This window comes from Bufo bufo, chromosome 6, assembly GCF_905171765.1.
Source record: "Bufo bufo chromosome 6, aBufBuf1.1, whole genome shotgun sequence".
Classification (NCBI taxonomy): domain Eukaryota; kingdom Metazoa; phylum Chordata; class Amphibia; order Anura; family Bufonidae; genus Bufo; species Bufo bufo.
The window spans coordinates 178,611,867-178,683,955 of NC_053394.1; the positions used below are offsets into that span (position 1 = coordinate 178,611,867).

The window sequence follows — 72,089 nt, forward strand, 5'->3', positions numbered from 1 at the left end:
GATGTTCTCGGTCGAGGAGGCATTGCTTGCCTCCGAGGCATTGCTTGCCTCCGAGTCCGAGAGCCCCAGTGAGGACGAGGATGACCCCACGATGATGCTGAGCCCCCAAGGCGGCTAGTCAAGAAACCTAGGACGTCCTCCACCAGACCCCACTTTACAGTATGGCCATGACACGCTCCCGGTTTGAGGCCATCCGGAAATACCTGCATTATTCAGATAATGCAGCATGTCCCCCCCAAGGTGATCCTGCCTATGACCGCCTGTGTACCTGGAAGGGAGGTCGCGGTTGATGAGTCTCTCATTGCTTTCAAGGGGAGACTCCTTTTCCGCCAGTATGTTCCCTCTAAGCGGGCGAGGTATGGCGTGAAGCTGTACAAACTTTGTGAGAATACCTCAGGGTACACTTACAAGTTTTGTGTGTACGAGGGGCGAGATTCCCGTATTGAACTCCCAGAATGTCCCCCCACTCTGGGTGTTAGCGGGAAACTTGTGTGGGACTTGTGCACCCACTGCTAGATAAGGGTTACCACCTGTACGTGGATAACTTTTATGCTAGTATCCCCTTGTTCCAGTCCCTTGCCGCCAGATCCACGTCCGCTTGTGGGACCGTGCAGAAAAATCAGCGCGGCCTCCCTACCCACCCCCTCCAGGTACCTATCCCCAGTGGAAACCTGTTGCTGGTCAGATATAAGGACAAGAGCGATGTTCTTGTACTGTCCACAATTCACGGTAATGGCATCACCTCTGTCCCTGTGCGAGGTACTGCGGCAACGGTCCTCAAGCCCGATTGTATCGTCGAGTACAATCGGGATATGGGAGGAGTTGATCTCTCTGATCAAGTCCTCAAGTCATATATCGCCATGCGCAAAACCCGGGCATGGTACAAAAAAGTTGCGGTCTACTTGGAACGGGTTGCCTTGTACAACTCTTTTGTGCTGTCCCGGAGCGCTGGCAACACAGGGAAAGTCCTCCAGTTCTATGAGGTAGTCCTCAAGGCCCTGATCTTTTCTGACCAGGAAAGAGCAGGCCGGAGTACCTCGGGAATTGGAGGCGCCCGGATCGTCCCTGGCCAACATTTTCCAGGTGTGGTCCCCCATACTGGAAAGAAGGGACGGACCCAAAAAAGGTGCAGAGTGTGTCACAGGAGGGGAAGGACACCACCAGTGTGACACGTGCCCTGATCATCCGGGCCTCTGCATTATTGGTTGCTTCAGGGAGTACCACACTTCCATGGAGTACTAAATTTATAATCCCCTTCCCCAATTTCAATTCCATTTAGCCACTGACAATCGAAAAAAAAAACTATGGTTCTCAGACTTGAGACACTAAAACAAAAACATTTTATATTAGGTATCGCCGCGTCCGTAAGAATCTGCTCTATAAAAATACCCCATGACTTAACCCCTCAGATGAACACGGTCAAAAAATAATAATAAATGGTGCAAAAAAAGGTATTTTTTTGTCACAAATAGTGTAATAGCAAGCGATCAAAAAGTCATATGCCCCCCAAAATAGTGTCAATAAAACCGTCCTCTCATTCCGCAAAAAATTAGCCCCTACCTAAGATAATCGGCTAAAATAAAAAAAAATGGACTCTTAGACTATGGAAATACTAAAATGTTTTTTGTTTTTGTTTATAAAAGGATAATATAGTGTAAAACCTAAATAAATAAAAGTAGACATATTAGGTATCACCGCATCCGTAAGAATCTGCTGTATAAAAATACACTATGACCTAACCCCTCAGATGAACACGGTCAAAAAAATAAAATAAAAATGGTGCCAAAACAGCAATTTTTTTCAAATTTTCCATTTTAAACCGTTTTTTCCAGTAGCAAAGCAAGGGTTAACAGCCAAACAAAACTTTATATTTATTACCCTGATTCTGCAGTTTACAGAAACAACCCATATGTGGTCGTAAACTGCTGTATGACCAAAACGGCAGGGCGCAGAAGGAAAGGAACGCCGTATGGTTTCTTGAAGGCAGATTTTGATGGCCTTTTTTTTGGCACCATGTCCCATTTGAAGAACCACTGATGTACCCCTAGAGTAGAAACTCCATAAAAGTGACCCCATCTAAGAAACTACACACCTCAAGGTATTCAAAACAGATTTTACAAACTTTATTAACCCTTTAGGTGTACCTCAACAGTTTATGGCAAATGGAGATGAAATTTCAGAATTTCTATTTTTGGTAACCTTGCCTCACAAAAATGTAATATAGAGCAACCAAAAATCATATTATGTACCCTAAAAATAGTCCCAACAAAACTGCCACCTTATCCTGTAGTTTCCAAAATGGGGTCACTTTTATGGAGTTTCTCCTCTTGGGGTGCATCAGGGGGCTTCAAATGGGACATGGTGTAAATAAACCAGTCCAGCAAAATCTGCCTTCCAAAAACCACACGGCGCACCTTTCACTCTACGCCCTACCGTGTGGCCGTACAGTAGTTTACGGCCACATATGGGTTGTTTCTGCAAACTACAGAATCGGGGCAATAAATATTGAGATTTGTTTGGCTGTTAACCATTGCTTTGTTACTGGAAAAAAATGAATTAAATTGAAAATTAGCCAAAAAAATTTAATTTTTTAATTTCATCTCCATTTGCCAATAACTCTTGTGGAACACCTAAAGGGTTAACGACGTTTGTAAAATCAGTTTTGAATACCTTGAGGGGTGTAGTTTCTTAGATGAGGTCACTTTTATGGAGTTTCTACTCTAGGGGTGCATCAGGGGGGATTCAAATGGGATATGGTGTAAATAAAACAGTCCAGCAAAACCTGCCTTCCAAAAACCACACAGCGCACCATTCCCTCTACGCCCTACCGTGTGCCCGTACAGTAGTTTTCGGCCACATATGGGGTGTTTCTGCAAACTACAGAATTGGGGCAATAAATATTCAGTTTTGTTTGGCTGTTAACCCTTGCTTTGTTACTGGAAAAAATGAATAAAAATGGAAAATTAGCCAAAAATTTTTAATTTTTACATTTCATCTCCATTTGCCAATAACTCTTGTGGAACACCTAACGGGTTAATGACGTTTGTAAAATCAGTTTTGAATACCTTGAGGGGTGTAGTTTCTAGAATGGGTGGTTTCTATTATGTAAGTCTCACAAAGTGACTTTAAGTGGTCCTTAAAAAGTGGGTTTTGAAAATTTCTGAAAAATTTCAAGATTTGCTTCTAAACTTCTAACCCTTGTAACGTCCCCAAAAAATTAAATGTCATTCCCAAAATGATCCAAACATGAAGTAGACATATGGGGAATGTGAAATAATATTTATTTTTGGAGGTATTACTATCTATTATAAAAGTAGAGAAATTGAAATTTTTAAATTTGCTAATTTTTCAACATTTTGGGTAAATTTGGTATTTTCTTATAAATAAAAAAGATTTTTTTTTTACTCCATTTTGCCAGTCATGAAGTACAATATGTGATGAAAAAACTATCTCAAAATGGCCTGGATAAGTCAAAGCGTTTTAAAGTTATTCACACATAAAGTGACACTGGTCAGATTTGCAAAAATTGGCCTGGTCCTTAAGGTGAAAATGAGCATAAGGGGTTAAAGGGGCGGTCACTGTGAAAGTCACTGTTAAAGGGGCGGTCACTGTGAAAGTCACTGTTAAAGGGGCGGGCACTGTGGAGGTCTCTGTTAAAGGGGTGGTCACTGTGAAAGTCACTGTTAAAGGGGCGGTCACTGTGAAAGTCACTGTTACAGGGGCGGTCACTGTGAAAGTCAAAGTTAAAGGGGCGGTCACTGTGAAAGTTACTGTTAAAGGGGCGGTCACTGTAAAATTCACTGTTAAAGGGGCGGGCACTGTAAAGGTCACTTTTAAAGGGGTGGCCACTATGAAGGTCACTGTTAAAGAGGTGATCAATGCCAAAGGGGCGGTCACTGTTAAAGGGGCGGGCACTGGGGAGGTCACTGTTAAAGGGGCAGGTACTGTTAAAGGGGCAGTCACTGTAAAATTCACTGTTAAAGGGGCGGTCACTGTGAAAGTCACTTTTAAAGGGGCGGGCACTGTGGAGGTCTCTGTTAAAGGGGCGGGCACTATGAAGGTCACTGTTATAGGGGCGGGCACTGTGAAGGTCACTGTTAAAGGGGCGGCCACTATGAAGGTCACTGTTAAAGAGGTGGTCAATGCTAAATGGGCGGTCACTGTTAAAGGGGCGGTCACTGTGGAGGTCACTGTTAAAGGGGCGGGCACTGTGAATGTCATTGTTAAAGGGGCGGGCACTGTGGAGGCCAATGTTTAAGGGGCGGGCACTGTGGAGGTTATTGGTAAAGGGGCGGGTACTGTAGAGGTCACTGTTATGGGGGAAACTGTCGATTTCTTTTTACGACACACAGAAACATAAAATGAAATAGATGAAATATACCTGTGCGAAGCCGGGTCCTTCTGCTAGTTTATATATATATATATATATATATATATATATACACAATGAAACACGATGGCGGCACTGGACAACAAGAATGGCGGGTGCTAGGTCCAAGGGTATAGCTGCTTACCCAGTATAATAGACAGGAAACCGGACAGCACTCCAGATAAAAATAAGTGGTTTATTCACCCATGTGGTGTAGGCAACGTTTCAGCTCATACAAAGAGCCTTTTTCAAGCAGTGAACACAAGTGCAACATGGGGTATATATAGTCCAACCCCTACATACAATAATCAATAAAGCAATTACATCAATCAACATATTGTGCATAAAAAAGATTATTAAAGCTGCATTAAAAAAATCCAATATCCCTATGAGGTGCATATGGTCCATGTGAGGACATACCCATATAGAAATAAAGTGCATACATATTTACGATCTTGTAAAATACAAGATAAAGTGCCAAGTGCAATGAATTGAATACATATGTGCTGCATCATCATATAATATACCAGTGGGAGGAGTGATGCGATGCATGGAAATCTGAAAAACAATAACATACCCTGTAGGAATACCTGAGTCTCACATGCAGACTATCGCCAAACTCGGTGTTCGGAAGATGCTACTGCGCAAGCGCCAGGTTGCGTCAACAGCCTACGACATGAGGTCACAGAGCGCCATTTGTGGAGCATGCGCTCTAACTATAATCCACTCGAGCGGCCATTTTACAATAGGTGAGGCATCTACTGCCGTGCGCGCATGCCCATTTGTGCTAGATGCTGGCAGCGCCATCACGGAGTATGGCAGCTCGCCCAGGGTCATGTGTGCAGGGTATCTTGGAGGATAGATATATGGGGAGGCTGTACCCCGTCAAAGGTACAGACCCTCTACTCTAGTGGTTATGAAGTGTCGACAAACATGATGGGACACGCCACGCCTGTCTCCACAAAGCCCGCAAATCACCTCTAGTTTATAACCCCTGCCAGGGATGTCCTGATGACCCAGAGCTGACATTCCGAGAGAGAGATATATATATTTGACACAACCTGGAATAAAATAAACATAAATAATGTTGATAACGTAAAATGACATAAGCATGTGGACACAGTGTTACTCTGCAGGGCACGCTTGTTCCTCATTCTCCAGAATCCATCACATCTGTGAGCTACATTAAGGACTTATAGTTTTCTTTTTATATTTTCACAGATGTGATGGATTCTGGAGAATGAGGAACAAGGTGTAGCAGCACACATCCTCATCTTGTGACCCAATCAGATCGGTGGGTGTTACAACATTAGCATACATAACAATAAGAAATAATACATCAAAATGTACAATGTGCATTACAGATTAATAGTACATAGTGAAGCCATGGTCATTCAATTATTGTGATATAAAATATAATCTGATGCCCGTGTATCAAAACTTGTGGTCCATGATAATAAACACCAACTCCAGTGTTGACCATGACAAAATGTGAAAACAACATAAAATATAAGGGGAGGAGCCAAAAGACCGAAAAAGCTGACATACCCAGGGGATGAGGCACACGATCCATGCGCCATCCCGGCGTTGTATACCATCCACTGCGCCTGCTCCGGGGAGTGCCAATCAGGCAAGCTGCTGAGCGCGCCCTGCATCAGAGCCAAGTAACCGCGCAGGCGCATTCCCCTTCTGCCGTTCCGCTCTCTACAGAATACTGTGCGCATGCCCAGTTTGAACAAGGCGCACATAAGCCATCTTGGTTACTGGTCCGATGCCTTAATTACATATACCAATACTATTCATATCGGAATACAGCCTTGTAATCGAGTATAGTGCCGCAAAAAGGTAGGGCTGCAACCCTTCTCTTCCAAGTAACAACCCAAAGACCACCACATATCACGTGTCTATCTGGGGGGAGCACCATGAGAGTAATGCAGGCATCATCCTACTCAGGAGGGATCTCCTCAGGCCGATAAATCACTATATATAAAGGGCAACTGAATTAAGATGCGTAAAAAATATGGGCTGAACAAATAGAACTAATGCGGCTTATACCCTTTGGCACTCCTCGTTCAGGGCAGCATGTATAAAATAAATCATTGCAATAAAAGTGCCGAATTCCCAATGCATGTGAAGCAGCTGTTCGACTTTGTTCTCCATCCCTGTTTCCTTCATATTGTGCAAGTGATCTAAAAAGAAAAAAAGAACAATTATTTAAATGTATTAAAAACATTATAGACATTATTATAGTTCTCAAAGTCTATACACCTGAGAACAAGACACAAGTCACACGTCAAAAGAGGCAAAACACCCTCTAGATAATATCCCCAAAATTATATTCCACGTTCAATCCATTGGGTTTAACCCCTTAAGGACTTAGGACGTACCGGTACTCCCTATTTCCCGAGTCCTTAAGGACTCAGGACTTACCGGTACGTCCTAAGTTTAAATCGCGATTGCGGTGGGGGTTAATCGCAACAGGATGTCCGCTGAAATCATTCGGCAGGCCTCCTGTCACAACACCGGGGGGGGCTTTACCGTTTGCGGCTTTACCTGCGGTTTGCGGCGATGATCGGGCGGCGCAATCGGGTCCCCATGCGGCTGTAGGGGGGACCCGATGGCATGGAAGGCAGCGCGATGTCTAAGGAAGGCGCGCTGCCTTCCGGTGACGAGCCTGTGAGATCCAGCCCCCTGGATCTCACAGGCCGGAAGCTGTATGAGTAATACACACAGTATTACTTATACAGCCAATGCATTCCAATACAGAAGTATTGGAATGCAATGTAAAAGGGATTAGACCCCCAAAAGTTAAAGTCCCAAAGTGGGACAAAAAATAAAGTTAAAAAAAAAGTTGAAAAAATAAAGTTTTCCCCCCAAAAAATTAAAAGTTTCAATTAAAAATAAACAAAAACTTAATTTTCCCCAAATAAAGTTAAAAAAAATTGGTAAAAAATAGAAAAAAAAAAAAAGTATACATATTAGGAAATCACCGCGTCCGTATCGACTGGCTCTATAAACATATCACATGACCTAACCCCTCAGATGAACACCGTAAAAAATAAAAAATAAAAACTGTGCTAAATAAACAATTTTTTTGTCACCTTACATCACAAAAAGTACAACAGCAAGCGATCAAAAAGGTGTTTGCCCACCAAAATAGTACCAATCTAACCATCACCTCATCCCGCAAAAAATGAGCCCCTACCTGAGACAATCGCCCAGAAAATAAAAAAAACTATGGCTCAGAATATGGAGACACTAAAACATCATTTTCTTTTGTTTCAAAAATGATATTATTGTGTAAAACTTACATAAATATATTTTTTTTATACATATTAGGTATCGCCGCATCCGTATTGACCGGCTCTTTAAAAATATCACATGACCTAACCCCTCAGATAAACACCATAAAAAATTAAAACTGTGCTAAATAAACCATTTTTTGTTACCTTACATCACAAAAAGTGTAATAGCAAGCGAGCAAAAAGTTATATGCACCCCAAAATAGTGCCAATCAAACCGTCATCTCATCCCGCAAAAAATTAGACCCTACCTAAGATAATTGCCCAAAAACTGAAAAACTATGGCTCTCAGAATATGGAGACACTAAAACATGATTTTTTTTTTGCTTCAAAAATGATATTATTGTGTAAAACTTACATAAATAAAATAAAAGTATACATATTAGGTATCACCGCATCCGTGTTGACCGGCTCTATAGAAATATCACATGAACTAACCCCTCAGATGAACACCGTAAAAAAAAAAAAAAAAACTGTGCTAAATAAACAATTTTTTGTCACCTTACGTCACAAAAAGTTTAATAGCAAGCGATCAAAAAGTCATATGCACCCCAAAATAGTGCCAATAAAACCGACATCTCATCCCGCAAAAATCATACCCTACCCAAGGTAATCGCCCAAAAACTGAAAAAATTATGGCTCTCAGACTATGGAAACACTAAAACATGATTTTTTTTGCTTCAAAAATGAAATCATTGTGTAAAACTTACATAAATAAAAAAAAAGTATAGATATTAGGTATCGCAGCTTCCGTAATAACTTGCTCTATAAAAATATCACATGACCTAACCCTTCAGGTGAATACCGTAAAAAAATAAAAATAAAAACCGTGTAAAAAAAGCTATTTTTTGTCACCTTACATCACAAAAAAAGTGTAATAGCAAGCGATCAAAAAGTCACACACACCCCAAAATAGTGCCAATAAAACCGTCATCTCATCCCGCAAAAATCATAGCCTACCCAAGGTAATTGCCCAAAAACTGAAAAAAATTATGGACTATGGAAACACTAAAACATGATTTTTTTTTGTTTCAAAAAATAAATCATTGTGTAAAACTTACATAAATAAAAAAAAGCATACATATTAGGTATCGCCGCATCCGTGACAACCTGGTCTATAAAAATATCACATCACAGATAGCAACCGATAGGGATAACCCCTGTCCCGGAACTTAGTCAGGCTAATCAGGAGTGCACAACTCGCTGGAGTGCCACATCTCCAGCATTGTAAATCTGCAAAAAATCGGTAGTTAGTCTTACCGGTAACGTTCTTTCCAGGAGTCCAACATGACAGCACATGGGAGGATGTCCAATCCAATCTCTGTTGGGACAGGAAGTGAAACAGGTTAAAAGCCCCCCCCCCCTTCCCTCCGATCTCCAGTGTCTTTTAAATTACTACACCGGATGGATACAACACAATTTTATTACTAATATGATAAGCAATGTTAACATCACACTGAATCACATATTAGGGAGGGAAATAGGAGTGCTGTCATGTTGGACTCCTGGAAAGAACGTTACCGGTAAGACTAACTACCGATTTCCAGGACGTCCCCCATGACAGCACATGGGAGAGTTACCAACTTAGCCATCAGGGAGGGACCACAGCCTGCAGAACCTTACGCCCAAAGGAAAGCTGACGATTGGACGGCAGGTTCAACCTGTAATGTTTACAAAAGGTGTTATAACTTGTCCAGGTGGCTGCCTGACAAATCTGATCTATAGAGGCGTTCGCCTTCTCCGCCCAGGAAGCTGCGACCGCCCTAGTAGAATGTGTCCTGATAGAGATAGGACAGGGACTGTCTTGAAGACGATATGCTTCCACAATTGTTGACTTGATCCACTGTGTCAGAGTCCTCTTAGTCACTTTCTTCCCTCTTCCTGCTTTACCAAATTGAACAAAGAGGTTTGAGTCCTTCCTATCAGGTTCTGTTCGGCGAAGGTATTCAAGGACTGCCCGACGGACGTCCAGGCAATGGAATTTCTCCTCTTCCGGATCACTAGGAGAGGCGTGAAAAGAAGGTAAGAATATTTCTTGTTCCCTATGGAAAGTAGAGACGACCTTAGGGAGGAACCCTGGGTCTAGCTGAAGAATTATTCGATCCGGGCAGACTCTTAAGAAAGGTTCCTTCATGGATAAGGCCTGAAGTTCACCAATTCTGCGTGCTGAAGTGATGGCTACCAAGAAGGCCGTCTTCCAGGCGAGTAATTTTAACGGAATGGTGTCCAAAGGTTCAAAAGGCACCTTACAGAGGGTATCTAGAACTATAGATAAGTCCCAAGGAGGAACAGTCTGTCTCAGAGTGGGTCTTAGTCTGGATATGGCCTTTACAAACCTTTTTATCCAACGATGCTCAGCCAGCGGGTAGTCCAGGAAGGATGACAAGGCTGATATCTGCACCTTGATCGTGCTAGGGCGTAGCCCTAGGTCAAAGCCCCTCTGTAGAAAGTCAAGAATCTGCGCGATGGAAGGAGTTGACCTGGACGGATGTGTATCAGCCAGCCAGGAATTAAATCTGCTCCAGATTTTCCTATAAATAGCATTTGTCACTGGTTTCCTACTTTTTTGTAATGTGGAGATTACAGCATGTAACAAACCCTGCCTGCTCAGCATTCTCCTTTCAGGATCCAGGCTTTCAGATTCAACTTCTCCAGATTCGGGTGGAGAAGAGACCCCTGAGTGAGAAGGTCTGGTCTCAGAGGGAGTGACATTGGTTCTTCTACCCTTAGTCTGTCTAACAGGGGATACCAGCTCCTCTTCGGCCAGGCTGGACCTATGAAAATGAACTTCCCCGAGCTCTCGCTGATCTTCCTCAAGGTGGCCGGGATAAGCGGGATTGGCGGGAAGGCATATGCTAGATCCATGTCCCATGGTTTTGACATGGCATCTATGCCCGAGGATCTCCACTGGGATCTAGGGAAAAGAACTGAGACGACTGGGCGTTTTCTTTGGAGGCCAGAAGGTCCACCTGGGGGTACCCCCATTTCCTGCAGATCTGATGAAAGACTTGCCTGTTCAGCATCCATTCTCCCGGATGGAATCTTCTTCTGCTCAGGTAGTCTGCTGTAACGTTGTCCTTCCCTCTGATGTGGAGGGCTGAGATAGATAGGATATTTTTCTGAGCCCAAAGAAAGATCTCTTCTGCGACCTCCTGAAGACCTGGGTTCTGAGTTCCCCCTTGATGCCTTATATAGCAGACTGTAGTTATATTGTCTGATAGAACTTGAACGTGGTTCCCTCTTAAGCAAAGTTCTGCTGCTTGAAGAGACTTTAGTACCGCCATTAATTCCCTTACGTTTGAGGAACGCTGACTCTCTGCCTGGGACCATGAACCCTGAAAGAAAAGATCTTCTATGTGTGAACCCCAACCGGACATGCTGGCATCGGTTACCACAGTCAAACAAGGTCTTCTCAACCAGAGAACCCCTCTCTGCAGGTTGGCGGGAGCTATCCACCAGTTCAAGGACTCTTTTATGGACATTGGAATCCGGATTTTCTTGTCTAGAGACCTCTGGTCCCTGTCCCACTTGGTGAGAACTAGACTCTGTAGTGGCCTCGAGTGGATCTGGGACCACTGGACCATCTGTATACAGGATGTCATCAAGCCTAGTATCCGCATAGCCTCTCTGATGGAGCAGAGGTTTCTTCTTTGGAAGGAGGATACTTCTACGATAAATGCGTCGCGTTTTGCTTCTGGAAGAAAGGACATCTGTCTCCGGGAGTCCAAAAGGGTGCCTAGAAAGATCTTCCTTTCGCTCATGCAGAGATCTGATTTCTCTAGGTTGATTATCCAACCTAAATCTTGTAGAACCCGTAACGTCGTCTGCAGATGGTTCCGCAGAAGGACCTCTGAGGATGCTGTCAGGAGGAAGTCGTCTAAGTACGGGGCTATTGTTATTCCCTGTTGTCTCAGTAAAGCCATTATCTCTACTATTAGTTTCGTAAAGATGCGTGGAGCACTTGAAATCCCGAATGGAAGACATTGGAACTGGAAGTGATGAACTATGCCGTCTAACGTCACCGCGAACCTGAGGAACTGATGATGGCTTGGATGTATGGGGACATGATAGTAGGCATCTTTGAGATCGATGGTGCACATCAATGCCCCTGCTGGAATCAGTGGAACAGTTGAACGTATCGATTCCATCTTGAACCTGAAATATTGAATCCATCTGTTCAGGAACTTCAGGTTTATGATAGTTCTTAGAGAACCGTCTGTTTTTTTTACCCAGGACAGCTTGGAGTAGTGGCCTCTGCCCCGTTGGGGTCTTGGAACAGGAACTATTGCTTCCATTGCGCAAAGTTTCTCCAAGTCCTGAACCATCTGGTTCTTTAGTGACGGAGACTGGGGAGTGGTAACACAGAATTTTTGAGGGGGAGGACGACAGAACTCTATTTTGTACCCCTCTCGTACAGTCTGAAGTACCCAGGGGTTCTGAGTTACTAGAGACCATTGATGACTGAAGAACCAAAGTCTCCCCCCCACTGGTCTGGCGTCATTTATTCTGATAAGAGGAGGTGTTGGGTTTGAGAAGGAACCCCCTCCCCTTTCCACCTTTGGGGTAGCTCCACCTGCCCGACTTGCCTTTCCCTCTACCAGAGAAATTTTGTGTCTGTCCCTGGCCAGAATCCTTCCGAAAGGACTGAGTCTTCTTAGGTCTTTCCTCCGGAAAGCCTTTCTTCTTGTCCGCGGCACTCTCAAGGATTGTATCTAGGACTGGGCCAAACACATGTGAACCTGAGAAAGGGATCAAACAGAGCTTATTCTTTGAAGCTACGTCCCCTGACCAGCTTCTTAGCCAAAGGGCCCTTCTAGCAGTATTCGCCAAGGTGCTGTTTCTAGCTGAAATTCTAATGGATTCGGCTGAAGCGTCCGCCAGATAGGCCGTAGCCATCCTAAGAAGGGGAATGGATTCTAAGATGTCCTCCCTTGGGGTTTTTAGTCTAAGGTGGTTCTCCAGCTGATTCAGCCATAGCCCCATAGACCTGGCTACCGAGGTGGCAGTAATATTGACATTAATAAGAGTAGACGAACATTCCCAGGCCTTCTTAAGTAGACCCTCCGTCTTCCTATCCATAGGGTCCTTTAAATTTGAGGAATCCTCAAAGGGGATAGAGGTCTTTTTTGTGACCTTAGCCACCTGAATGTCTATCTTGGGAACTTCATCCCATAGTTTAGTATCCTCAGGATTAAAAATCTGCCGATTCTTGAATTCCCTGGACATAACTAATTTCTTCTCGGCCTCCCTCCATTCCTCCAGAATTATCTCCTTCAGATGGGAATTTACTGGGAAAAGGCGAGTCTTTTTTGCCCCTAACTCCCCGAACATCTCGTCCTGAACGGATATTGGGGGGCTAGCTTCCTCTACCTGCATGGTATCTCTAACCGCATGGAGGAGGGCGTCTAGGTCTTCAGTAGAAAATAAAAATCTTTTAGGGTGGTCTGAAGAACCAGAAGCAGAGATGGTGTCTTTCTCAATCTCTCCGTCCGAGACTACCTGATTATCAGAATCACTGTCCTCCTGAGTCCTCCTTCTTTTTGGGGGAGGGGAGTCAGGTTGAGAGGGAGGTGGCGGAGGGTTTAGAGAAGAAACCGTAGCCTGTACTTCTTCACGGACGATATTCCTAAGTTCTGTGAGAAAGGACGGCTGCTCCTCCTTCATTAACCTGGCAATACACTCGGCACATAACTGCTTCTTGTAAGATATATGCATCTTCTCCCCGCAAGTCGCACATTTTCTCGGTCTCCTTTTGGGATCTTGGAGAGCCGACTGCCCTGAACTTTTTTTATCCTAGGAAAAAAACCCGAGGAATCGTGCTCAATGACTGGGGAGATTACACCAAGGTATACCGGATTAAGGACACTTACATGGGTTGCAGCAGAGGGGTCAGACCCAATCTCGGATTTGGCTGACGCTTGGGGCTCCATGGTGGCTAAGCAAACACACAGCTCAAAAACTTCCCCACTGGGGCTTACCTCCACCTCTGCTGCCGCGCTGCTCCGATCTTATAAGGGGGGCTCAACCCCCCAGGGGGAGGGAGTCAACCCCTGAGCGCGTGACCGGGCAGCCGGGTCTCCGGCGTTTGTGCTGGGCGCCGCCATCTTGATTCCTGCTTGATCCGGAAGTGACGTCCTAGTCGCGTCACGAGATGTGCGCCGCCGCCGTCAGGAGCGCGCCGCTGAGCCCAGAGCTCCCGGAGGAGAAGCGGCATCAGCGTCCCGCCTGCCGCCGTCCAAGGCAGGCCGGGACAAGCTAGAGAACCCCCGAAGGGGGAGCTAGCGGGGCCGAATGGGACGCCGCCCGACCTGGCCTGAGAGGGGAGTGCAGGACCCCCGACCCGACCTGGCCCCCGGTGCCTAGGTAAGCACCCCGACTCCTAAGAGAAATCCTGCTTCATCTTGCCCATCCCTGTAGGGACAGGAAGACACTGGAGATCGGAGGGAAGGGGGGGGGGGGCTTTTAACCTGTTTCACTTCCTGTCCCAACAGAGATTGGATTGGACATCCTCCCATGTGCTGTCATGGGGGACGTCCTGGAAAAGGGGGTTAGTCAGCACCTCCCAGTGCGCAGGTGCACGCCGCCATGGCTATAATAAGCGTAGCATTAGCACTATAATTTTTGGCATTATTGTACTTTATCTGATTTGCAGGGTGCTGCTGCATTGTCTCTTTTTTCCTCTAGGTCTTTGCCATGGCGGCGTGCACCTGCGCACTGGGAGGTGCTGACTAACCCCCTTTTTTTGCAGATTTACAATGCTGGAGATGTGGCACTCCAGCGAGTCGTGCACTCCTGATTAGCCTGTCTTCCCCATAGGATGATTTTAATTAGTTTCAGTATAAAGCTGTAGCCTGCTCTCACTACATTTATTGGAAGCTGTCTGGCACAAGGAAAGGTATAGAGTGGGCTCGGCATACATGTTGGTACCTGCATCCCTTGTAATGGAGGCCATTATGGCACCAAAAATGGTAAAAAGCAGAGTGGATCCAGCATGCATGTGGATCCAACACTCCCTGAACTTTATGGCGGCCATTATGGCGCATAACAGGTAGTATTTAGTGTTAGGACCCGTCTAAGGCCCCTTTCACACGGGCGAGTATTCCGCGCGGATGCGATGCGTGAGTTGAACGCATTGCACCCGCACTGAATACCGACCCATTCATTTCTATGGGGCTGTGCACACGAGCGGTGATTGTCACGCATCACTTATGTGTTGCGTGAAAATCGCAGCATGCTCTATATTCTGCGTTTTTCACGCAACGCAGGCCCCATAGAAGTGAATGGGGTTGCGTGAAAATCGCAAGCATCCGCAAGCAAGTGCGGATGCAGTGCGATTTTCACGCACGGTTGCTAGGAGACGATCGGGATGGAGACCCGATCATTATTATTTTCCCTTATAACATGGTTATAAGGGAAAATAATAGCATTCTGAATACAGAATGCAAAGTAAAATAGCGCTGGAGGGGTTAAAAAAATAAAATAAAAAAATTAACTCACCTTAATCCACTTGCTCGCGTAGCCCGGCATCTCCTTGTGTCTCCTTTGTTGAAGGACCTATGGTGAGCATTAAATACAGTTACAGGACCTTTGATGACGTCACTCCGGTCATCACATGGTACGTCACATGATCTTTTACCATGGTGATTCACCTGGGGCGTAAAAACCCAAGGGCAGAATATAGAATATTTGACACAGTCCTGACCTCAGTATCTGAGGAAAGGGATTTAGGAGTAATTATTTCAGAAGACTTAAAGGTGGGAAGACAATGTAATAGAGCAGCACGAAATGCCAGCAGAATGCTTGGATGTATAGGGAGAGGTATAAGCAGTAGAAAGAGTGAAGTGCTTATGCCGCTGTACAGAACACTGGTGAGACCTCACTTGGAGTATTGTGCGCAGTACTGGAGGCCATATCTCCAGAAGGATATAGATACTCTAGAGAGAGTTCAGAGAAGAGCTACTAAACTAGTACATGGATTGCAGGATAAAAGTTACCAGGAAAGGTTAAAGGACCTTAACATGTATAGCTTGGAAGAAAGAAGAGACAGAGGGGATATGATAGAAACTTTTAAATACATAAAGGGAATCAACTCGGTAAAGGAAGAGAGCATATTTAAAAGAAGAAAAACTACCACAAGAGGACACAGTTTTAAATTAGAGGGGCAAAGGTTTAAAAGTAATATAAGGAAGTATTACTTTACTGAGAGAGTAGTGGATGCATGGAATAGCCTTCCTGCAGAAGTGGTAGCTGCAAATACAGTGAAGGGGTTTAAGCATGCATGGGATAGGCATAAGGCCATCCTTCATATAAGATAGGGCCGGGGGCTATCCATAGTATTCAGTATATTGGGCAGACTAGATGGGCCAAATGGTTCTTATCTGCCGACACATTCTATGTTTCTATGTTTCTATGTGATGACCGGAGTGACGTCATCTAAGGTCCTTTACCCAGGTCCTAAAGAAAGGAGACAGAAGCAGATGCCGGCTGCGCTATCAAGTGGACTAAGATGAGTTAAACATTTTTTTTTTTTTTTTTAACCCCTCCAGCGTTATTTTACTTTGCATTCTGTATTCAGAATGCTATTATTTTCCCTTATAACCATGTTATAAGGGAAAATAATACAATCTACAGAACACCAATCCCAAGCCCGAACTTCTGTGAAGAAGTTCGGGTACCAAACATGCGTGATTTTTCTCACGCGCGTGCAAAGCGCATTACAATGTTTTGCACTCGCGCGGAAAAATCGCGGGTGTTCCCGCAACGCACCCGCACATTTTCCCGCAACGCCCGTGTGAAAGAGGCCTAACAGAGATCGCCTTGACGTACGGCAGATGGGCTCAGATGGTTTTGTACAAAATGCATTGGCCAAGCATCTCACTTTATAAATAAGCGTAGCATTAGCACTATAATTTTTGGCATTATTGTACTTTATCTGATTTGCAGGGTGCTGCTGCATTGTCTCTTGTTTTCCTCTAGGTCTTTGCAGACACCAAAAAAGCAGGCATAGAAAGAAAACCAGGAGAGGGCACTGTCCTTAAGGTCAATACATTGAAGTTTATTGAGTAGGAGCTGGTGGTCTACAGCAGTAAATGCTGCAGAGGGATCCAGAAGAATGAATAGAGAGTGGTCACTGTTGCATTTGGCTGTCAGGAGGTCACTTTGTCACTTTGGCAAGTTGTGGCGATAAAATTAGAGAAAGGCGCTCATAGGGTGAGTATGTTCAATAAAAGATAAAATCTATTATAGGAGGTAGTTTGCTCACCTATTGGGGTTGCACCAATTTGGGCGCAACCACAATGAAGGCAGAAAACAGAGAGTTGCAACGGTTGGTGCAGCCTGGATTCGTCCGGTCGCCTTGGGCAGGAGCCACCCTGCCACTCGGGTAACGGTAGAAGAAACGAGACGCAGAATTTTACGTCCAACGTGTGGACTTTGGGAGGCGCACTGACACAACCGGTCATAGACAGTATTTAGGTTTCAGCTATTTTCATTTTATTCATAGACAACGCGTTTCGGGGTACTGGGGACCCCTTTATCAAGTCTGGATCGGATCAGCAGAGCGGTTGCTGCTGCTGAATCCGAATGACACGAGGAGGACGCTGACCGTCAGCGTCCTCCTCGTGTCATTCGGATTCAGCAGCAGCAACAGCTCTGCTGATCCGATCCAGACTTGATAAAGGGGTCCCCAGTACCCCGAAACGTGTTGTCTATGAATAAAATGAAAATAGCTGAAACCTAAATACTGTCTATGACCGGTTGTGTCAGTGCGCCTCCCAAAGTCCACACGTTGGACGTAAAATTCAGCGTCTCGTTTCTTCTACTTTGTCACTTTGGAAAGGGCAGCGTCTGTACAGCATAGAGGGGGGAAACCAGATTGTAAGGTGTAAAGGAAAGAAGAGTTAGCAGAGCGATAGCGGATGAGGTGAGAGAAGACCAGGCATTCAAGAAGTTTAGATAGATCTGTAGTTAATTGCCCTGGATGGGTCAAGGGATGTTTCTTCAGTAAAGGGGTGAATGAAAGAGGACAGAATGATGCCAGAAGAGAGAGAGATACAGGCTGAAAAGTTTAGGTGAGTAGTGTGGGGAGAAAGACTAGAGCAGGTGTGAGGGAATAGGGTCAGTAGTGCAGGTAGTAGGTCGAGAAGAAGGGTAGAGCCTGAAGACTTCTTCCTCTGTGACTCGGTAAAATGTAGAAAGAGAACCAGAGGAGGTGAATCATGATGGTTGGAGAATAGGAGCTAATTTTATGCGGGGTGTTTTCAGTTTTATCTTGGAAGCAGGTGGCCAGATCTTCAGCACAGAGATCTATGATGGGTACCTGCACTTTAGGACTGAAAAGGGAGTAAAAAGTGTATAAGATTTTTGATGCTGTAATATCACTGCTGTGCGACTGCCTGCGCCAATTTACTGCCTTATAAACAGAGATGTGAACGCAGCCTTATTTAAAAAGTATTAGGTATCCCCTATCCACAGGATAGGATATAACTAACCGATTGTTGGAGGTCTGGCCAGTGGAACACCCACAAGATCCCGAGAAGGGGGGGCGTCCCATGTCCCTGTCATATGGGACTGCTGGAAATAGCAGAGTACAACGCTTAGGTATTTGCAGGCAGTCCCTAAGAGAATGAATGGACGGCTCAACCTGCTGCTCCATCAGGATGGGGACACCGGTCAGACCGCCAGTGATCACTTAGATTTCCCCTATCCTATGGATACTTGGCACAACCCCTATAAGTAGTGTTGAGCAAACTTGTGTTTCAAGTTCGGTGTACAAGGTTTGGGTTATCTAAGAATTCTGTTATGGATTCCGCTACCATGGACCATAACTTATGATCCATGGAAGCGGAATCCATAACGGAATTCTTAGATAACCTGAACATTGTATGCCGAACTTGAAACACAAGTTCGCTCATCCCTACCTATAAGGACAGATACTACCTCTACTCTTTTTTTTAATCCACTCTTGGTTTTGGCTGCAATGATTGCATGAATGTATTTACTGATTGATCAGTTCAGTAGAAAGTAGCAGTGTCCAAAGCAACCACAAAAGGATACTGTTGCTGCAATAATCCTAACAGAAATTATTAAGAGCAGAAACGACCAGAGTAGAGAGCAGCCACAAAGACACAACTATAACCAAGAGAAATAGTCAGTTCTAGAAAGGACCACAGAAATGCATTTATAATCCAGAAGTAATCTTATAAGAGAAGCAGCTAAAAAGGGCACGACTAACTATCTCAATAAATAAAATCAATCAATACCGGAAATGACCACAAGAGGGCAATGCTGTCTAAGAGCTCTGTAAAGATCTCACTAGGGTGAGCTATAAGCAATGCATTTTGGGATTTGTAGTCCTGGCGTCCAAAGCGGTACTAAAAGTAGCAAGGAACACACCGCAGTCTGTGAGGTTGTGTGGAATGCATAAACCGGAAGTGCTTGTTCCGTGGAAGCTGTGGTTCCCGGGTTAGGCAGCTGGAGACTTGGAATGAAAATACACGTTACTGCTGTTGTCACTGAGCCCACTGTCGTCATTATGTGAAGTAGGGTCACGTGACTGGTTATTTGTAATTAGGTGCGAAGTAGTTCTGGAGGATGTCCTTCAGTAATATTTTATTAACCCCTTCACTCCTCCCATTTAAATACATTTCATATATGGTTATGTTCTAGGTATAGATGTGACTCCAGGAGACTAAAGAAATGGCTGGGCAGTAAAGAAGTTCTGTAACTTCAGGTATCAGAAGTCTTCTCATCCTTATTATGGGTTCTCAGGTCCAGTCTTAGAAGTGTGACACCATCTATGGATTCTCCTCCTAACTCGCCAAGGATGGACAAGGAGGTCCCGAGGCCCATGATGGGCAGAATTCTAAACTTATCCTTGAAGATCATCTACCTGCTGACTGGAGAGGTGAGGGATTCTGGGAGGTATGTCAAATGTCCTCCCTCTTACCTCTATGGCAGTGGTGGCAAACCTATGGCACGGGTGCCAGAGGCGCCACTCAGAGCCCTCTCTGTGGGCACCCGCACCCTGGAAAAAGTCTATGGTGTACCAATATGCCTTAGACTTTTCCTGCCATTCATCAGCTCAGGGCGCACTATGAACAGCGCAGGCAGCGCACTGAATGTAGGCAGGCTAGTATAGCTAAATGATAAAGTACATGGAAGATAAACTATATTGGACTGTAGTATTCAGGTTAAATTGCCGTGTTGGCACTTTGCAGTAAATAAAAAGGGGTTTTGGGTTGCAGTTTGGGCACTCGGTCTCTAAAAGGTTAACCATCACTACTCTAGGATATGACTGGAGAGGTGAGTTATGTAACGTGTCCTCCCTCTTATCTCTATCTAGGATATGAATGGAGAAGTAAGGGATTCTGGGAATTATGTCACATGATCTCCCATTTACCTCTAAGGTATAATTGGGGAGGTGAGGCAGACCACGCAGCTGCTATGGGGGCCGCAGTGAACCAAAGGCCCCGCCCCCTAATTACACTCATTACTGTCCAGCTCCAGTATAGTATCCCTATTATCAGTGGAGAAAGCTAAAGGACCTGTGATGATGTAATTACAGGTCCTGTACATCTAGTAAAGGAACTGCACAAAGAATGATGTAGTTCCCAGGTTAGGCTACTTTCAGACTAGCGTTCGGAGCGGGTCCGTCTGATGTCTGCACAGACTGATCCGCTCCTATAATGCAGACGTTTGGATCCGTTCAGAACGGATCCGTCTGCATTATAGTTTAGAAAAAATTCCAAGTCTGAAAGTTGTTCAGACGGATCCGTCCAGACTTTACATTGAAAGTCAATGGGGGACGGATCCGTTTGAAAATTGAGCCATATTGTGTCAACTTCAAACGGATCCGTCCCCATTGACTTACATTGTAAGTCTGGACGGATCCGTTTGCCTCCGCACGGCCAGGCGGACACCTGTAGGCAGTCCATCAAATGCATTATAATCTAGGCCAGGGAGCTGGCGTAGATTATAGCAGAAATCTACACCAGCTCCCTTCCTGGTGTACATCTACTCTTTGTTGCATGGACCTGCACAGATGCGGCACAAGTAATTGAGCTGCATCTAATGCAAGCAGGAGAGAGATTAACGTCCCCTTAACCCCTACAGGACATCCAAGTACATGTAATGTATGTGGTCGGGTAAATGACTCCTTCTTGAACTGGTTAAACCTTTTCATTATATTTTGTTGGGCTTGTAGGGATTTTTTGACATAATATGAAGCCATTACAGTGTGCCAGTGAAAATGACTTTTTCATGTGTGTGTATATTCATGGTATATTTGTGTGTGGTTTAATCATTACACAGGATTATGGACCCCAGAGGAAGTCTTGGGAGGAATTTGCAGATAGTGGACATTCCTGTGCAGCACGTAGACTAAGAAGCCCTTGGAGTCCTGTTAATGAGCTAAAGATCTTGAAACTGGCCAACATGATCACTGAGCTTCTAACTGGAGAGGTGAGCAATGCTGGGAACGCTGGGACATTATACAGTAATGCTCTGAAGGTATCTGGATGATAAATATATTATTGTGTGTCAGGTGTCTGTAAGGTGGCACAGTGTTGCTGTGTATTTCTCCATGGATGAGTGGGAGTATTTAGAAGGACACAAGGATCTATACAAGGATATCATGGAGAATCACCAGACAATTACATTACTTGGTAAGTGGACACCTCATCATTCTTCGTGTACACTATTCCACAAGATAGCACGCATGCTCATTTATCCATCTCTAGTAGTAGTCCTAGTATTGGTTGCACATGTAGCCTGTCTGAAAAGCTAAGTTTGACTATACAGTTAGAGAAAAGTCTTATACTGGATTGTATACAGTGCATTCGGAAAATCTTCAGAACTTTATACTTTTTTTCACATTTTGTTATTTTACGGCCTTGCGCTAAAATAGTTTCTCCCCCATCAAACTGCACTGAGTACCCCATTATGAGAATGTTCGCAACTTTATTAAAAAAGGAAAAACCCATTTGAAGTTTCTCTTGGTCATCTTTGAGATGTTTCTACACCTTGATTACAGTATACAGTCGTAAATTCCCTGTCTATATTAGGCCTCACAGCTGACAATTGATATCAGAACTGAAACCAAGCCACACAGAGAAAAGAACTGCCTGTAGAGCAAAAGACAGGATTGTATGGAGGCACAGATCTGGAGAAGGGTACAAAAAGTTTTTGCTCCACTGAAAGTCCTCAAGAGCACAGTGGGCTCCATAATTCTTAAATGGAAGAAGTTAGCAAAAACCAGGACTCTTCCTAGAGCTGGCCACCCCGCCTAACTAAGTAATTTGGAGAGAAAGGCCTTAGTAAGACAGGTGACCATGAACCCAATGGGCATTCTGGCTGAGCTCCAAAGATCCTGTGTGGAGATGGAAGAAACTTCCAAAAGGTCAATCATCACTGCAGCTCTCCAATAATCTGGTCTTTATGGCAGAATGGCTAGAAAGAAGACTGTCCTCAGTAAAAGACACATGCCGGGCTTGAGTTTGCAAAAAGCACCTAAAAGATTCTCTGGTCTCATGAAACCTGAGACTGTGAGAAACAAGATTCTCTGGTCCCATGAAACCAAAATTGAACTTTCTGGCCTTAATTCTTAGTGGCATGTCTGGAGGAAAGTAGGCAACGCTCTTCACCTGCCCGATATCATCTGTACAGTGAATCATGGTGGTGGCAACATCATGCTGTGGGGCTATTTTCAGTGGCTGGGGCAGGGAGACTGGTCAGAGTTGAGGTAAAGCTGAATGGAGAAAAGTATAGAGATATTCTTAATGAAAACCTGATCCAGTGTGCTCTGGACCTCAGAATCGGCCAAAGGTTCACCTGCCAACAATCACTCTAAGCGAATAGCCAAGACAACACAGAAAATTGTTAGACCCCCAAACAATTAGATAAATATAGTTAACAAAAAGCGTGAATTTTGTTTTTAAAAACTGTAGTACGTGTACATTATGCAGTGTAAAATGTGAGACTGAACAGCTCAGAGAGATTTTAAAGTAATGCTTCTCGGTTTTATGGGAAGATGCATTGGGCATGATGGGAGCAGCTTAACAGGACGTTTAGCGCTGACAAAGATGAAGTGAATGAGAGCTGAGCTTCTGTCTACCTTCTGCTTCCAGATCTGTCCACTTTTTAGTGTCGCGTGGCACTGGTGGCTGCACAATACAACTGGCTGGTGGGGGTATCTGATGGTTATCCAAAGAATAGCTAATCAATATCTACAGACTGGAAGACTCCTTTAACCACAGAAATCCTTTTTTTGCATCTGTAAAGGAATATCTACTTGACCTTATAAGTAACACAAACGTGGCTCTCTACATATAGTTTCAGGCCACTGTAAATGTAATAACTATTTTATTTATTTTCATTTAGGATGTGGCAACACGGTGACTTTGCCACAACACGTCACATAGCCAGAGATCACACTGTAACGTTCCCCACTTTGCAACTAATGAAAATGAATGCGGTTGTATTACAACCCTCAAATTGCCACAACAGGACAGTCACAAGAAATCCTGCTGCTGTCTTTAACATTGAGAGAAGGGAGGAGAACCACCAAAAGCTAGGTGAAGAACTTACACTCTGCTGAAGCAAATCATAGAATATTTTTATTGAACAATTTGGAAATTTTCTTAATTTTTCTTTCAGAAAGCAGGTGAATAATAAAAATAATCAGTACAAAGGTTTCCATAGCTTTATAATAATAATAATAATGATGATGATGATGATGATACTGAATATTATTATCACTTGTAAATTGCCTACAATCAATCATCCATACATATTTTGGTGATCTCCATGCATGGAAGTGAATCCACCTGTTTCTAAGGTGTCAGGCTATGTTCATAGGTTATTGTTTGGTGCTGAAAAAACACGTCTTCCATGGATTTGGGCCACTAATAAACCTGCATGAAATCCCCCAGATTCATCACATACAGTATAATGGTGTGGCTATACCACTGAGTACTACATTGGGAGCGATCCGGGGCATTATCTAGGCTTGTCTTCTGTAACATCATGTGATGTGCTTTTGGAGTGGAGCAATACAACGAGCATCAGGGAGATCAGGAGGATGCACATGATAAGTAAGTTGCATAGTATAGGTAAGCCCTCCCTTTCCTATCATTTAAGGTTTACCTAAGTCAATCTAAGAGGCACTTTTACAACAGCATCATTAGGTTGATACTTTTTCCCATGAAATGATTTATTGACTGATATCTGCTCTGTTCTACCCCTGGAGGCCTGGATAAGGCAGGAAGGAACACTATACACATCTAAGGATCTGTAAGTAGCTCCCCTGCCAAATCGGTTCTATTCCTGGACTCTATATTTGTCTGTCCATTAATTCCCAATCATTGCACACACACAATAAAGACCATGCTGAAGGCTGGGAGTACTTCCAATATGGTATTCCCAGGGAAGTATTTATGTCCATTAGGGCTGAAACGATTCATCGATGTAATCGAGGCAAAAAATCCTTGATGCAGAAAAACTGCATCGAGGATTTTTTGCCTCGATTACATCGATGAATCGCTTCAGCCCTAATGGACATAAATAGTCTAACAATGGGAATACCATATTGGAAGTACTCCCAGCCTTCAGCATGGTCTTTATTGTGTGTGTGCAATGATTGGGAATTAATGGACAGACAAATAGATTCGTTTAAATCACATAACCACGGAGCGTGAGTGAAATGAAGCTTCTCACTCACCGCTCCGTGGTCTCCCGTCAGCACCGCGCTGCAGGACCTTATGTTCACACATCGTCAGCGCGCTGGCTGACGCTGTGTGAAACGTCAGGTCCCCAGTGCATGCTGGGATGAAGAACCGTCTCCTGCGGACTCCATGTGTCGCGCACTCTGCACTGAAAGGTAAGTATAAAGTTAGCAGAGGCAGCAGCTTGGAAGGGTGGGGGGGCACCTGTGATTTGGCATGGGGAAATGGGGGCACCTGTGATTTGGCATGGGCTGGGGGAAATGGGGGCACCTGTGATTTGGCATGTATAAAGTTATTGGCGGGGGTGGGCACCTGTGATTTGGCATGTATAACATTATTGGCAGGGGAAGAGGAGTTAATGGGGCACCTTTGATTTGGCACATGAAGTGGCTGATCTGTGGTAGTGGGGGACATGGTGGATGGCATAGGAGGGACTGGGGAAGGGGGACATCATGGCAGTCTAGATGGCATGGAGGGGGTGATAGCAGTGCCATCATGGGGGCACTGGGGGACATGGCATCGAGGGGCTGCTGATCTGATAACACTGGGGGAGTTGGGCACATGGTGGCTAGCACGGAGGCACTGGGGAAAGGGGGACATGATGGCAATCTGTATTGAGGGGCTGATGGCAGTGCCATCATGGGGGTACTGGGGGACATGGCATGGAGGGGCTGCTGATCTGATGGCACTGGGGGACATGGTGGATCGTATAGGAGGCACTGGGGAAGGGGGACATCCTGGCAATCTGGATGGAGGGGCTGATGGCTGTGCCATCATGGGGGTACTGGGGGACATGGCATGGAGGGGCTGCTGATCTGATGGCATTGGGGGACATGGTGGATCATATAGGAGGCACTGGGGAAGGGGGACATCCTGGCAATCTGGATGGAGGGGCTGATGGCAGTGCCATCATGGGGGCACTGGGGGACATGGCATGGAGGGGCTGCTGATCTGATGGCACTGGGGGACGTGGATGGCATAGGAGGCACTGGGAAAGGGGGACATTTTTATAAAGCAATACGTTATTTTAAGAAGTTTTTTCTTATTAGATTATTCGATTAATTGTAAAAAATAATCAATAGAATACTCAATTACTTAAATAATCGTTTACTGCAGCCCTATTGTCCATGTATATTTTTCTGCAGCATGTGATTCCTGTGCATAATGTTATAAAGTAGTTTACTCCACCACTTCCCTCACCCAGACACATCTGTACTTGACCTAAGCCAAAAGCTAAAGGGGTTTTCCAACCTAACACTTGTGATATCAACATCTGTTCAAGACCCTGGTAAGGGCTCATGCACACAAGCATGTGCAGTGCATTGGGGACTGCAAATTGTGCTCCCCAATGCACCGACAACGTTCATGTGGCCTGCGCTGGTGGATGCAGACCCATTCAAATTGAAGCTCCATATTGCTTCATTGGCCTTCCGCTCTATATCTTCCGGATTGTGGACCCATTCAATGCAGGCATGGCTGGCACACGTTTGTGTGCATGAACCCTAATCCTGAAAATAGGGATTGTTCCTGCTAGATAAGTGGCTGCATACCCACAGTCGCTGCTATTTAAAGTGTATTCTGTTTTGGCATCCATAGGTGTCGCAGCAGTCAGTCCCTACCAATCATACTTTTATGGTATATGTAGATGAAAGTGTTTTTTGTGTAAATGTCTCACATGCAGAATGATATTCCCACTTGTTGAGCATTCGGGCAAGAACTGGTCATTGTAAGGTGAAAATGATGTTCAAGTCATCTTTCTGACATGCTGGATTATTTCCATGCAATAATCATCTTCGTCTTTTCCTTTTGTCATAGAAGAAGGAAGTATTTTGTTTACCATTGAGGACGGGCAGATGTTTTACTGACAGTCATTGTCGGTACGACATCTCTCTGTCTGTGGCCAACCAGAGATTTAGAGAGGTAAGTATGGTTTTGTTTTCATAGTGTGGTCTACTGTGGCACTATTTAACATCTGCCACATATTACAATTTGTCTCCTCCCCCCAATCTCCTCTACTAAAATGCCTCTCTGAAGCCTTTTCCACACTTTGGTCAGTACTGATATTCATTAAGCACCGTGTTTTTCTCTCCTAACAGATATCACTGAAACTGAAGAAATCCCTGAACGTTCCTACAACACTGTTCCTTTCTCAGAATTTTTGACTGATGATGATAGAAATGTTCAGACTGTACAATGCAGAACGGATGAAGCAGCCATGATCAAGAGTCTCGAAAAAGTTATAGAAGATCCAGCTTCTTGTGAAGAAAGTTGCATTACCAATTTTAACATGTTCACCCCCACACATCATTTAGAGAAATATCCATCTCACCACACTAAGGATAAATTGTTTCCAGGTGAACAAGTAATTCTCATGAACGCTAACATTTCTTCCCCCACACATCATATACCACAAGAACCATCTCTTAATATTAAGGAGGAATCCCTCTCATGTGATGTTGAAACTTTCTCAGATAGCGATGCCTACTCACCCATTGACCATGTACAGTATTCACCTTCTGGTAATAAAGAGGACTATGCCTTGTGTGAATATGCTTGTATTCCGGCAAGCAAACCACAAACTGTGACTAAACCCCAAGAGTGTTCTGAATGTCACATGTGTTTTACAAGTATGATAGGATTTTTAGAACATCAGTTAATTCACACAAAGGAAAAATCCTATATTTGCCCAGAATGCAAGAAATCTTTTGCCAATGATTCAGAATTTCTTTTACATTTGAGGTTTCACCAAAGAGACAAGAAGTTTGCATGTGCTGAATGTGGGAAGAGTTTCAAGAGAAGGACACATCTTTCCATGCATGAGAAGATCCACACAGGAGAGAAACCATACTCGTGCAAAGAATGTGGCAAATGTTTTATTCGACACTCTTATTTCATCATCCACCAAAGAATCCACACTGGAGAGAAGCCATATTCTTGTTCAGAATGTCATAAGTGTTTTACCAGCAAACCAGAACTGGTGAGCCACCAGAGGATTCATACAGGAGAAAAGCCATTTCTGTGCACTGAATGTGGGAAATGCTTTAATAGCAACAAAAGTTTATATCGGCACCGAATGAGTCACACAGGGGAAAGGCCGTTTCCTTGCGCTCAATGTGGGAAAAGTTTCACCAGCAGGAGGAACCTTAATACACACTTAAGAAGCCACACAGGGGAAAAGCCATTCTCTTGTGACCAGTGTGGAAAGTTTTTTACCTGTAAAAGAAATCTCCAGGCTCATCAGAGACTCCACACAGGAGAAAAGCCATTCTGTTGTGCTGCCTGCAGGATGAGGTTTACCAATAAACCACAACTTGTGCGTCATCAACAAGCTCATATACATCATACTACAAGTGTTTTTAAAGAAGAAATTTTTATGACAGAGGTGAATGATCAGTAAGTCAGCACACAACAAGCTTAAAAGTAATACATTGCCCATGGTCATACTGTCTGTTGCCACTTGGATTTGATATGAAGTACAAACTTCATTTTGTTGTCCTAAACTAATTGAAGGTGTTTTACCTCATTGAATGTTACCTTCTGCAAGGCAATGTTGAGTTATAGAAAAAACTGTGCAACAGGTTCATCTGCAGAGATAAAGACTGAGCTTTGCATGGCACTTTAATGTTGATCGACAATAATACTCAGTTTGGGCTCATGCACACGACGGTGATTGGCCTGGGAAACGCAGTCTGTGTGTCTGCCGGATCTCCCGGGCCTACTATGGCTCCCCTGAACTGAACTGATTGCATCATAAAACACTAAGATACAGTCAGTTCAGTGCAGGGGAGCCGCAGTCGGCCTGGGAGATCTGGCAGACACACAGACCGCACTTCCCAGGCCAATCACAGTCATGTGCATGAGCCATTAAAAACAGAAAAAGTCATTCTACAGTAACTCTGTCAGTTGTGTAAATTTACATTGAAAACACCACTGCCTGTAGTTTTCACAACATTAAATCAAATGTGTTTTTATTAAAGGCGTTTCCAGCCGTTTACATTCTTTATAAATGGCTTCCTATGGTAAAAAATAATACCTTACCGATCCTCCATTGCTTCTGTTCTTTTGCCGTATGGCACTTGGTGGCCTCTGGTTATCTCAGCATGCAGAAATGGCTGTTTAGCTCATTGCTGGCTGAGGTTGGTGACTGTAAAGGGGGAATATTAATCACCAATATTTATGCAAATATCGATAATTAATATTCATAAATAGGAGGAGCCGTCTATTGATAACTCCGCCTATTTATGCCTTTAAATAACAACAACAATACCTTCGCTATGCTTTACACTAGTCACTTATGCTAACTGCATGCGCCTTACTAACTAACTATCGCCAATAACTACACGTTACACAGATACAAATATAACGGTATTTATTAACAATGCAATACACTAACAATGCAGCACTAAATATACAGTACTCAACTACACTACACGTTCCCAATTCCACCCATAAACTAACTATACGATACACACATTCAATATTAACAGCCCACCCACCTAGTACTATATACTATCCCTATGGGGGAGACGAAGGTTGACAGTGGTCTTACAAGGGTGTAAGCCAACCACAAAGCATAAATATACCGCGGGAGGTGATGAGAGTAAATCAGGGATCAGGGCAACAAGGGGCGTAAAGGGTTACCAGGGGTGTAGGATTATCAGGGGTAATAGGTAGGGACCAGAGGTATGTAGGGTAGGGTTACCAGGGGTATATAGGGTAGGGTTACCAGGGGTATATAGGGTAGGGTTACCAGGGGTGTGTATATCAGGGGAGCAGGGGATAGGGTTACCAGGGGATATATAGTGAGGGTTACCAGGGGATAGCAGGAGGGTATATAGTGAGGGTTACCAGGGGATAGCAGGAGGGTATATAGGGTTACCAGGGGATAGCAGGAGGGTATATAGGGTTACCAGGGGATAGCAGGAGGGTACCAGGGGATAGCGGGAGGGTATATAGGGTTACCAGGGGATAGCAGGGGGGTATATCTCAAGAGAGAGATATAGCAGGGGATCCAGATACTTAGGGTTTAATGCTCGTTCATCTAGGGGTTGCTCGTTCGTCCAGGGGGTCTCCTTCGGTCTGGGTGGGCGGCCAGCTCTCTCCTCCTTAGTGCAGGGCCTGCCGGACTTATATGTCCGGCCGCCCGCACTGCCGTACCACCCACACAGCGGTGTGCGAGCGCGCACCACCGTGAAGGACACGTGGGCTGGCGCGGTGAGATGACGTCACCGCGCCTGCACGCGCGCCGCAGGGCCGCGTGCACTTGCTGACAGGCGGGAGATCCTTTGATCTCCCGCCTGTAGCTCTCAGCATTCCGGACATCGCAATGGTAATTGCGATGCCAGAATGCACATAATAGAGTGAGCGGAGGTATCTCCTCTCTCTCTATTATGCTTAATTATCTCCAGCAGGGCCGCAGATAATTAGAACAAAATCCTTTTGAGTTCACCAGAATGACCGGACCTTGTCCGGTCATTCTGGCGCCTTCACCCAGATTACATCAATGTAAATGCTTGGGGCACATTTACATTGATGCATCTGTGTCCATGTGGGGGGGGGGGGGATTTATATGGTAGGGGGATATATATGATCATTATAGGATACAGGGGGCATTATAGGATACAGGGGGCATTATAGGATACAGGGGCATTATAGACATATATCTATTAAAGGGGGCACATACATATATGAATTCCCACAGGGGCATGAATGAGCCCCTGGGGAATATCAGGCAGATGGGCGCAGGTGCTGGGCACATCTGCGCACATCGCCCTCTGAGTGGATTATGCACCGCTAATATATACATATATATATATGCATGCCCAGTAGGCACGCATATATATTTATGCATACCTGCCACCCTTCCTCAACAGTGACCATTGGGGGAACCTTGTAGCATTGTAACAATAGGGACTGGTAAGGTGATATTGGCTGATTTTATTATTTTACAAAATCGAGAACTTAACAAAAAAAGAATGATCTGACAGTGTCATTAACCGATGCTTAGGTAATTCCTATTTTAATTTTAATTTATGGCCTCATCTGAAATTGTTGCATTTTTGCTTTAAGGTGTAACTCCAGTCAAAGAAAAAACTTAAAAAGAACATCCTTGGTGAATCTGCAGCTTCTTAACCCTTGAAAATATAAGAATTCATAGTATGGATTTGTCTCACTTTTAGATGGAATCTGCTAGATCTTAGAGCAAAATTACAATAACCATCAGAGGTATCACAATGCTGATTGAAACATTTTTCTTAACTTAAAGGGGTTGTGCAGGTCATATCTAGATGACCTTTCGTCAGGATAGGTCATCAATATTGGATCTGCGGGGGTTTGAAGTTTTGGCGGTGCAGTTTAACAACAAGTACTCGCTCCATTCAAATAACTTGTAATTGCCATATTTTGCACCCTGGCCATAAGACGCACCTAGGTTTTGGAGAAAGAAAATAGCAAAAACATATTTTTCATCAGACCTCAGCTCAGAGCCCCATTGAGACTCCCAATGTTAGGCTACTTTCACACTTGCGTTCGGAGCGGATCCGTCTGGTATCTGCACAGACGGATCCGCTCCTATAATGCAAACAATGGTATCCGTTCAGAACGCATCCGTCTGCATAACTGTTTTTTCAGATCGGAGTTTTCACATAGTGAAAACTCAGATCCGACAGTATATTCTAACACAGAGGCGTTCCCATGGTGATGGGGCACCTGAGGGGTTAATTGTGCGTATCATAGCCCCCTGTAAGAGATCAGGTGCTGCCAGGCAGCAGGTGCCAGACCCCCCTCCCTCCCCAGTTTTAAATTAATTGGTGGCCAGTGCGGCCCCCCCTCCCTCTTCAGTATTATATTCATTGGTGGCCAGTGCGGCCCTCCTCCCTCCCTCCCTAGTATTATATTCATTGGTGGCCAGTGCGGCCCCCCTCTCTCCCTCCCCAGTATTATATTGGTGGCCAGTGCGGCCCCCCTCCATCCCCAGTATTATATTCATTGGTGGCCAGTGCGGCCTCCCCTCTCCCCCCCCCCTAATTAAAATCACCCCCCCATCATTGGTGGAAGCGGAGAGTTCCGATCGGAGTCCTAGTTTAATCGCTGGGGCTCCGATCGGTTACCATGGCAGCCAAGACGCTACTGCAGTCCTGGCTGCCATGGTTACTTAGCAATTTTAGAAGCATTATACTTACCTGCGCTGTCTGTGTCCGGCCGGGCGCTCCTCCTACTGGTAAGTGAAAGGTCTGTGCGGCGCATTGCTTATAGCACAGACCTTTCACTTACCAGTAGGAGGAGCGCCCGGCCGGTCACAGACAGCGCAGGTAAGTATAATGCTTCTAAAATTGCTAAGTAACCATGGCAGCCAGGACTGCAGTAGCGTCTTGGCTGCCATGGTAACCAATCGGAGCCCCAGCGATTAAACTGGGACTCCGATCTGAACTCTCCGCTGCCACCAATGATGGGGGGGTGATTTTAATTAGGGGGGGGAGAGGGGAGGCCGCACTGGCCACCAATGAATATACTGGGGAGGGAGGGGGCCGCACTGGCCACCAATGAATATAATACTGGGGAGGGAGGGGGGCCGCACTGGCCACCAATGAATATAATACTGGGGAGGGAGGGGGGCCGCACCTGAGGGGTTAATTGTGCGGATCACAGCCCCCTGTAAGAGATCGGGTGCTGCCAGGCAGCAGGGGGCCGCTATGTCCACAGTTCTTAGTATATTATAACTTGAAGCGTCCCCATCACTATGAGAACGCCTCTGTGTTAGAATATACTGTCGGATCTGAGTTTCACGATCTAACTCAAATCCGATGGTATATTCTAACATAGAGGCGTTCCCATGGTGATGGGGACGCTTCAAGTTAAAATATACCATCGTATTGGAGAAAACTCCGATCCGATGGTATATTAATAGGGACTCCTGACTTTACATTGAAAGTCAATGGGGGACGGATCCGTTTGCAATTGCACCATATTGTGTCAACGTCAAACGGATCCGTCCCCATTGACTTGCATTGTAAGTAAGGACGGATCCATTTGGCTCCGCACGGCCAGGCGGACACCAAAACACTGCAAGCTGCGTTCGGGTGTTCGCCTCCTGAGCGGAATGGAGGCGGAACGGAGCCAAACTGATGCATTCTGAACGGATCCTTAGGGCTCTTTCACACTTGCGTTCTTGTCTTCCGGCATAGAGTTCCGTCGTCGGGGCTCTATGCCGGAAGAATCCTGATCAGGATTATCCTAATGCATTCTGAATGGAGAGAAATCCGTTCAGGATGCATCAGGATGTCTTCAGTTCCGGAACGGAACGTTTTTTGGCCGGAGAAAATACCGCAGCATGCTGCGCTTTTTGCTCCGGCCAAAAATCCGGAACACTTGCCGCAAGGCCGGATCCGGAATTAATGCCCATTGAAAGGCATTGATCCGGATCCGGCCTTAAGCTAAACGTCGTTTCGGCGCATTGCCGGAGCCGACATTTAGCTTTTTCAGAGTGGTTACCATGGCTGCCAAGACGCTAAAGTCCTGGCAGCCATGGTAAAATGTAGTGGGGAGCGGGGGAGCAGTATACTTACCGTCCGTGCGGCTCCCCGGGCGCTCCAGAGTGACGTCAGGGCGCCCCAAGCGCATGGATGACGTGATCGCATGGATCACGTCATCCATGTGCATGGGGCGCTCTGACGTCATTCTGGAGCGCCCCGGGAGCCGCACGGACTGTAAGTATACCGCTCCCCCGCTCCTACTATGGCAACCAGGACTTTAATAGCGTCCTGGGTGCCATAGTAACACTGAACGCATTTGGAAGACGGTTCCGTCTTCAAATGCTTTCAGTACACTTGCGTTTTTCCGGATCCGGCGTGTAATTCCGGCAAGTGGAGTACACGCCGGATCCGGACAACGCAAGTGTGAAAGAGGCCTTATCCATTCAGAATGCATTGGGGCTGTATGGATCCGTTTGGGGCCGCTTGTGAGAGCCTTCAAACGGAACTCACAAGCGGAACCCCGAACGCAAGTGTGAAAGTAGCCTTAATCAGACATCAGAACAGACCCCCAATATTAATAAGACCTCCAATCAGACCTGAGATCAGACCCCCAATGTTTGTAAGACCCCTATTTAGACCTCAGATCAGACCCCCAGTGTTTCTAAAACCCCAATTAGACCCCCATGTTAATAAGTCCCCCGTGTTAATCAGATCTCAGATCAGAGAAAAGAAAGCTCACCTCTCCTGCTCTGGACACCGCCGCTGCTGCACCTGAGATCCAGGTCCTGCTGCGCTGTGAACAAATGTCACACAGCATGAGACCACAGACCGGGCCAACGTCCTCATGCTCTTAAGAACAGGGTCCCCGAAGTGTACAGAGAGCAGCCTTGCATGTGTGGCCACTCTCCGTTCACCGCTATCGGTGTTATTTGCGTGGTGGTAAAGACCATCACTGGCAGGCGCCATGTGTGGTGGGGGATTAAAGAACTGCTGGAGGCAGGGACATTAGGGGGCAGATAGTCTGATCAGGCAGTGAGGAGCAGGACAAAAAGGGAAGAGGCTTTCCAACTGTGTCTATCAGAGCCAAACCCCTTCATGTGATGAGGTCTAATTAGATGTCTCAACACGGGAGAGTGAAAACTGTTTCCTCCTGTGTCGAGGACTTCCTGTCTCAGGGAAAACTTGCACAGAAGAGGGGGAAGCAGCAAAATTTAAAGGTAAATTAGTGAAATTTATGTTATATATGGGGAATAAGTTGCTATTGCAGCATAATTTTAGACATAATTAACCCCTTAAGGACTCAGCCCTATTGCACCTTAAAGGGCTTCTGTCACCCCACTAAACAGTTTTTTTTTTTTTGTTTTTTTTTTGTTACATATAATCCCTATACTGCGATTTATGCATACATACTGTAATTAATAATTTTGGTTCAGCAGATTATGTTAAAAAAACACTTTTAAAATATGCAAATTACCTTGCTACCAGCAAGTAGGGCGGATACTTGCTGGTAGCAGCCGCATCCTCCTATCCTAAAGACGCCCCCTCCACATGTTGATTGACAGGGCCAGCGAACGGGATCTTTCTCTGCTGGCCCTGTTTGCATTCAAAATCTGGCGCCTGCGCCGTACCTGTCTTCAGTCGGTGCAGGCGCACTGAGAGGCAGCCGCTCCTTCCTCAATGCGCCTCAATGCGCCTGCGCCGGGTGTAGATGTGACGTCATCGGCGCAGGCACATTGAGGATGGAGCGGCCTGCGCCGACTGAAGACAGGTACGGCGCAGGCCGTTTAGTGGGGTGACAGAAGCCCTTTAAGGATTTGGCCATTTTTTGCAAATCTGACCAGTGTCAATTTAAGTGCTCATAACTTTAAAACGCTTTGACTTACCCAGGCCGTTCTGAGATTGTTTTTTCGTCACATATTGTACTTCATGACACTGCTAAAATTGGGTCAAATTTACCAAAATTTCAAAGTTTCAGTTTCTCTACTTCTATAATACATAGTAATACCCCCAAAAATTGTGATGACTTTACATTCCCCATATGTCTACTTCATGTTTGTAGCATTTTGAGAATGATATTTTATTTTTTGGGGATGTTACATAGCTTTGAAGTTTAGAAGCAAATTTTGAAATTTTTCTGAAATTTTCCAAATCCCACTTTTTATGGACCAGTTCAGGTTTGAAGTCACTTTGTGAGGCTTACCTAATAGAAACCATCCAAAAATGACCCCATTCTAGAAACTACACCCCTCAAGGTATTCAAAACTGTTTTTACAAACTTTGTTAACCCTTTAGGTCTTCCACAAGACTTCATGGCACATGGACATAAAATGTAAGAATTGTGATTTCTTTGGAAAATTTTCCAATATCATCAATTTTTTCCAGGAAGAAAAATAAGGGTTAACTGCCAAACAAAACTCAATATGGGTTGCCCTGATTCTGTAGTTTGCAGAAACACCCCATATGTGGTTGTAAACTACTGTTTGGCCAAACGGGAGGACATAGAAGGAGGGGAACACCATATGGGTTTTGCAAGGCAGATTTTGCAGGACTGGTTTTGTTTATACCATGTCCCATTTGAAGCCCCCCGTTGCACCCCTAGAATAGAAATTTCAAAAAAGTGACTCCATCTAAGAAAGTACATCCCTCAAGGTATTCAAAACTGAGTTTACAAACTTTGTTAACCCTTTAGGTGTTCCACAAGAGTTAATGGCAGATGGAGAAACAATTTAAAAATTTCTATTTTTTTGAAACTTTTCCATTTTAACCCATTTTTTCCAGTAATAAAGTAAGGGTTAACTGCCAAACAAAACTCAATATGGGTTGCCCTGATTCTGTAGTTGGCAAAAACACCCCATATGTGGTCGTAAACTACTGTTTGGCCAAACGGGAGGACATAGAAAGAGGGGAACGCCATATGGGTTTTGCAAGGCAGATTTTGCAGGACTGGTTTTGTTTATACCATGTCCCATTTCAAGCCCCCCCTTGCACCCCTAGAATAGAAATTCCAAAAAAGTGACTCCATCTAAGAAAGTACACCCCTCAAGGTATTCAAAACTGGGTTTACAAACTTTGTTAACCCTTTAGATGTTCCACAAGAGTTAATGGCAGATGGAGAAACAATTTAGAAATTTCTATTTGTTGGAAAATTTTCCATTTCAACCCTTACTTTATTACTGGGAAAAAATGGGTTAACAGCCAAACAAAACTCAAAATGGGTTGCCCTGATTCTGTAGTTTGCGGAAATACCCCATATGTGGTCGTAAACTACTATTTGGCTAAACGGCAGGACATAGAAGAAGGGGAACGCCATATGGTTTTTGGAAGGCAGATTTTGCTGGACTGGTTTATTTACACCATGTACCCTTTCAAGCCCCCTGATGCACCCCTAGAGTAGAAACTCCATAAAAGTGACCCCATCTAGGAAACTACGGGATACGGTGGTTGTTGTTTTGGGACTATTTTTAGGGTAAATAATATGATTTTTGGTTGCTCTTTATTACATTTTTTTGAGGCAAGGTAACAAAAAAATGTAATTCTAAAATTGTTTCTACATTCGCTATTTAGTTTTGTGGAACACCTAAAGGGTTAACAAAGTTTGTAAAGTAACTTTTGAATATCTTGAGGGGTGTAGTTTCTTAGATGGGATCACTTTTTTGGAGTTTCTAGTCTATGCTACATCAGGGGGGGCTTCTAATGGGACATGGTATAAATAAACCAGTCCATCAAAATCTGCCTTCCAGAAACCATATGGAGTTCCCTTCGTTCTATGCCCTGCCGCGTGGCTATATAGCCATTTACGACCACATATGGGATGTTTCTGCAAACTACAGAATCAGGGCAATAAATATTTAGTTTTGTTTGGCTGTTAACCCTTGCTTTATTACCGTAAAAAAGGATTCAAATGGAAATTTTGCCCAAAAATGGGTGTTTTGGCACTGTTTTTATTTTATATTTTTAACACTGTTCATCCGAGGGGTTTGGTCAAATGTTATTTTCATAGGGCTGTATCCATTTAGCAGCTAGGGTTTTGCGTGCCTGATATAAGATTCTATTGATTCCGATTGTAACATTTGGTGCCAAGTTATCCGAATCTAACATACCAAGCAAGCAAAACCTAGGATCCAGTTTATAATTAGTGCTATAAATTTTGTTTAATAAATTGATTATATCTGTCCAATAGCCTTGTAGCGCACTGCAATTCCACAGCATATGGAGCAATCTGGCCCCTTCTTCCCCACATTTCGGACACTTGGAGTCAGATCTATATCCCACCTTCCATAAGAAGATTGGAGTTCTATATACCCTGTGTATCATATAGAGTTGAGACAGTCTAGCCGAATAAAGCATTTTTAAAAACAAAAATTTGGTTTTTGTATCTCCATTTTCTGAACGCCCTATTTTAGGTCATGTGACTTTTTAATAGAGCAGATCGTTACGGATGTGGCAATACCTAATATGTGTACCTTTTCTTATTTATTTAAGTTTTACACAAGTTGGTAAGGCTGATTAGTCAGCCTGCATTTGTGGGAGGGGCGGAGGCTCTTAATATACGAGCCACAGCCTCACTCACAGGCGTGTGTTATCAGGTGCACAGCTGCCGCTGGGTGTCATTAGCAAACTAGCTTCTCTGGTGGTAGGATTCTTTCTTTGCAGCATGGAGCCAGAATAGAGCTTGTTATTTTGCTCTCTGCTACCGTAGTATGCACGCGCCATACTATGTAAGTAAGTTGGGCCGGGGCCGTCTCTCCTGGCTGGTTGGATCCGACTTTGCTAGCAAACGGGAGGCTTCGCCTCAGAATCTGCTACCTCAGGTTTGCTCGTTGGGGCTAAATACTTCTATTTCTTTTCAACTTTGTTGGTAATAGGAGTTAGTTCCTATAAATCTTACAAGTTTTACTTCGCTTGTTTATCTCATATGAAAAGTTACTTCAGCCGGTTTGCCGTAAAGGAAGAGTTACCCGGGCGGCACGTGACGTCATGTTTGGAGATCGGACGCAGCGTTTATTGTTTAGGCCTCTTGCTGTAGCTGTTCCTTGCCACGTGTCTCCCCCTCCCCCCGCTACCACCATCCTTAGACTTCACGTATTTCACTGCTCCATGTACTTAAAAACCCTGCTGCACTTTTATGCTCTGCTGTTATCCTGAGCGGCATTTACACTTTCGGCTTTTATTTCATGTCTTATGCTTCATCTGCACGTCTTTACTGTCCAGCACTTTCCTACTCTTGGTTCGTATTCACTCAGATTGGTCTCACATTCAAGCTGCGGTCACCTGTTGGCTGTTACATCTCATTCCGTACCCAGCCGACAGCCGGATCCGTATTACACGCCTGTTATTACATGTTCTGTACTCGGCTTACAGCTGCTACTGTTAGTCCATTTTTATTCTCGGGATGCACCACCCTGGTGTTCACACCTTGCTCCACTTACAACCAGAGCTGCGTTCATGCGTTGACTGATATACCATGTTTGCTCTGCTCACTGTGAGAGCTGTATTTACACGTCCGCTGTCACAACATGTTCATACTAGGCTTGTTTCATAGCTGCATTCACTTTCACTGTTACATCATGTTTATGCTCCACTCACATTTAGAGCTTCTGTTCTACCAATTTCATTCTCAGCCACACCCAGAGGTGCATTCACACTACGCTGTCAAATCATTTTTTGCACTCCACCCTCGACCAGAGTTGCATTCATCCGTCTATCAATATATCAGGTTTACTCTACTTGCACCCAGAGCTGCGTTCACACTTCCTATGCTACTACAGGTTCTTTCCATGTCTGCTGTCACATCAAGTTAATATTCCGTTCACATCCAAAGCTGCGTCTGCATGTCTGCTTTTACATCTTGTCCTATACTCCATTCCCATACTCAGAGCTGCGCCCATACCATGTTTTTAGGTACCAATCACATCCAAAGCCCCATTTGTTGTTACATCATGTGTTGTACTCTGCTTCCATTCAAAGCTGCATTCTCCTGTTCATTGCTACGTCATGGTTTTCCTCAATAATCTCACCGGGGCAGTCTGCACCCACCGCTCTGGTACCTCTCTCCCGACAAACATAACGGCGTTCTTTTCAGGCTTACATTCCTTTCCTCGTTGGTCTGTTACATTCAATAGGCCTACTTTTCTGTTCACCTCAGGGAGTAATTATTATTATTATTTTTTTTGGTCTTCTTTAATCCTGGTTCATATTCACTCAGACTGGTCTCCTTTTAAAAAAAAAAAAAAAGTTATTTTTTCTATCTTTCACTACCGCAGTCCGAGTCGTCCGCCGCTTGTGCACCGCCTGTACGCGTCTCCAGGACTGGTAAGCTCCTTCCCTCAGTCCATCCCCTCCACAGGGCTCCTCCGATCAGCGCTCATGTGTTTCCCTGCTTACGGTCGCGAGGTCGGCGTGCGTTCCAGCGTGGAACGCATGTTGAGAAGCACTGCCGGACTTGTGTGTTTTGAATTACAGGTGGTGTCCTGGTTAGTACTGTCATTGCTGCCCAAACTTACCGGTGCTCGCTCCTCCTGTTTCCTCTATGCTTCCTACAGCGGCATTTTGCAGATCAGGTTCACACACACTGACATCGCTCTTGATAGTGGCTTGCAGTCAAACCAGCTCCTCTATTCCTTGTTGTGGTTGCTAGGAGCTGGTCATACAGTGCAAAATCCTCACGTTGGAGCGCATGCTGGGCTGTGTTTTATATGAATACGACTCACCTGGGTTGGAAATACACAGCTTCAGCCTAGACACTATGCACAGTCACTGCACGCTGACCATTTGCCTGCCGTAATCTGTACTGATATGTAGTGGTAGCAGGGCCGTTCCGTATGTGTATGTTCATTTATTCATATGCTATGTTTTTTCCTGTTTCCCACTGCATCGCCCAGGCTCATACCTACCTCTGTCTCCTGGATCGCTCAGGCTCATACCTACCTCTGTCTCCTGGATCGCCCAGGCTCATACCTACCTCTGTCTCCTGGTTCGCCCAGGCTCATACCTACCTCTGTCTCCTGGATCGCCCAGGCTCATACCTACCTCTGTCTCCTGGATCGCCCAGGCTCATACCTACCTCTGTCTCCTGGATCGCCCAGGCTCATACCTACCTCTGTCTCCTGGTTCGCCCAGGCTCATACCTACCTCTGTCTCCTGGTTCGCCCAGGCTCATACCTACCTCTGTCTCCTGGTTCGCCCAGGCTCATACCTACCTCTGTCTCCTGGTTCGCCCAGGCTCATACCTACCTCTGTCTCCTGGTTCGCCCAGGCTCATACCTACCTCTGTCTCCTGGTTCGCCCAGGCTCATACCTACCTCTGTCTCCTGGATCGCCCAGGCTCATATCTTCCTCTGTCTCCTGGATCGCCCAGGCTCATACCTACCTCTGTCTCCTGGTTCGCCCAGGCTCATACCTACCTCTGTCTCCTGGATCACCCAGGCTGTCATCTCCTCAGTTATTCCTCCTTCTGACTCGACTAGATTTTGTTCTCCTTGGAACGGGTACGTTCGGTTTATTTTTTATGTATCATTACCCCGGGTCCGTCCAGGCCCTGTTCTTCCTTCTCTGCCTGGTACGTTCAGGTCTGGTCTCCCTGCATGTCTACTATTCCGGGTTTTTTCCAGGGTCTCCCGCTGTCGGCGGATCCGTCCAGGCTTAGCCTCCTATCCATTACGATACTTCCCCATGATTCGCACAGGCCCACCTACTCTTTCACACTCGTCTCACCCATGCCTGTCCCTTCCTGGTTTACTTTTTCCTGGCACTGCCAGGTCGGTCCTTCACCGGGCTATGTGGTGCGGTATGTGGTGCGGTCGTTCCCGTTGTTTCTCTCCCTAGGGTTCTTCAGATATCTCTTGGCCGTAGCCATGACCACAATAATAGCATTTTTGCAACCGAAATAATGATATTTTAGTGTATTCATAGTCTGAGAGCCATAGCTTTTTTTATTTTTTGACCAATTGTTTTAGGTAAGGACTCATTTTTTGTGGGATGAGGTGACGGTTTGATTGGTACTATTTTGGGGGTATATGCCTTTTGATCGCTTGGTGTTGCAATTTTTGTGATGTAAGGTGACGAAAATAGCTCTCTTTTTTTACACAGTTTTAATTTTTTTTTTTTACGGTGTTCATCTGAGGGGTTAGGTCATGTGATATTTTTATAGAGCTAGTTGTTATAGACGTGGCGATACCTAATACATTCAGTCATATTGGGACATCAACACAATTCTAACATTCTTGGCTCTATACATTACCACAATGGATTTGAAATGAAACGAACAAGATGTGCTTTAACTGCCGACTGTCAGCTTTAATTTGAGGGTATTTACATCCAAATCAGGTGAACGGTGTAGGAATTTGCAGTTTGCATATGTGCCTCCCACTTGTTAAGGGACCAAAAGCAATGGGACAATTGGCTTCTCAGCTGTTCCATGGCCAGGTGTGTGTTATTCCCTCATTATCCCAAATACAATGAGCAGATAAAAGGTCCAGAGTTAATTTCAAGTGTGCTATTTGCATTTGGAATCTGTTGCTGTCAACTCTCAAGATGAGATCCAAAGAGCTGTCACTATCAGTGAAGCAAGCCATCATTAGGCTGAAAAAACAAAACAAACCCATCAGAGAGATAGCAAAAACATTAGGCGTGGCCAAAAACAACTGTTTGGAACATTCTTAAAAAGAAGGAACGCACAGGTGAGCTCAGAAACACCAAAAGACCCGGAAGACCACGGAAAACAACTGTGGTGGATGACCGAAGAATTCATTCCCTGGTGAAGAAAACACCCTTCACAACAGTTGGCCAGATCAAGAACACTCTCCAGGAGGTAGGTGTATGTGTGTCAAAGTCAACAATCAAGAGAAGACTTCACCAGAGTGAATACAGAGGGTTCACCACAAGATGTAAACCATTGGTGAGCCTCAAAAACACGAAGGCCAGATTAGAGTTTGCCAAATGGCATCTAAAAAAGCCTTCACAGTTCAGGAACAACATCCTATGAACAGATGAGACCAAGATCATCTTGTACCAGAGTGATGGGAAGAAAAGATTATGGAGAAGGAAAGGAACTGCTCTTGATTCTAAGCATACCACCTCATCAGTGAAGCATGGTGGTGGTAGTGTCATGGCGTGGGCATGTATAGCTGCCAACTGGTTCTCTTGTATTTATTGATGATGTGACTGCTGACAAAAGCAGCAGGATGAATTCTGAAGTGTTTCGGGCAATATTATCTGCTCATATTCAGCCAAATGCTTTAGAACTCATTGGACGGTGCTTTACAGTGCAGATGGACAATGACCCAAAGCATACTGCAAAAGCAACCAAAGAGTTTTTAAAGGGAAAGAAGTGGAATGTTATGCAATAGCCAAGTCAATCACCTGACCTGAATCTGACTGAGCATGCATTTCACTTGCTGAAGACATAACTGAAGGGAAAATGCCCCAAGAACAAGCAGGAACTGAAGACAGTTGCTGTAGAGGCCTGGCAGAGCATCACCAGGGATGAAATCCAGCGTCTGGTGATGTCTATGCGTTCCAGACTTCAGGTGGTAATTGACTGCAAAGGTTTTGCAACCAAGTATTAAAAAGTGAAAGTTTGATTTATGATTATTATTCTGTCCCATTAATTTTGGTAAAAAAAATCACAGCAAAAAATGCACCAAAATGATACGCAACTGACAATACTAGCTAATTCCTCAGGCCGATGTTAAAAGCTGAGAACTTTGCCAATATTTTCCAGTCACGAACATATCGGAGCCCCTCATGGACCACGTCACGGTGTCTCAGCACGCATGGGGTCCTACCACTGTCCGTGGTGTGTAAACAGGGTCTGAATCAGTGCTAGAAATCAACTCCCAGCCAGACTCTCACATGCCTCCATAGTGGTATCACCAATGCACTGTGAGGTGTGTATGTATATATATATATATATATATATATATATTTAATTTCATCCGCACAATGTATTATTTTGTGTAAGATGTCCTTGTGGTGCATGCGGTCCGCCCCGGCATCCTCCATTGTACGCATTTTTTGCTGGGGATTGCCGTTGTTTGCGGACCACATGCAGAGGAATTGCTCACCCGGTTATAGACATGCCACAGTGTCTGGGTTTGGAGCATTTCCACCCGTTCAGGCCACTTTTTCTGTGAGTTTTTTGTCTTTATATGTATGGAATGTGCCACTTTATTTTGTTGGTAACATTCTTTTGCACCTGTTAGCTTCTGTGTCACATGGTCTGTTGTGGGTGCGGCTCACAGCTTTATCCTACCTCACAATGCATTTGTGATACCACTATGGCGGCATGTGAGAGCCTGGCTGTGAGTTAATTGCACTGTTCAGACCCTGTTCACACACCATGGGCAGTTGAGTGGTAGGACCCCATGTGTTAGGCAATTTGGACTCTTTGCCTATGGTGTCCCTGACACCAGACTTTCGGTGGTAAGCTTGAATTAAGTATTTTCTGGCACCAGGAGGGTGAATCAGATTTAACACCAAACATGTGTTTTGTTCCAATTCACTCTGATTTATTAACAGTTGGCAAACACTTAATATAGGGATGTTGAGCTTCCTTGACATCCAATCATATGATAGCATTTGCTTAACCTATAATGTAGTTACACATAAGCTTTGCATTAACATAATAGATGACTCATAGTAACAGCATTAACCAATCAGGTATAGATACATATGGGCTAGTATGCATTAAGCCAGGATGACCATATAAGGTATGACTGTTTAAACTAAGGAATGTAAGGGTCCCTTGAAACTGGACAGGAAGTTTCTCAGATTCCACAAAGGGGGGAACCTTGAAACTGTGCATGAACTAGATGTAATCGTAATACGCATTCTTAAAACAGACAAAATGGAGTTACTTATACCCCTTCAATCCCCTCTTAGAACCTTATATATCTTATACTATATGGTTCTTTCTCTTTTCTCCCTTAGTTTGCTTGTAAGCCTTTAGATATTCCATATACCCTTCAGGAGTATAATCCTCAGGCTTTGTTGAGGTTGTGTTTGCCTCTTCTACCTCTACCGGAGTATAGAGGAATGTTGAGTGTACCCCTCTTTCGGCCACTTTTTGACATATGGCAAGAAGGGAGGGCACACACTGTAGACAACAGCAGAGGCACACTATTGCAGCGACCACGGCGAGTGCCACTCCTAAGACATACCTTATTTGACCAAAGTCAGGTATCCAGCCAAAAAGCCAGTCCCACCATCCTTGGTCAACATCTTGTTTTATATGTTTTATCATCTCTTCTAGTTGGCCTATTTTATCTTTTATTCCACGGGAGTGATCTGCTAAATTGAAACAACACATCACTGCAAACGCTGAGCATCCTATACCATGTTGAAGCAATAAATAGTCAATAGTTTCTTTATTCTGCAAGATAGCCTTTTCATATGATTGTATATCCAGCAGTATATCTTGCAGAATTGCACTAGTGACATTTATCTGTTTTACCATAAAACAGGCAAGTTTTGATATTGTCCTGTGGTTATATATATGGCCAAACCTGGTACCCCTATTCTAGATACCCCTAAACTCATGTATTCTGATCTAGAGAGGAGATTCACATTATAGTCACAATTTTCTGGTAGCTGTAGGGAAGTGTCTCTTGTGTGTCGCGTCTGCATTGCTGGGACTAGTGGTATCATTGCTAATGTCAACCTAGCTATTGTACAGGATCCCTCTGTAATATTGGCTGGTATGTATGTGTAACTAGTATTTCCACAGGCCAATACCCATCCTGTTGGTAGAGGTACGTGTTTGTCTAGGGATGGTACTATTTTTGTAATGTTACATTGCATATTCTTTCATGATAATATCTTTTTACAGCTACTTATATTTCTATTGCAAATATTTGGCTTAGTCTTGTTCTGCATTTTTGCTTGTATGCAGGGAGGCAATAGTTTCTCATCGCAGGAGAACTTGTAACATATTTCTGCTTCTGTAACAAGACCTGTAATTATTCTTATCATGTTACTTTGCAAAGTCTCATGTAGAACAGTTATAAAAAGCATGATAAGGATTTACATATCCATATTTAACATCATGATCCTGCAAATCAGTGTCATTCCATTGGGAACGTAGGAGCCCCGTCCATAAATCTACTGGGGTGGGGACTGCTACCAGACATGTCTCCAAAATGTTAGATTCAGATAAAGTGGTTCGGAGACAGAAATCAGGTACAGCCATAAGTTCTCCTTCGTCTTCCACAGATTGTCTTCCCCCCTGCATTCCGTTTTCAGGTATGTCTGTCTGTTCCCACAGCCGTGGGACAGTGAGTAGGAGACACAAAATTGCAATTATCAAGGCACTGCATCTCAGCCATCTTGAGAAATTTCCCGACTGTGTCATCTCGTTGGGGGTTAAGGCTGTCTGCCTCCGTTAGTACCCGTTCTGTATCTTCTTTGAGGTCAAGGCTGTCTGCCTCCGTTAGTACCCCTGGGCCTCGTTGGAGGTCAGGGCTGTCTGCCCCCATTAGTACCTCCTGTCCTTCTCTCACAAGCTTCACTCGGGTGGCGTGGATCCAAATTGGAGATTGTTCAGTCAGCACAGCTGTTCTGGTTACTGCAACCACGGTAGTAGGTGGGCCATATACAAAATCACCTTGAGCTCTTCCTTTCTTCAGTGTTTCGACCACCACCTCATCCCCCACCCTGTATGGGTGGGTGGGTTCCTGTGGAAAAGAGGGAGACTTACAAGCAACTTTGTCCTCAGTTTTGTTGAGTACCTGTATCAATTTGGTGACATATTCTTCCCTTATTAAATCAAAGTCTCCTCCCTGCACTATCATTGGGCCCAGGGGGTGGGGAAAGGCCTCCCCATGAGTATCTCAATGCTGTTATGTCCTACTCCGTGGAAATGTGCTATTAAGATGGAAGCACTGTGTTGGGGAATGCATAGCTTCCCCTCTTCGCAGACTAATCCTGTCTTAGGATTTTTCTGCAATACTGGATAACACCAGTCTTGCTGTTCCTGTTCAGTGGCATACCTTTGAAGATCAGTAAGCATTTGCGACATTTCAGGGGTTGGAGGTGCCAGACATGGCATCTCCCAATGGTTAGCTGCAAGTACTACCTTCAAGTACTACATTAAGTACAGTGAAGAGATATTGCAGGAGACTGAAGAGATTGAAGAGATACTGCAAGAGATTGGCTTGGAGTTTGCAACTGGCTCATCTGTGTTTTTTTTTGCTGACCATTGCTTGAGAAGAGGTAAGGAATTTGGTCAGGTGTTTGCTATTGTGCGTTTGCTAATGAGCCTAGTTCACTAAGGTGTTACATTTGTTGCTGGGGGAGGAGCTTGTGAAGGAGTGTGTGTATATATAGAAACAGACTCATTAGCTGGCCTAATTCATTAGCTGCAAGTACTACCTTCAAGTACTACATTAAGTACAGTGAAGAGATATTGCAGGAGACTGAAGAGATTGAAGAGATACTGCAAGAGATTAGCTTGGAGTTTGCAACTGGCTCATCTGTGTTTTTTTTGCTGACCATTGCTTGAGAAGAGGTAAGGAATTTGGTCAGGTGTTTGCTATTGTGCGTTTGATAATGAGCCTAGTTCACTAAGGTGTTACATTTGTTGCTGGGGGAGGAGCTTGTGAAGGAGTGTGTGTATATATAGAGACAGACTCATTAGCTGGCCTAATTCATTAGCTGCAAGTACTACCTTCAAGTACTACATTAGGTACAGTGAAGAGATATTACAGGAGATAGTCAGGAGGTAGGCTGGAAGGTGGAAACAATACAAAAAAAGGTAAGATTTGTTTGATTTAAATTTACAATTTTTTTATTTATTTTTTTCCTCTTTAAAATGGCAGACTTGGTTCAGTGCAGGAATTGTTGTGCATTTATTTCATGTTCCACTCTTTGGAGATTCGGATGCTGTCAGATCTGTAGACAGTTCTCCTTACTGCAGCAGGAAATTGCATTTTTGAAATCTGAGATATTTAAATTATCTGTTAAACAAACTCCAGCTAGGACTGCTGCAATGCCACTGCCACAGAGGACCCCCAGAAATGGCAGATTGGTTACTGTAGGTTCTGGAAGACTTAGAGTGGTGGATAGAAGACATGTCCCACAGTCGGTGGTTCTCCATAATTCATTTGCAGCACTCTCAGAATGTAAGGACAACATGGATATGGACTCAAGCACAGAGGGTGAGAAACCATTGACTCCTATGTCTAATGTATGCAAGACTGCAGCCAAGGACAAAAAAGATAAAGTGAAGTCTCAAAGGAAGCAGCTGTTGCTCGGTGATTCAATCATAAGAAGTGTGGAGCTTAAAGAAAATGGTTTTGTGAGATGTCTCCCTGGGGCTACTGCTAGAAGAGATAGAAGACGTATTATTAATATTGTTAAGCAAGCAAAGCAGGAAGGGGACGTGGATGTTCTTGTCCATCTAGGGACAAATGACCTGGCTTGCAATAAAGTGTCAGAGGTGAAAAAATCTTTTATCACACTTGGTAATGACGTACAGGATTTTGCATCCACCATTTCATTTTCTGAAGTTCTGCCTGTGCATAATGTTCAGAATGATAGGCAGAGGCGCATAAAGGAGTTCAACATATGGCTTGGTAAATGGTGTCAAGAGCAAGGATTTGGCTTTGTTTCTCATGATAGCTCTACTTGGAATAGAAAGGAACTGTACAAAAAAGATGGTTTGCATCTTTCTCTCAAAGGAACAAATGTACTTAGTGAACAACTCCAAGAATTTGCGAAAGACTATTTCCATGCAGTAACTCGTGTAGGTGTGCTATATAGACCACCTGGTCAAGTTAAAGAACTAGATGATCTACTAGTTGAAGAAATAGCTAAAATGACAATGAAAGGAGAAGTTATCATTATGGGAGATTTCAATCTTCCAGATATAAACTGGAAAACCAAAATAGCAAGTTCTACCAGGAGTACAGATATTCTAAATTCCCTACTGGGGTTATCTCTACAACAAGTGGTTGAGGAGCCAACCCGGAGGGAGGCCATTTTGGATTTGGTATTCACAAATGGGGATTCGGTATATGATGTCATTGTAGGCGAAACCTTGGGATCTAGTAATCACCAGTCAGTGTGGTTTAATATAAGAACTGTGAAAGAGTCCCACCACACAAAAACAAAAGTTTTAGATTTTAGAAAAACAGACTTTTCAAAAATGAAATTAGTCATAAATGAGTCCTCAGACTGGAACGGATTACATGGAGTCCAGGAGAAATGGGACTACTTAAAAGGTGCATTATTGAAGGCAACAGAAAATTGCATTAGACTTGTCAGTAAAAGCAAAAAAAGGAAGAGACCACTGTGGTACTCAGCAGAAGTGGCCCAAATCATTAAAAATAAAAAGCTAGCATTTTGTAATTATAAAAAAACCCAGAGCAATGAAGATAAGGAAATCTACAAGATTAGGCAGAAAGAGGCCAAGCAAGTTATAAGAACTTCTAAAGCGCAGGCAGAAGAAAAACTAGCTCAGTCTATGAAAAAAGGGGATAAGACATTCTTCAGATATATAAATGAAAAAAGGAAATTAAAACAAGGAATAACTAAATTAAAAACAAAGGACGGAAGGTATGTAGAAGAGAATAAAGGGCTAGCCGACTGCCTTAATGAATACTTCTGTTCAGTTTTTACAAAAGAATAAGGAGAAGGACCTCCACTAGAAAGGATGACTAATAAATCGTTTGATGCATGTGTCTTTACAGAGGAAGATGTTCTAAGTTTGCTGTCTAAAATGAAGACAAATAAGTCACAGGGGCCTGATGAGATACACCCAAAATTATTAAAAGAGCTTAGTGGTGAGCTGGCAAAACCGTTAACAGATTTATTTAACCAATCATTAGTAACAGGAGTCGTCCTGGAAGATTGGAAATTGGCAAATGTCGTGCCCATTCACAAGAAAGGTAGTAGGGAGGAATCTAGCAACTATAGACCAGTGAGTCTGACATCAATAGTAGGCAAATTAATGGAAACCCTATTAAAGGATAGGATTGTGGAACATCTAAAATCCCATGGATTGCAAGATGAAAAACAACATGGGTTTACTTCAGGGAGATCATGTCAAAGAAATCTTATAGATTTTTTTGACTGGGTGACTAAAATAATAGACGGTGGAGGTGCAGTAGACATCGCATATCTAGATTTTAGTTAGGCTTTTGACACTGTCCCACATAGAAGACATCAATAAACTGCAGTCATTGAGCATGGACTCCCATATTGTTGAGTGGATTAGGCAGTGGCTGAGTGACAGACAGCAGAGGGTTGTAGTCAATGGAGAACATTCAAAACAAGGTCATGTTACCAGTGGGGTTCCACAGGGATCTGTACTGGGACCAATTTTGTTTAATATCTTCATAAGTGATATTGCAAAAGGCCTCGATGGTAAGGTTTGTCTTTTTGCTGATGACACAAAGATATGTAACAGGGTTGATGTTCCTGGAGGGAAACGCCAAATGGAAAAGGATTTAGGAAAACTAGAAGAATGGTCAGAACTCTGGCAACTGAAATTTAATGTAGATAAGTGCAAGATAATGCACCTGGGGCGTAAAAACCCAAGGGCAGAATATAGAATATTTGACACAGTCCTGACCTCAGTATCTGAGGAAAGGGATTTAGGAGTAATTATTTCAGAAGACTTAAAGGTGGGAAGACAATGTAATAGGGCAGCACGAAATGCCAGCAGAATGCTTGGATGTATAGGGAGAGGTATAAGCAGTAGAAAGAGTGAAGTGCTTATGCCGCTGTACAGAACACTGGTGAGACCTCACTTGGAGTATTGTGCGCAGTACTGGAGGCCATATCTCCAGAAGGATATAGATACTCTAGAGAGAGTTCAGAGAAGAGCTACTAAACTAGTACATGGATTGCAGGATAAAACTTACCAGGAAAGGTTAAAGGACCTTAATATGTATAGCTTGGAAGAAAGAAGAGACAGAGGGGATATGATAGAAACTTTTAAATACATAAAGGGAATCAACTCGGTAAAGGAGGAGAGCATATTTAAAAGAAGAAAAACTACCACAAGAGGACACCGTTTTAAATTAGAGGGGCAAAGGTTTAAAAGTAATATAAGGAAGTATTATTTTACTGAGAGAGTAGTGGATGCATGGAATAGCCTTCCTGCAGAAGTGGTAGCTGCAAATACAGTGAAGGAGTTTAAGCATGCATGGGATAGGCATAAGGCTATCCTTCATATAAGATAGGGCCAGTGACTATTCATAGGATTCAGATTAATTGGGCAGACTAGATGGGCCAAATGGTTCTTATCTGCCGACACATTCTGTTTCTATGTTTCTATGTTACACGGACCTGTGGGGTTGCATTTGGCCACTCGTTTGGCCACCTTATCTGCCAGCGCATTGCCCTGTGAGACATGATCCTTACCATCTGCTGCCGTGAATCCTCTCCTCTGCCAAATCATACCATGGTTCCACACTACCCCATGTGCGTACTACTACCTACTCTCAGTATAGATGGTGACAGGTCTGTCAGCATGTAGAATACATGCTCTAGTGAGTGCAATGAGCTCAGCTGCCTGCTGTGTTGAGTGTGGATGCCCTTGAGTAGGCCTACAACATCATGAGTGGTGTGCAAAATGGTGTAATGTCACATTGTGAAAGGAGTTACCAACTCTACCATCATAGCACAGGCTGCAAGAGAACACAGACATGCCGGCATCCCTTGAACAGAGGTGGGCATTACCTTTGAGAAAAATACACAAGGACGCAACTTGCCTCCGTTTTCTTGTGTCAGTACACCCGCCATGGTTTTACAATTTTGGCGTGCGAACATGTGGAAGGGCATATTATAGTCAGGGAGGCCCAGCCCTGGACTCGACATGAGTGAACATTTCAGATAATCAAATGCATTGTACATTTCAGAAGACCATTTAATCAAATCTGGATTTTCGCCCAGAGTGGCTTTCCTCCAAACATTGTCATAATAGGAGCAATCAGGAATTCATTGTCTACAGTAGTTTATCATCCCAAGGAAAGATAACAGTTCTTTCTTGGTGTGCGGGGTGACCCGACCCGCAATAGACTGGACTCTTTCTATGCTGATTCTCCTTTCACCTTTTGTGAGGACAAAGCCCAAGTATTCAACCTGCATTTTACACCATTTCATTTTCTTAAGTGCCACTTTGTGGCCACATCCTGACAACCATTGTAACAGTGATAAACCATCCTGAATGCTGGCCTCCGCTGACATGCTACACAGTAACAAATCATCAACATATTGCAACAGCACAGAACCTTGGGAGGGGGGGGGGGTACCATGGTTTTAACCTCGCTTGGAGGACTATGCTGTACACTACAGGTGAATCAGCATATCCCTGGGGCATTCTGCACCAGGTCAGTTAACGTCCCTCAAAGGAAATAGCAAAAAGTAGTCTGGTTATCTTATCAGCTGGGATAGAAAGGAATTCATTTTTCAGATCTATCACACTGAACCAAACAGCATCTGCTGGAATGGCAGATAATAATTGAGTGACATCAGGTACAACAGGGGCTATAGGCACAATGATGTTGTTGATGGCCCTTAAATCCTGTACAAAGCGGGTAGTACCATCTGCCTTTGTCAGTGGATTCACGGGCGTGCTGTAGTGTGAAATCACCTCTTCCAGGATTCCCTTTTGTAGGAATTCTTCTATCATTGTATATGGAATTGATATATCACCCGTAGGCGATATAGGACATGAGCGCTGGCACACAATCAAATTCAACTAGTCCCAAAGAGTTGGCATTAAGTTTGGTGTTGTCGAGATTTAAGTGTATACTGTAATGAGTCAGGATATGTGATCAGTGACTGAAAGTAAGCGGGCGGTGTATGATCACTGGGAGTGGAGCGGTAAGTGAAAGGTAAATGCTGGTATGCACACTATCCTTGGTACCTTGTTTGAAGTTCCTTATGTCGATGTTCTGCTAGCGGTGACGCCACCCTGACGAAGGAGCCCGTTTGGCTCTGAAACGCGTAGGTTACAGTCTCTTGTCCTACGGAGGCCACCATACTCGCACCAGGTGACGTCACCGCTAGTGGTTTCCCGGGTAACGGACCAAGCTCCCTCGCGACGCGCGTGCTTCCGGCCGGGGCCGCGCTGCTGCTGAGAGGAGAGCAAGAAGAACGCCGCAACTCTGAAGGATACCAGCATCCCTACAGAAAGACCAAGACGAACCAAGAAGGATCAACACAGCAGAACATCGACATAAGGAACTTCAAACAAGGTACCAAGGATAGTGTGCATACCAGCATTTACCTTTCACTTACCGCTCCACTCCCAGTGATCATACACCGCCCGCTTACTTTCAGTCACTGATCACATATCCTGACTCATTACAGTATACACTTAAATCTCGACAACACCAAACTTAATGCCAACTCTTTGGGACTAGTTGAATTTGATTGTGTGCCAGCGCTCATGTCCTATATCGCCTACGGGTGATATATCAATTCCATATACACTGCATTAGGGAGAACAATAGCTCCCTTAAAGACATTAAGCAGCAGGATCTCCCCATACAGGTAGATTCACATATATCTATTCAATAGGAGCGCAGGGGGGTCTTTATTCTATTCTTCTATCATTGGTCTAAGTCCATCAAGTTTCTCTTTTGACAGCGGGTATTGTTTCTGATATACTGAGATGACACCTGTTTTCACAGTAGCTTTGTAAGGTGTGCAATCTATGAATCCTGTGTCATATTCATTTGAAGACCATAATGCAGGGTTAATGTTGTTAAGTTCTGGGTGGTCCTGTATGTTTGCAAGAATCAGTGGCACTGGTGTAGAGATTGGAATGAGATCTGAGTGTACTCTTATGCCCTGATTCTTTGCTGATACTTGCAAATCAAGCTTAACCACCTCCGGACCGCCTAACGCAGATTCGCGTTCCGGAGGTGGCAGCCCTGCGCACAGTCACGCATCTACGCGTCATCTCGCGAGACGCGAGATTTCCTGTGAACACGCGCACACAGGCGCGCGCGCTCACAGGAACGGAAGGTAAGAGAGTGGATCTCCAGCCTGCCAGCGGCGATCGTTCGCTGGCAGGCTGGAGATGTGATTTTTTTAACCCCTAACAGGTATATTAGACGCTGTTTTGATAACAGCGTCTAATATACCTGCTACCTGGTCCTCTGGTGGTCCCCTTTGTTTGGATCGACCACCAGAGGACACAAGCAGTTCAGTAATATGTTGAACCAAGCACCACTACACTACACCCCCCCTGTCACTTATTAACCCCTTATTCACCCTTGATCACCCCTGATCACCCCATATAGACTCCCTGATCACCCCCCTGTCATTGATTCCACCCCTGTAAAGCTCCATTCAGACGTCCGCATGATTTTAACGGATCCACTGATAGATGGATCGGATCCGCAAAACGCATACGGACGTCTGAATGGAGCCTTACAGGGGCGTGATCAATGACTGTCGTGATCACCCCATATAGACTCCCTGATCACCCCCCTGTCATTGATTCCACCCCTGTAAAGCTCCATTCAGACGTCCGCATGATTTTTACAGATCCACTGATAGATGGATCGGATCCGCAAAACGCATACGGACGTCTGAATGGAGCCTTACAGGGGCGTGATCAATGACTGTGGTGATCACCCCATATAGACTCCCTGATCACCCCCCTGTCATTGATTACCCCCCTGTCATTGATCACCCCCCTGTAAAGCTCCATTCAGATGTCCGCATGATTTTTACAGATCCACTGATAGATGGATCGGATCCGCAAAACGCATACGGACGTCTGAATGGAGCCTTACAGGGGCGTGATCAATGACTGTGGTGATCACCCCATATAGACTCCCTGATCACCCCCCTGTCATTGATCACCCCCCTGTCATTGATCACCCCTCTGTAAGGCTCCATTCAGACATTTTTTTTGGCCCAAGTTAGCGGAAATTATATTTTTTTCTTACAAAGTCTCATATTCCACTAACTTGTGTCAAAAAATTTAATCTCACATAAACTCACCATACCCCTCACGGAATCCAAATGCGTAAAAATTTTTAGACATTTATATTCCAGACTTCTTCTCACGCTTTAGGGCCCCTAGAATGCCAGGGCAGTATAAATACCCCACATGTGACCCCATTTCGGAAAGAAGACACCCCCAGGTATTCCGTGAGGGGCATATTGAGTCCATGAAAGATTGAAATTTTTGTCCCAAGTTAGCGGAAAGGGAGACTTTGTGAGAAAAAAATAAATAAAATCAATTTCCGCTAACTTGTGCCCAAAAAAATAAATTTCTATGAACTCGCCATGCCCCTCATTGAATACCTTGGGGTGTCTTCTTTCCAAAATGAGGTCACATGTGGGGTATTTATACTGCCCTGGCATTCTAGGGGCCCTAAAGCATGAGAAGAAGTCTGGGATCCAAATGTCTAAAAATGCCCTCATAAAAGGAATGTGGGCCCCTTTGCGCATCTAGGCTGCATAAAAGTGTCACACATGTTGTATCGCCGTACTCAGGAAAAGTTGGGGAATGTGTTTTGGGGTGTCATTTTACATATACCCATGCTGGGTGAGAGAAATATCTTGGCAAAAGACAACTTTTCCCATTTTTTTATACAAAGTTGGCATTTGACCAAGATATTTCTCTCACCCAGCATGGGTATATGTAAAATGACACCGCAAAACACATTCCCCAACTTCTCCCGAGTACGGCGATACCACATGTGTGGCACTTTTTTGCAGCCTAGGTGGGCAAAGGGGCCCACATTCCAAAGAGCACCTTTCGGATTTCACAGGTCATTTACCTACTTACCACACATTAGGGCCCCTGGAAAATGCCAGAGCAGTATAACTACCCCACAAGTGACCCCATTTTGGAAAGAAGACACCCCAAGGTATTCCGTGAGGGGCATGGCAAGTTCCTAGAATTTTTTATTTTTTGTCACAAGTTAGTGGAAAATGATGATTTTTTTTTTTCATCAGCGAATACCTTGGGGTGTCTTCTTTCCAAAATGGGGTCACTTGTGGGGTATTTAGACTGCCCTGGCATTCTAGGGGCCCAAATGTGTGGTAAGGAGTTTGAAATCAAATTCTGTAAAAAATGACCAGTGAAATCCGAAAGGTGCTCTTTGGAATATGGGCCCCTTTGCCCACCTAGGCTGCAAAAAAGTGTCACACATCTGGTATCTCCGTATTCAGGAGAAGTTGGGGAATGTGTTTTGGGGTGTCATTTTACATATACCCATGCTGGGTAAGAGAAATATCTTGGCAAAAGACAACTTTTCCCATTTTTTTTATACAAAGTTGGCATTTGACCAAGATATTTATCTCACCCAGCATGGGTATATGTAAAATGACATCCCAAAACACATTCCCCAACTTCTCCTGAATACGGAGATACCACATGTGTGACACTTTTTTGCAGCCTAGGTGGGCAAAGGGGCCCACATTCCAAAGAGCACCTTTCGGATTTCACCGGCCATTTATTACAGAATTTGATTTCAAACTCCTTACCACACATTTGGGCCCCTAGAATGCCATGGCAGTATAACTACCCCACAAGTGACCCTATTTTGGAAAGAAGAGACCCCAAGGTATTCGCTGATGGGCATAGTGAGTTCATAGAAGTTTTTATTTTTTGTCACAAGTTAGTGGAATATGAGACTTTGTAAGAAAAAAAAAAAAATCATAATTTTCCACTAACTTGTGACAAAAAATAAAAAGTTCTATGAACTCACAATGCCCATCAGCGAATACCTTAGGGTGTCTACTTTCCGAAATGGGGTCATTTGTGGGGTGTTTGTACTGTCTGGGCATTGTAGAACCTCAGGAAACATGACAGGTGCTCAGAAAGTCAGAGCTGCTTCAAAAAGCAGAAATTCACATTTTTGTACCATAGTTTGTAAACGCTATAACTTTTACCCAAACCATTTTTTTTTTACCCAAACATTTTTTTTTTATCAAAGACATGTAGAACAATAAATTTAGAGAAAAATTTATATATGGATCTCGTTTTTTTTGCCAAATTTTACAACTGAAAGTGAAAAATGTCATTTTTTTGCAAAAAAATCGCTAAATTTCGATTAATAACAAAAAAAGTAAAAATGTCAGCAGCAATGAAATACCACCAAATGAAATCTCTATTAGTGAGAAGAAAAGGAGGTAAAATTCATTTGGGTGGTAAGTTGCATGACCGAGCAATAAACGGTGAAAGTAGTGTAGGTCAGAAGTGTAAAAAGTGGCCTGGTCTTTCAGGGTGTTTAAGCCATGGGGGCTGAGGTGGTTAATGAACAAATCTCTCCCTAACAGGCTGACTGGGCAATCTAGTATAATGCTAAATACATGATCTGTGATGTATTCCCTGTCCATGGTCTTGAGTGGTAGCGAGTCAGTTTTGAAAGGTTTTGTCAAAACCCCATTAATTCACATAGAAGGCTCAGACTCTCCTTCCTCCCACTCTGTCATCTAAGTCCACCCCTTTTAGTCGGACTCTGTGGTCCTCCTTCTGTCTGTCATTAGTGTCCCAGCTTCCCATAAGAACAAAGCTCTGATGTTAAGCACAACACTTAACATGTAACACATAACTTCAAACATTGAAACAAACAGATCTGACAATACAGACATCAACACACAAAGGGTCCATAAAAACTTTTCATTGACTTCAATTAAAAAAGCTTGATCAATGCTGTTGGCACCAATAAAAACCAAAAACTTCCAACAAAAATAAAATAAAATTCTCAATGCGCATATTATATGAAAACAAATACCGTACTCCATACGCATTCACATTTTCATGTACTCATTTTCACAAACAGCTCATAACCTCGCCCTTATACATAAAAACTGAATTGCACACACAGCTCTGCTAAAAACATCCCTCAGTCTTCACACATTTTCAACTCCACTACAACTCAAAGCCACACCCATTCACATTCCACTGAATCATGTATCTTCCAAACCAGTCACACAATTTCTTTGTTTCATTCCAAAACTTGCAGCACAGACAAACACAGCTTTCCTGGAAACAGATAGCCACACCACACCCAGAATTGCTAATGGTCTGTCGCTGTTATGCTGCGTTTTCCAATGTCTTCTGGTCTTCACTCTGTGATTAATCAACTCTTATAAGAAGACAATATACATGTTATAATCATACAGTAATTTTATTAAACCCAAATCATCTTATATGCCAGGTGGTCTTAGTTAATGTTGCACACATCGTCACTTACTCTACATGATTCCCTTCCCCCATTTCCTTTGCCTTGCGTCTCTTATCTCAAGAATGTTTCTTTGTTTAAGGCAGGGGAAGTGAATCCGTCCATCACAGGACGTCTGAAATATTCCTCAAACTTTTACAGATACTGCACCAGACAATACTGTGTTTTCTCACACTTAGGTACAATTTTTATTCATTAAATGACCAGGCTATGGGTCTTCCCTATTTCCCTATTTAAACACACATATCATTAGGGTAACAAAACTTAACCAGTTCATTTCTGAACATTTAACACAAGCGCCTTTCTGATTGCAGACACTGAAGCACTTTCTTTCTTGCTAGTGCCATCAATTAACTTCCTGACACTGCTCTGTTTTCTCACTCATTAGAACCCCCCCCCCTCAACATCACAGGAGTTCTGATGTCCACAGTCTGTAAGCTCTAACTTCACAGATTCTTACAGATTTTCATCCCTATTGCCAGCCAGTAGTTATCCCAAAATACATAAATTTGACAATAACAGTGGGATGTGACCGTACACTTACCACCCGGTCAGTATCTCACAAAAAACAGATAATCTTATCACGTCTAAGATACTTATAATATATATATATATATATATATATGAGAGTTAACCCAAGCTTGTAACCTCCTGTTCCCTGAACAGTATTTCTTTTAAGTGCACTTATATCTATCTGTAGTGATATGGGCTCCCAGAGTCTCTTATAATAATCTTAGGCTTCCTGAGCAGTTATCTACTGTGTCCCTGACACAGCGATCTACCGAAGTCTTAAGTAGATGATTCAACTTACTTGGGTCGAGGCGTGGCCAGTGCCCTCGGATCAGACGGAGGACAAAATTGATGTCTCTTCTTACCGGACCCGAGGATGACCCTCTCAATCCCGGACATGAGCCCCCAAATCTGTTAGGCAATTTGGACTCTTTGCCTATGGTGTCCCTGACACCAGACTTTCGGTGGTAAGCTTGAATTAAGTCTTTTCTGGCACCAGGAGGGTGAATCAGATTTAACACCAAACACGTGTCTTGTTCCAATTCACTCTGATTTATTAACAGTTGGCAAACACTTAATATAGGGGGGGGGGGATGTTGAGCTTCCTTGACATCCAATCATATGATAGCATTTGCTTAACCTATAATGTAGTTACACATAAGCTTTGCATTAACATAATAGATGACTCATAGTAACAGCATTAACCAATCAGGTATAGACACATATGGGCTAGTATGCATTAAGCCAGGATGACCATATAAGGTATGACTGTTTAAACTAAGGAATGTAAGGGTCCCTTGAAACTGGACAGGAAGTTTCTCAGATTCCACAAAGGGGGGAACCTTGAAACTGTGCATGAACTAGATGTAATCGTAATACACATTCTTAAAACAGACAAAATTGAGTTACTTATACCCCTTCACCATGCGTGCTGAGAAACCGTGACGTGGTGCATGAGGGGCTCCGATATGTTCCTGACTGGAAGATATTGGCAAAGTTTCAGCTTTTAACATCGGCCTGAGGAATTAGCTAGTATTGTCAGTTGCGTATCATTTTGGTGCATTTTGTGCAGTGATTTTTGTATGTATATATATTTTTTCATCTGCGCAATGTATCATTTTGTGTAAGATGTCCTTGTGGTGCATGCGGTCCGCCCCGGCATCCTCCATGGTACGCATTTTTTGCTGGGGATTGCCGTTGTTTGCGGACCGCATGCGGAGGAATTGCTCACCCGTTTATAGACACGCCACAGTGTCTGGGTTTGGAGCATTTCCAACCGTTTAGGCCACTATTTTCAGTGAGTTTTTTTGCCCATTACTTTTGGTTCCTAAACAAGTGGGAGGCACATATGCAAACTGTTGTAATTCTTACACCGTTCACCTGATTTGAATGTAAATACCCTTAAATTAAAGCTAACAGTCTGACAGTCTTGTTCGTTTCATTTCAAATCCATTGTGGTGGTGTATAGAGCCAAAAATGTTAGAATTGTGTCGATGTCCCAATATTTATGGAGCTGACTGTATGTATGCTTTTCTTTTATTTATTTCACTTTAGCACAATAATAGCAGTTTTGGAGCAAAAAATAATCATATTTTAGTGTCTCCATTGTCTGAGAGTGATAGCTTTTTTTATTTTTTGACCGATTCTCTTAGGTAGGGTCTCATTTTTTGCGGGATGAGGTGACGGTCTGATTGGTACTATTTTTGGGGGCATACTGCTTTTTGATCACTTGCTGTTGCAATTTTTGTGATGTAATGTGACAAAAATGCCTCTCTTTTTTTTACATATTTTTTTTATTTTTATGGTGTTCACCTGGGAGGGTTAGGTCATGTGATATTTTTATAGAGCTGATTGTTACGGACGTAGTGAGATCTAATATGTATATAATTTTTTTTAATGTATTTTGACATATTTATAATTTAGCACAATAATAGCAGTTTTGAAACAAAAAAATTATGTTTTAGTGACTATAGTTTTTTTTGTTTTTTGGGCGATTGTCTTAGGTAGGGGCTCAGTTTTTGCGGGTTGAGGTGACGGTTTTATTGATACCATTTTGTGGGACATACGCCTTTTTGATCGCTTGGTGTCACACTTTTTGTGATGTAAGTTTATTTTTATTTTTAATGGTGTTATTTATCAGACAGGGTGGATCATGTGATATATTTATAGAGCAGGGCATAACGGATGTGGCGATACCTAATATGTGTGGTTTTTCTTTTCATTCAGTTTTTTATTATAAAAAATTATTAATTTTATTAAAAACACTTTTTTTTTACTTTTTTTTCTTTACTTCATTTCTGATGTTCACTTTTGGCGGTCTGATCCCCTCTGCAATGCATTACAATACATCTGTATTGTAATGCACTGCCTGTTCGTGTACTACAGTGAATAGTACACAAACAGGTTGCCTAAGAGACCCAGCCTGAGGCTGGATCTCCTCGGCACCCGTAGAAGGCAGGTCCCAATGCCGTGCAAGGCATTGGGCAGTCTCTGCACGGCATCAGGCTGCCTTCTGACACATTTGGCCCCGCCACAGCAGCGTGGAGACTCGATGCACTCACTCACCTGACACAAACCCCTTCTATGTCGCGGTCAGCGTAGACCGCGGCATAGAAGGGGTTAATCCGCCGGCATCGGCTTTTACAGCGATGCCGGCGGATACAGTAGGGGCCCGGCTACCAGAGACTGCCGGGCCCCTGCAGTGATCGTGCGCGCACCGCTCCGGTGCACGCCCAATCACCATGACGTACTATTACGTCAAATTGCGAGAACGCAGTGGTTTCCATGATATAATAGTACGTCATGAGTCGGGAAGGGGTTAATGTGACCTATAAACTGTACCACTCAATTATAAAACAAACTGAAATCTTTTAGGGATCGAAAAAAACAAAAAAAAAAATAATAATGTGGTTGCATAAGTGGGCACACCCTCTTATAACTGGGGATGTAGCTGTGTTCAGAATTAAGCAATCACATTGAAAATCATGTTAAATAGGAGTCAGCATACACCTGCCATAATTTAAAGTGTCTCTGATTAACCCCAAATAAAGTGCAGCTGCTCTAGTTGGTCTTACCTGAATTGTTCTTAGTCACATCCCACAGCAAAAAGTCATGGTCCACAGAGAGCTTCCAAAGCATCAGAGGGATCTCATTGTTAAAAGGTAACAGTCAGGAGAAGGGTACAAAAGAATGTCCAAGGCATTAGATATACCATGGAACACAGTGAAGACAGTCATCAAGTGAAGAAAATATGGCACAACTGTGACATTACCAAGAACTGGACTTCCCTCCAAAATTTATAAAAAGACGAAAAGAAAACTGGTCCTACCAAGAGGCCTACAGCAACATTAAAGGAGCTGCAGGAATATCTGGTAAGTACTGGCTGAGTGGTACATGTGACAACAATCTCCCGTATTCTTCACATTTCTGGGCTATGGGGTAGAGTGGCAAGACAAAAGGCTTTTTCTTATGAAGAAAAACATCCAAGCCAGGCTACATTTTGCAAAAACACATCTGAAGTCTCCCAAAAGCATGTGGGAAAAGGTGTTATGGTCTGATGAAACCAAGGTTGAACTTTTTGGCCATAATTACAAAAGATATGTTTGGCGCAAAAAACTAAACTGCACATCACCAAAAGAACACCATAACTACAGTGAAGCATGGTGGTGGCAGCATTATGCTTGGGGCTGTTTTTCTTCAGCTGGAACTGGGGCCTTAGTTAAGCTAGAGGGAATTATGAACAGTTCCAAATACCAGTCAATATTGGCACAAAACCTTCTGCTAGAAAGCTGAACATGAAGAGGAACTTCATCTTTCAGCATGACAACGACCCAAAGCGTACATCCAAATCAACAAACACACCACGGACGTGTGAATGCAGCCTTAGGCCTCTTTCACACGACAGTATGGCTTTTTCAGTGTTTTGCGGTCCGTTTTAAACGGATCCGTTGTTCCGTTTTTTGTTTCCGTTGTGTTTCCGTTTCCGTTCCGTTTTTCCCTATGGCATATACAGTATACAGTAATTTCATAGAAAAAATTGGGCTGGGCATAACATTTTCAATAGATGGCTCCGCAAAAAACGGAACGGATACGGAAGACATACGGATGCATTTCCGTATGTGTTCCATTTTTTTTTTGCGGACCCATTGACTTGAATGGAGCCACGGAACGTGATTTGCGGGCAATAATAGGACATGTTCTATCTTTTAACGGAACGGGAAAACGGAAATAGGGAAACGGAATGCATACATTCAGTTATTTTTGCGGAACCATTGAAATGAATGGTTCCATATACGGACCGTATACGGAACGCAAAAAACGGCCCGCAAAACGGTCGTGTGAAAGAGGCCTTAGAGTGTTTTTACAAAGAAGAGTGGGCAAATCTTGCCAATTCAGTCCGGCGGCACGGCAAAATAGCGGCAGGATGGATCCGACAGGGTGAACAGCCTGTCGGATCCTTCCTGCCGCTAGTGTGAAAGTAGCCTTATTAGATCTCCCCTCAGTTGTCTTTTTTCTAAAGTGAATAACCCTAATTTTGATAATTTTTGATCATTTTGATTGCTCCCCTCTGAACCCTCTCCAGCTCTGCTAATGTTCACAGGAGCCCAGAACTGTACACAGTACTCCATGTGTGGTCTGACTAGTAATTTGTAAAGTGGCAGGACTATGTTCTCATCACGGGCATCTATGCCCCTTTTGATGCAACCCATTATCTTATTCGCCTTGGCAGCAGCTGCCTGATACTGGTTTCTACTTGCTGTTTACTAAAATTCCTAGGTCCTTTTCCATGTCAGTGTTACCCAGTATTTTACCATTTAGTATGTACGGGTGACTTTGTCAGTGTTAGGCTACTTTCACACTTGCGGCGGAGTGATCCGGCAAGCAGCATGCAAACGGACAGTATTTGTAGACTGATCCGGATGCGGATCCATCTTACAAATGCATTGCAAGAATGGATCTGTCTCTCCGCATGCCATCCGGAGAAACGGATCCGTTATATATTTTTTCACATTTTTACCGGAAGGACGGATCCGGCATTCCGGTATTTTTAATGCCAGATCCGGCACTAATACATTTTTAATGTAAATTAATGCCGGATCTGGCATTCCGGCAACTGATCCGGAATTTTGGACGGTGAGAATACCGCATGCTGCGGTATTTCCTCAGTCCAAAACGCCGTTCAGTGACTGAACTGAAGACATCCTGATGCAACCTGATGCATCCCTATTATGGAACTCAGTGCCGGAAAAGAAAAACGCTAGTGTGAAAGTACCCTAAAACCTCATCTGCTACTTATCTGCCCAAGCCTCCAGTCTATCCAGATCCCTCTGTAGTACTATACTGTCCTCTTCCGTGTTAATTACTTTACACAGTTTAGGGTCATCTGCAAAAATTTATATTTTACTGTGCAAGCTTTCTACAAGATCATTAATAAACACAGTTGTGTTCAAAATTATTCAACCCCCACTTAAATTGAGTGTTTTGGCCAGTTTGACATTGATTTTGATCATTTCAGTCATCTTGTTTACAATTAAATCAAAGAGGCACTTGTAAGTCAGACAAATATAACATAACATTTATAATGAAATAACCACAAATGTCTTTTCTGTGCTCACATCATTATCAGTTTTATTCAACCCCCAAGTGACATTCAATCTTAGTACTTAGTACAACATCCTTTTCCAGTTATAACAGCTTTTAAACGTGAAGCATAGCTTGACACAAGTGTCTTGCAGCGATCTACGGGTATCTTCGCCCATTCTTCATAGGCAAAAGCCTCCAGTTCAGTCACATTCTTAGGCTTGAGCGCTGCAACTGCTTTCTTTAAGTCCCACCAGAGGTTCTCAATCGGATTTAAGTCTGGTGACTGCGATGGCCACTTCAAAATGTTCCAGCCTTTAATCTGCAACCATGCTCTAGTGGACTTGGAGGTATGCTTGGGATCATTGTCCTGTTGAAAGGTCCAACGTCTCCCAAGCCTCAGGTTTGTGACGGACTGCATCACATTTTCATCGAATATCTCCTGGTACTGAAGAGAATTCATGGTACCTTGCACACGCTGAAGCTTCCCTGTACCTGTAGAAGCAAAACAGCCCCAAAGCATGATTGACCCCCCACCATGCTTCACAGTAGGCAAGGTGTTCTTTTCTTCATAGGCCTTGTTCTTCCTCCTCCAAACATAGCGTTGATCCATGGGCCCAAACAATTCTAATTTAGTTTCATCAGTCCACAGAACACTATCCCAAAACTTTTGTGGTTTGTCCACATGACTTTTGGCATACTGCAGTCGACTCTTCTTATTCTTTGGAGACAGCAAGGGGGTGCGCCTGGGAGTTCTGGCATGGAGGCCTTCATTACGCAGTGTGCGCCTTATTGTCTGAGCTGAAACTTCAGTACCCACATCTGACAAATCTTTTTTCCAGTTCCTCAGCAGTCACACGGGGACTTTTCTCCACTTTGCGCTTCAGGTAGCGCACAGCAGTCGAAGTCAGCATCTTCTTTCTGCCACGACCAGGTAGCGTTTCAACAGTGCCCTTTGCCTTGAATTTGCAAATGATGCTTCCTATGGTGTCTCTTGGTATGTTTAACATCTTTGCAATCTTCTTATAGCCATTGCACTTCCTGTGAAGAGAAATCACCTCTTCTCTTGTCTTCCTGGACCATTCTCTTGACTTCACCAGGTTTGTAAACACACCAGTAAATGTCTAGAAGGAGCTGAGTATCACAGTCCTTTTAAATCTGCCTAATTGGTGCTTATTATGCTTGATTGCTGCTCCTTGACATCCACAGGTGTTTTCAATACCTGATCGAAAACACTTGAATGAACCTCTGTTCTTAAGAGTGGTAGTCTTTAAGGGGTTGAATAATTGTGTCAATGAAGAAATCACAAAAAAAACATTTAATACTGTATTACAAAAACAATTGATGTCATTTTAGTTGCATTTGGTTCTTTAAAAAGTCCTTGTAAGATTTCATTCTGAACACAATTACAAATGTACACTAAATTCCCTAAAACCCTTTACAGCATTGGGGGTTGAATAATTTGGAACACAACTGTATATTGAAGAGAATAGGGCCCAATACTGACCCCTGAGGTACCCCACTAGTGACAGTGACCCAATCTGAGTGTGTACCGTTAATAACCACCCTCTGTTTTCTATCACTGAGCCAGTTACTTACCCACATACAGACATTTTCTCCCAGTCCGAGCATTCTCATTTTATATACTAACCTTTTATGTGGTACAGTGTCATATGCTTTGGAAAAATCCAGGTATACGACATCCTAAGATTTGCCGCGGTCAAGTCTAGAACTTACCTCCTCAAAGAAACTAATTAAATTAGTTTGACATGACCGATCCCTCATGAAGCCATGCTGATATGGCGTTATTTGCTTATTTTCATTGAGGTACTCCAAGATAAGATCTCTTAGAAAACTTTCAAACTGTTTACCAACGACAGATGTTAACCTTACCGGCCTATAGTTTCCGGGCTCTGTTTTTCAACCCTTTTTGAATATTGGCACCTTATTGCTATGGGCCAATCCTGTAGAATTAAAGACATGGGAGGAAGTGGGGAACTACTGTTTAAATGGATCGAAGAATAACCAAATATGGATGTAAATGTATATATGTGTCTATATTCATATGAATGTGTGTATACGTGCACACACATGTACAGGTGAGACTCGAAAAATTAGAATATCGTGCAAAGTTAATTTATTTCAGTAATGCAACTTAAAAGGTGAAACTAACTTTTGAGATAGACTCATTACATGCAAAGCGAGATATTTCAAGCCTTTATTTGTTCTAATTTGGATGATTATGGCTTACAGTTTATGAAACTCCAAAGTCACAATTTTGAGGTACCCTTTGCTCAGGAGATATGGATTAATTAGCTGATTAGTGTGACACTATGAGCCTAGAATATTGAACCTTTTCACAAAATTCTAATTTTAAGCTGCATTAATGCAATTCCTTTTAATTTGCATTACTGAAATAAATGGACTTTTGCACGATATACAATTTTTTCGAGTTTTACCTGTACAGTGCCTTGAAAAACTATTCATACACCTTGTATAGAAAAAGACTGCGCTGCAAGAGGAAAATCTTCTCTATGTATAAAGTTCGTTTTTTGAATCTTCAACTAGTAGGATCACATGCCACCTCACGGTCCAACATTAGTGTGCAAACCTGTAGATGATGAGAAAACGCACTATGGTGTAGCAGGTTCCAAGCATCTAACGCTCCATGTGAACAGGTTATACTCACAGGATTCCTGGTAAGTAAAGGCGTGTAGAGATCTCGATGGTATCAAGGTAGAACTCTGCTGAAAGAGAGGACTATAGCGTAGTATGTCACAACACTTGGTCTGCCTGCAAACAGATTATACTCACAGGGCTTCACTTGTCAGGTGCGTATGTAAAATCTATTATAGACTGCTCAGATCCTGGATTACAGCTAACATCGATGTCCAAAACCTCCCAGGGAAAAGGTCGCAAGAGAAGTATGTGCGCACCATAGGTCAGATAAAAACTATTTAATATTGGCAAAAAGTACAACTATAAAACATATAAAAATCTGGAGTATTGCCCGACCCGGGTTTCGCGATGATGCTTCGTCTGGGGCTTGATTGGTAATTGCATACCACTGTGTTTTAAATAGACAGGGAACCTCCCCTGGATCACATCATAGGCTCTTCCAAAAATGCAGGTTAAAACAAATCATACACACAGAGTAAAACTAATACAATAAAAAAAGGACTGGAACCGAACCGGACAGCTAAAGGCGAATATATTAAAATAAGCAATTATTAATGTCACATTCAATATTAAGCCCTTGTGGTTGAATGGTGCCCATACGAAACATCCACTCAACCTCTTTTTTATTTATTATGGCAATAAAATCCCCCCCTCGAATAGGGTTATGTACTAATTCTAAACCAGTAAAAAGGAGACCCTTCGGATTTTTGTCATGGTGAATCTTGAAATGTAACGAAACACTATGGGTCTCAAGACCTTTTTTAATATTACGAATGTGTTCCTGTACCCGAGTCTTAAGGCTCCGTGTAGTCCTGCCCACATATTGGAGGCCACAAGGGCACTCCAAAAGATAGATCACTCCAACATTATTGCAGGAAAATTGCCCCTTGATTTTGAATGTGGTCTCTTTTGTTTTTTTAGATATAATTTGATCTACACACTTTTCTCGTTGTTTCGGGATGCGGTTTTTGCAGGGTAGGCAAAAACCGCACCATGTGAACCTGCCCTTATTAGTACTGGTGCGTTTTTTGTTGGTGGCAAGACTAGCACTACGGACCAATTTGTTGGAGAGATTGTCTGCTCTTTTGAATACTACAGGAGGCCTGACCGGTAAATCTTTACTAAGTACAGGGTCATTCTGAAGAATATGCCAATTTTTTTGGATCATATTTTTTATACAGCCTATTTTACTATTATACTGGGTCAGAAAAGTATACCTGAAATCTTTTTTTGTTGCCTTTTTATCATCATTAATCTGGGGCTTATTCTCAAAACGTTTCTGTTCAATTTCATCTTTACAATGGTCTAAAAAACCTTTTTCATAGCCCTTTTCCAAAAATCTATGTTTGACCATCTGCCCCTGTTCTCTGTAATCATCTAGTTTGGTACAATTTTTTGAAATACGTTGGAATTGGCTTTTGGGTATGTTTTTGAGCCAAGATGGATGATGACAACTTTTAAGTTCAATATATGTATTGACATCTACTGCTTTAAAAAAAGTCTTGGTTTTGAGTCTATCATCCTCTACAAAAATGACCAAATCAAGAAAATCTACAGAGATAGCACTAATATGATGAGTAAATTTAAGGTTAAAACTATTGACATTAATAGCCGCTAGAAAGCTATCTAGACCCTCCCTCTCACCTAACCAGATGAGAAGGCAGTCGTCTATGTACCTTCGCCATACAAAAAGCTGCCCCTTTCCTAAATCTTTTTTAAGGATCTGATCTATATTTTCCCTTTCCCACATCGTCATAAAAAGATTGGCGAGGCTTGGGGCGAACTTCGCCCCCATCGCCACACCAGAATGCTGAAGATAAAAAGTGTCTTTATATAAAAAATAGTTGTGGGTGAGGCAAAAATCTACACATTCCATAATAAAATTCTTTTGATCTGCTCCCATTTCTGGATCATTGTTGAGGGCTTCTCTAACCCCTTTCATCCCCAAAAGGTGGGGAATGCAGGTGTATAGAGACGATACATCAACCGTGGCTAACCACAGGGATCCATGTACTTCACCAATTTCTTCAATGAGGTCGATCACACTAGAGGAGTTTTTTAGGTAAGAGGGGGCCACAGTCACATATTTCTGTAAAAAGGAATCGATGTATTCGGAGACTCTACTGTTCAGGGAATCAATCCCCGACACAATAGGTCTCCCTGGTGGATTAACGGGATCCTTATGGATCTTTGGTAAGAAATAAATAACCGGGGTGACTGGGCACTTCAAAAAGAGGTAGTCATACTCTTTTTTATCTAACACCTCCTTCTCCAAACCTCTTTTTAAAATACTCTCCAGCTGCCCTTTGAACAAAATAAGTGGGTTGTTTTTCAAAACCAAATAGGTGTCTCTGTCCGAAAGCAGTCTATCCATTTCCCTAGAATATTGTTCCACATCCATAATAACAACTCCCCCCCCCTTATCAGCCGGTTTAATCACTATCCTGTCATTTTTTTCCAACTGCTTCAGTGCCTCCTTCTCCCCCCTAGAGAGATTCTGCTTTTTTGGTTTGTAATCCATCTTTTCTAGTTCATTTAGGAGGCTCCTTTTAAAGGCGTCAATGCACTCATTATTTTTGTTTTTGGGGCAAAATTTGGATCTATTGCGAAGGTCCGTATGTAAGACCCCCTTAGTATTCACAATATTGACAGGTGGGGATGGTGTGTTATTCATATAATATTTTGCTATAGTAAGTTTTCTAATATACCTATGGATGTCGAGGAATAGGCTGAATTTGTTGATACCATTGCTGGGTGCATATTTCAACCCTTTTTGTAGGACCAATTTTTCTTCTTTGGACAGTAGATACCCACTCAAGTTGAAAATACCTATTTGTTCCCCTTGCTTTTCTTCCCCCCCGGGATTGGGTTTCCGTCCCCCACCTCTATGACCTCGGTGTAACTTCTTTTTTGGGGCGTTCTTATTGTCTCTTCGAATGTTTGGGGGGGGTCCCTCTGTACCCCCCGCATACCCTGATGGGGAAAATTTTGGCTCAGATCGCTCACAGATGTGTCCGTTATGGCCAAAACTCTGTCTTGATCGGTTCCTGTCCTTGTCTGTTCAATAGCCGTCTGCTGCATACTTTTATTTTCCCTAATAGATTTAAGAGGAATGACAGAATCTGTTTTGATAGTGTTTCCTCCACTGTTCTTCTTAGTGTTTAAAGGACTCCTACAATTGTTCAACCTTAATTGATCCCTAGTGGGATATATAGGGACATACTCAGATCTCATCATATTAGTGCTATCTCTGTAGATTTTCTTGATTTGGTCATTTTTGTAGAGGATGATAGACTCAAAACCAAGACTTTTTTTAAAGCAGTAGATGTCAATACATATATTGAACTTAAAAGTTGTCATCATCCATCTTGGCTCAAAAACATACCCAAAAGCCAATTCCAACGTATTTCAAAAAATTGTACCAAACTAGATGATTACAGAGAACAGGGGCAGATGGTCAAACATAGATTTTTGGAAAAGGGCTATGAAAAAGGTTTTTTAGACCATTGTAAAGATGAAATTGAACAGAAACGTTTTGAGAATAAGCCCCAGATTAATGATGATGAAAAGGCAACAAAAAAAGATTTCAGGTATACTTTTCTGACCCAGTATAATAGTAAAATAGGCTGTATAAAAAATATGATCCAAAAAAATTGGCATATTCTTCAGAATGACCCTGTACTTAGTAAAGATTTACCGGTCAGGCCTCCTGTAGTATTCAAAAGAGCAGACAATCTCTCCAACAAATTGGTCCGTAGTGCTAGTCTTGCCACCAACAAAAAACGCACCAGTACTAATAAGGGCAGGTTCACATGGTGCGGTTTTTGCCTACCCTGCAAAAACCGCATCCCGAAACAACGAGAAAAGTGTGTAGATCAAATTATATCTAAAAAAACAAAAGAGACCACATTCAAAATCAAGGGGCAATTTTCCTGCAATAATGTTGGAGTGATCTATCTTTTGGAGTGCCCTTGTGGCCTCCAATATGTGGGCAGGACTACACGGAGCCTTAAGACTCGGGTACAGGAACACATTCGTAATATTAAAAAAGGTCTTGAGACCCATAGTGTTTCGTTACATTTCAAGATTCACCATGACAAAAATCCGAAGGGTCTCCTTTTTACTGGTTTAGAATTAGTACATAACCCTATTCGAGGGGGGGATTTTATTGCCATAATAAATAAAAAAGAGGTTGAGTGGATGTTTCGTATGGGCACCATTCAACCACAAGGGCTTAATATTGAATGTGACATTAATAATTGCTTATTTTAATATATTCGCCTTTAGCTGTCCGGTTCGGTTCCAGTCCTTTTTTTATTGTATTAGTTTTACTCTGTGTGTATGATTTGTTTTAACCTGCATTTTTGGAAGAGCCTATGATGTGATCCAGGGGAGGTTCCCTGTCTATTTAAAACACAGTGGTATGCAATTACCAATCAAGCCCCAGACGAAGCATCATCGCGAAACCCGGGTCGGGCAATACTCCAGATTTTTATATGTTTTATAGTTGTACTTTTTGCCAATATTAAATAGTTTTTATCTGACCTATGGTGCGCACATACTTCTCTTGCGACCTTTTCCCTGGGAGGTTTTGGACATCGATGTTAGCTGTAATCCAGGATCTGAGCAGTCTATAATAGATTTTACATACGCACCTGACAAGTGAAGCCCTGTGAGTATAATCTGTTTGCAGGCAGACCAAGTGTTGTGACATACTACGCTATAGTCCTCTCTTTCAGCAGAGTTCTACCTTGATACCATCGAGATCTCTACACGCCTTTACTTACCAGGAATCCTGTGAGTATAACCTGTTCACATGGAGCGTTAGATGCTTGGAACCTGCTACACCATAGTGCGTTTTCTCATCATCTACAGGTTTGCACACTAATGTTGGACCGTGAGGTGGCATGTGATCCTACTAGTTGAAGATTCAAAAAACGAACTTTATACATAGAGAAGATTTTCCTCTTGCAGCGCAGTCTTTTTCTATACATTTTCGTCAAGTAATAGACTTTTCCCACATTGTCTTTGGATTTGCAGCGCTAGAGGAGACTAGTATATTTTTCAGAGACTCTATCTTTTTATTGTCTGAATTGTTGTTGTGGGTTGTCTCTGTTTTTATACTATATTATGGATATTTTTGACTTTCGTGCTAATTTGGTATGTGATATTGATGCAGTTTTTCCTAGTGAGGGTGCCATTAATCAAAAAATTGCCTTGGAGAGCCTTTTTTCGGACTTAGAGAGGGATTTTGCTAGGGAGATCAGAACCATGTGGGATGTGGTCTCCTTGGAGAAATTTCTTTCCGAAAAAATGATCCCAGAAGGTTTGAGGTGGCAATTACCATTAAACTCTGAGGTCAAGGAGGACAAAGAGGAGTGGGAACTTGTAATGAATGATTGCAGCTTTAGAGCTATGACGTTCATTATATGTAAAAGAAAACAAAAACTCAAAAAGATTAATGCCAATATTGAGAAATTACAGGCTTTGTTAGCACCTCATAAGGATACTACTGAATATTTAAAACTTTCTAAACTATGCCAAACTAATATTATGAAAGTTGAAGCAGAAGTCAAGACAAAAAAGTGTAAAAAGTTCATAAAGGTCTGTGAGGACTATCAGAAAAATAAGGTATATAAATGGAAATCATCAACTAATGTGGATCACAAGGGATTGATGGATAAGAGTGTGGATATATCTGTTGTACAGGCGATGAATAGAGAACAGGTATCTACAGGTAATATTGGAATAAATTCACAATATCCACTGCAACCTTTTGCTAATAGGGACCCTTACAATGATAGAAGAAGCTTTGAGGAATATCCTGATCTACATCATATTCCTTATGGTTATAGGGACAACCAATATTATATACCCAATGGACGTAGAGAGAATTTTATACCACATTATAATCAGGGTAATAATAATTTTTATAATTATAATAATAAAAGATATAGACAACGTCCATATTATAATATAGAACAACACCAGTCATCGAGATCTGAGTATGTCCCTATATATCCCACTAGGGATCAATTAAGGTTGAACAATTGTAGGAGTCCTTTAAACACTAAGAAGAACAGTGGAGGAAACACTATCAAAACAGATTCTGTCATTCCTCTTAAATCTATTAGGGAAAATAAAAGTATGCAGCAGACGGCTATTGAACAGACAAGGACAGGAACCGATCAAGACAGAGTTTTGGCCATAACGGACACATCTGTGAGCGATCTGAGCCAAAATTTTCCCCATCAGGGTATGCGGGGGGTACAGAGGGACCCCCCCCAAACATTCGA

The 72,089-nt window shown here is 43.3% G+C and overlaps 1 protein-coding gene and 1 long non-coding RNA gene across 9 annotated transcripts; one reads left to right on the forward strand and one right to left on the reverse strand.

The window, feature by feature from the left end:
- Positions 1–19,105: 19,105 nt before the first annotated feature.
- Positions 19,106–28,531, forward strand: LOC121004697 (zinc finger protein 501-like). Of its 8 annotated transcripts, XR_005779814.1 has the most exons (6): positions 19,106–19,243; positions 19,339–19,576; positions 20,983–21,132; positions 21,215–21,335; positions 26,208–26,312; positions 26,489–26,532. XR_005779814.1 is itself a non-coding variant. In XM_040436995.1 (5 exons), the coding sequence occupies exons 3-5, from the start codon at positions 21,106–21,108 to the stop codon at positions 27,787–27,789; spliced, it is 1,449 nt and encodes a 482-aa protein (XP_040292929.1). In that variant the 5' UTR covers positions 19,106–19,243; positions 19,339–19,593; positions 20,983–21,105; the 3' UTR covers positions 27,790–28,531. The 8 variants fall into 8 exon arrangements, 7 of the variants coding, with proteins under 7 accessions (XP_040292929.1, XP_040292928.1, XP_040292932.1 ...); XM_040436995.1 differs by lacking the exon at positions 26,208–26,312 and having other exon boundaries at positions 19,339–19,593; positions 26,489–28,531; XM_040436994.1 differs by lacking the exon at positions 26,208–26,312 and having other exon boundaries at positions 26,489–28,531.
- Positions 28,532–30,420: 1,889 nt separating this feature from the next.
- LOC121004704 lies at positions 30,421–34,219 on the reverse strand. Its single transcript, XR_005779815.1, has 2 exons — positions 34,179–34,219; positions 30,421–30,519 (listed from the first exon to the last, which is right to left on the reverse strand). It is a non-coding gene; the product is annotated as an uncharacterized LOC121004704 (long non-coding RNA).
- Positions 34,220–72,089: the final 37,870 nt, after the last annotated feature.

What these genes read in the sequence shown, in the direction of transcription:
- LOC121004697 (XM_040436994.1), top strand. Translation starts at nt 19,469, where the DNA reads ATGGATTCTCCTCCTAACTCGCCAAGGATGGACAAGGAGGTCCCGAGG. An exon ending in CTGAGCTTCTAACTGGAGAG is followed by an intron (nt 21,133 to 21,214) that starts GTGAGCAATGCT and finishes ATTGTGTGTCAG; the next exon opens with GTGTCTGTAAGGTGGCACAG. An exon ending in CCAGACAATTACATTACTTG is followed by an intron (nt 21,336 to 26,488) that starts GTAAGTGGACAC and finishes CTCTCCTAACAG; the next exon opens with ATATCACTGAAACTGAAGAA.